Source organism: Amblyomma americanum, chromosome 2, assembly GCF_052857255.1.
Source record: "Amblyomma americanum isolate KBUSLIRL-KWMA chromosome 2, ASM5285725v1, whole genome shotgun sequence".
Lineage (NCBI taxonomy): Eukaryota > Metazoa > Arthropoda > Arachnida > Ixodida > Ixodidae > Amblyomma > Amblyomma americanum.
This window is the reverse complement of record NC_135498.1, coordinates 91986457-92052744: the sequence shown is the minus strand read 5'-3', so window position 1 is coordinate 92052744 and position 66288 is coordinate 91986457. Positions and strand designations below refer to the sequence as shown.

The 66288-nt window shown below is 48.4% G+C and overlaps 2 protein-coding genes and 2 long non-coding RNA genes across 4 annotated transcripts; 2 read left to right on the top strand and 2 right to left on the bottom strand.

Moving 5' to 3' along the window:
• Positions 1-10286: 10286 nt before the first annotated feature.
• Positions 10287-14030, top strand: LOC144121599 (uncharacterized). The gene is made up of 4 exons (XM_077654897.1): positions 10287-10519; positions 12148-12311; positions 13046-13175; positions 13489-14030. The coding sequence occupies exons 1-4, from the start codon at positions 10355-10357 to the stop codon at positions 13633-13635; spliced, it is 606 nt and encodes a 201-aa protein (XP_077511023.1). The 5' UTR covers positions 10287-10354; the 3' UTR covers positions 13636-14030.
• A 22695-nt stretch (positions 14031-36725) lies between these two features.
• LOC144118809 (uncharacterized) lies at positions 36726-38869 on the bottom strand. The gene is made up of 3 exons (XM_077651621.1): positions 38758-38869; positions 37828-38028; positions 36726-37228 (listed from the first exon to the last, which is right to left on the bottom strand). Exons 1-3 carry the CDS (start codon positions 38813-38815, stop codon positions 36804-36806), a joined length of 684 nt encoding a protein of 227 aa, XP_077507747.1. The 5' UTR covers positions 38816-38869; the 3' UTR covers positions 36726-36803.
• A 3459-nt stretch (positions 38870-42328) lies between these two features.
• On the bottom strand, positions 42329-44972 carry LOC144118808 (uncharacterized). The gene is made up of 3 exons (XR_013312150.1): positions 44644-44972; positions 43063-43156; positions 42329-42943 (listed from the first exon to the last, which is right to left on the bottom strand). It is a non-coding gene; the product is annotated as an uncharacterized LOC144118808 (long non-coding RNA).
• A 4817-nt stretch (positions 44973-49789) lies between these two features.
• LOC144118807 (uncharacterized) lies at positions 49790-52024 on the top strand. Its single transcript, XR_013312149.1, has 3 exons — positions 49790-49898; positions 50122-50224; positions 51637-52024. It is a non-coding gene; the product is annotated as an uncharacterized LOC144118807 (long non-coding RNA).
• Positions 52025-66288: the final 14264 nt, after the last annotated feature.

The following is a 66288-nucleotide window of genomic DNA, read 5'->3' as shown; positions in this document are numbered from 1 at the left end:
GAGCCTCTTCCTCGGAACCAAAGCTCCGGCCTGGTCTTCGATTAGGACCAGCGCAGTACGGCGGAGGAGCTTCTAGCGGCGGCGGCGGCGGAGTCAACGGTGCCGATGATCTCGGCTTCGCAGTCGGGCAGCACACTCTCTCTCCGTTTTGCGGCACTGACACCAACGGCGTTCACCACCATAATCAAGCGCAGGCTCGCGGTCCGCCCCTGCCGTCCCTGGCCGCTCCAGTGTGCCAAATGCGCCAGCCTGGGGCATGTCACTGAGGTTTGTCGCGCCCCTGCCCGATGCACGCGCTGCGGCGGGCCGCACGAGCCTGGTACTTGCGCGAGCAAGCCCCGCTGCATTAACTATGGGGGGCGGCACGCGGCCATGGACCCAGCGTGCCCGCACTGGCAGCGAGAGCGTCACGTGGCCACTTTAATAGCCACATCCATGGCGCCGATGTGCAGGCGGGTTGTCCGAGCCGTCGTCCAGGCTGAAACAGCGGCCCCAGCCCAGCAACATCAGCAGGCGCCGCGCGCGCTTTCTTATGCGCAGGCCGTCAGGGGAGCACCCCAGCAGCAGCAGCAACCGAAGCAACGGCCGCGCCGTCAGCGTCAACGGCGATCCGGTTGCCCGGCGTCCCGTGCAGCGCGGCCCGAGCCTGCGGCCGTTTCTCATGGCCAGCCCCCTGAAGCACGGGACGCGGAGATCGCGCGCCTAAAGATGGTGTTGCGAGCCCTCAGCGCACTTTTCCCAGAGGGCACCGATGGACACCGGGCTTGCTTAGAAGCAGCGGCTGCTCCCGCACAGATAAGCCAGCATGATGGCTAGCCGCCGGACTCCCTCCCGCGTACCATCCATCCTGCAGTGGAACGTGCGCTCACTTTCGGCGCGGTATGCCGAAATGCGAGCTTGCATCACACAGGATTCGCCAGAAGTTATCGCGCTGCAGGAGACGTACGTACGTTCACATGACGGGGAGTCCCAGATGCGGCTACCTCGCTACATTGGCTACGACTCAGTCACCACGTGCGAAGAAACAACCTGTGCCGCAGCGCCCTGTTGTGGCACATCTCATCGAGGCGATATATGTGCGACAGGAGGTCTAGCACACCCTCGTCGGCTCGGTGGCGGCGACATCTGACGCCCAGGAGTGCATGGTAGTGACAATGCGCGTCGGTGGTGTTGACACGTCGGTGGCCAGTGTTTATGTGCGTCCAGAGTCGCGTGGAACGCACTGTGTTTTCGTGCTGTGCCCCACGACAAATCGTCTGTGGTGAATTTAACGCCCACCATAGCGCGTGGGACAGCGCGCGCCACTCCGCGCGTGGAGGTGACCTGCACGACGCAGCAACGCAGATAGGACTCACCCCTTTGAACACCTGCGAGCCCACCACGCGGAACAACCGGCTCCTGCATCTACGTTGCCTTCGCATCCAGAGGGATCGAGGCGACATGGCGCCGATCACCATCTCTCTGGAGCTCGGATCATTACTCCATCCTAATCGAACCTCTTGCATTGGGCGCGCGCCAAACGTGCCTACTCCATTACCAACTGGAGTGCGTTCAGGTGGGCGGTCGATGAGGCGGCGGCCACTGGCGCAGATTTCTTTTCAAGTCTAGTCCGAAGCGCTCTCGCAGCCACCCAACGAGCAGAGGTAAGGGCAGGACAGCCCACACCTGATATGAAGCTGCTCAATCTGCGCGAGAAGAGAGATCGGGCCGAGCGACGGGCGCGACGTACTGACAGAGCCGCCGACTGGACTATCTACAACCGCCTCGACGCGGCAGCGCGCCGCCACGCCAACAAGCTATACCGCCGGCAATGGGCTTCACAATGCCAAAAGATGGAGGAAGGTGTCAGCTCGCAAAGGCTGTTTGACACCCTGCGGCGCATCACCGAACCACAGACAAGCCGTCAACCGCTGGCCGCCCTCGCAATCTCCACCGGGCTCAGCTTTAAAGAGTTGGCAGAGCGGTTTGCCGACCAGTTCGCACCGCCCAGCCCCGCAAACGCAGCAAACATAGCTGCTCCTGAGAGCACCACAAGCGACGCCAGTCCCTCGCCCATCGCCTCGGAAGGTCCATGTGATGCACCGTTCCCCGCGGCGGAACTGAAGAATGCGCTGCAGCGCTGCCGCCGCCTCTCGGCGCCCGGGCCGGACGGGATGACAAACCAGATGTTGCGGAACCTGGATGCGTAGCAACGACAGATCCTCCGGCAGCAGATCAACCATGCAGGTGTGGGAACGCGCGGAGCTACCGGAGGATTGGCGAACCGTGGTCGTTTGTCCCATCCAAAACGCAGGGAGCCCACCTACGGAGCTGAGAGGATACCGGCCAGTGGCAGGTAAAGTTCATGGAGCATATGGCGTTGCAGCGTCTGAACGAGCGGGCTGCGGAGGCTGATTTGTTTGACGAGCGGCAGACGGATTTTCGTGGGATGTGGAGGACGGCTGATTTTATATCGGACGTTGTTACATCGCTGGGGCATGCCAAGGCGGCAGGCCAGGTTGTGCTGCTGCTGCTACTGGACGTCTCGGGCGATTTTGACAACGTCCACCGCGCGCCAAATCTCGCGGTGCTCAAGGGGGGCGGTGTGAGTGGTCGCCTTTTGCGATACGTTCACGGCTTCCTGAGAGGGTGCACCATGCGCGTACGAGTAGGGGGTAAGCTCCCCTACGTCGCCCGGTGGACATGGGCGTGCCGCAGGGCTCTGTCTCATCACCATTTCTGTTTAATGTGGCCATGTCGGTGGTGCCAGCCTCCCTCCCCACGAACGCCCGACACGATGTGTATATGTCCATACGTGCAGACGACATAGCTCTGTGGTGCCGGGGACCACCGGGCGAGGAGCTCCGCGAGCGGTTGTGCCTTCAGAGAGCTCTGACTGCAATGGATGCCAGCTAGCGCGGCCTTGGTCTGTCGCTGAGCGCGGACAAATCGGTGGTCATGGACTGCGTTTCGCTCTCGCGCGCGCACCTTGCGCCACTGTCATTGGACGGGACTCCGATTCCTTGCCGTAAAGCGGTGCGGTACCTTGGCCTGAACATCGACTGGCGCCTTTCCTTCCGCCCCGCGGCGACCAAGGCCTGTCTGCAGATGAAGAGTATCACCGCCGCCGTGAACAAGCTCACCGCTCGAGGCCAGGGCATCTCCCAGCAAGCCGCGCTGCTGCTACACAATGCCGCCGGTATGGGGGCGGTGCTCTATGCGCTGCCGCTCGTCACGGTGCGCAAGCCGTGCTAGAAGAAGCTCGAGTTCCAGCACCGCAAGTCCCTGCGCGTGTGCCTAGGCCTGCCCAAAAAGTCGCAGTGCGCCGCAACGTTGGCCGAGGCAGGAGCGTGGCCACTTGAGCTCCAAGCAGCGCGCAGCTGGCACTGAATCAGATCGATCGGCTTCACCGCGCACCGGACGGAGGTTGCCTGCTACGGCGTATGCGCTGGCACCCGCGCTCACGAATGGGCGCGGCGCTGCTCGAGTATGAGCAATTGACACAAGGCCCACCCCCCTACGGCTCCTGCGCGCTTTGGCCTGCTGCCTCGGAGGTACAGCGAGAGATAGTCGGCATCGCGGGAAAGTGGAGCACACCCCTCTGTGCTGTGCAGCAGCTGACCACAGCCGTCATACACGAGGAGCTCCAGGACCATCTCCTCGTGTACACCGACGGCTCAGTGGCCCGCTGCAGCTGCTCGCTTGCAGCGGCGGCCGCCATCCCCGCCCTGCGACTGCACAGCCAGCAACACGGAACCTTCCTGGGCTCCTCCACAACGGCGGAATTGATGGGGATCCGGCTTTGGCTAAACCTGCTGCTCACCCTCGGCCCTCCGCCGCCCAGGAGTGCTCTGCTGTGCGACTCCCGCGCCGCCCTCAGCCGCCTTCAATCTAACGGCCGCGGTACCCCACTAGTGCGGGAAATTCGGTCGCGCATCGAGAGCCTCGCGCAGAGAGGATGTGCCGTGCGTGCACAGTGGGTGTCCGGTCACTGCGGCATCGCCGGTAACGAAGAAGCTGACGACCTCGCGACCGCTGCACAGCAACTACCTGCCAGCGATCTGCCCCTTGCGCTGGAGGACGTGCGTGGGGCCATCCACGACCATCTCCGAAAGCAGCACCCCGACCCACGCATCGCAGGAGGTGACCGCATCGACAGTATCACCAGCTGTCGCGCACTTACATGGTCACAACGTGCAATGATCCTCCGCGAGCGCATTGGCTGCGTGTGGCCCGGGGAACGACGGGTGCGTCATGGAATCGCGACGAGTGATGTGTGTGACGGATGCGGTGCAGTGGGAACACTAGAACGCTTGTTCCTTCACTGTGCCGCGTTCGCCGATGCTCGTCGCGATATGCTCGAGGCCTATAGCGCGCAGGGCATACTACCAGACTCCATCAAGACGCTATTATGGCCGCAGGGTAGTGCGCGCACTCGTGAGCGAACCTTGGTAAGTCTCTGTGCATTCCTCGAACACACGAGCTTGACGTCCCGTCTGTTCTCCGTGAGGTAGTTACACCCAGTGACCGAACGCTACGCGAGTTCTACCTTGAACGATTATTAACTGGACACCCGACTACAGTTGTAGCCAACACAGTTCTGTGTGCATGTGTTTTAATTCCTCCAACATGCACTAATCACACGCACAACCTGGACACATTTCTTACTGTGTAAATAGTTTGTATATACTACTTCTCCCTCTGTCCTCTCTTCCTGTCCCCTCGCCTCTTTCATTTCATTTCTCCATTCTGCCTGCTATCCTTTATTTCCGCAGCCCCAGCTCAGGTGCTTCAGTATCGATGGCAGATGCCGGGGCTAGCAAAAATCTTTTCCTTCTTTTTTACTATTATTTTAATAAAAAACACTACCACCACCACGAGCCACGAGGAAGCATTCAAATACGCTAGCGAATCCTGTTGCCGACCCGCCGCGGTATCTCAGTGGTTAGGGCACTCGGCTACTGATCCGGGTTCGAATCCGACCGCGGCCGCGGCGTTTCGATGGAGGCGAAACGGTGAGGCTCCCGTGGCCTGTGCGATGCCAGTGCACGTTAAAGATCCCCAGGTGGTCGAAATCATTCCGGAGCCCTCCGCTACGGCACCTCTTTCTTCCTTTCTTCTCTTTAGTAGTTCCTCCTTCATCCCTTCACTTCCGGCGCAGTTCAGATGTCGGTCGATATGTGAGACCAATGAGGTTGTATATAGAATTTATAACCTCCTTATGGTGAGACTGATACTGCGCCATTTCCTTTTCCCCAAGACCAGTGTTCATTTTCATCCTGCAAAAATCTGGTTTGAGTCATCGCAGCGGCTCGAGTGGGTTCCAACAGGTTTGAAACTTTCGCTCCGACGCATCGCTCAATTGGCTCGGCCGCTGCTTGTGAACGGCAACTCGATGAACACTTCCTCGCCTACGTGCGGAGCGCCTGCGCGCCCAGCACCGTGACGGACGTCGGAAAGATGCATGCACCTCCGTGCTCCTGGTAGCGGCTCCTTCCCCCTCTCGAGCCAACCGAAGGAATTTCAAGGCGTGAAGAAAAGCTACGGGTTCGGGGGCCGCTGAAAGGTCAACTTAAACCTCGAAGAAAAGCGGGGGGAACCTGAGAGAGCTCCAAGCGATAGAAAAAAAAAGTCTCCGAGAGCCACGCGGTCTTCCGATTGTTGTAAACCTGACCCCGCTTCTATATAAAATACACGTGCCCAGGCGCCCGTATCGGTCATGCACAGCTATCGGCGCCCCGCTCTCTCTTGGTCGCGCGTCGCTCCTCGCGCATGCGTAGACAGGCTCCAGCGCACGCCCGTGTGCGTGAACTAGCTGGCTGCTTGTCCTTCCTTGTTGCACTGCCGTCGCGTGTCTCGCCGTAATCTCGCCGCAGGGATGGGCGGTAGGCGATACCAGTGGTACCATCGTCATCGCGCTTCTGTGCACGTCCAAAAGCAAACTGACTGATCTCGACAACCGAAAGAAAAGACGCCAAAGTGACTACTATCGGCGTCGCATGTTCATAAGGTCCCTCGTCAATCAGGCAACGGAGCTGCAGAGGCCGCAAGCACTCGCGCTAACAAAAGGTGATGGAACTTTGGACTACGACTTTCCGGTCCTCCGGATGGCGTGGTTCCTTTTGCTATATTTCTTTTCATTTCTGTACTCTTTATTTAAATTGACAAGATGCAGGAGGCTGTGGGTAAAAGCTTCTCGGAAACGGCTGACAGCCCCCTATACTTACCAAGCACTGCGTGAAACATCGATCTCGTTGGAGCTGCAGAGACTTTGAGTGCGTTCCGGCTGGCCCATCCATGGTTGGTCGCATGCACCGATGATGCGCGCTCGTCAACTGTTGGGGCCTGTACTTGTGCGCCAATGTGCGTTGAAGTCAAGTTGGCCAAGAGCACAACGGAACCTGTGATGCGAGCAGCTTTGACCCCCAACGATCAGTGGGAGGATCTACTGACCTACTCACCTCGTTCAAGGTTCTTGCCATCTTAAGGTTGCAGACATACCTGACTACACATCTCCGCGTTTGGTGCGAGCGAAATTGTTTTGGGCTGCAGCGAAGAAACTGGCTCCCCGGAGGACAACGTTGTCGGCTGTCTCCACGTCTTCAGGCTCGTCTCGTCGCTGCTCCACGAACAGGACTTCGTTAACGCGAACCTCTGTTTGTGAGTACTGATAATAAATCAAGCGTCCTCGCTTAATCTCCTTTCCTCTCTCGTATGTGTGCTCCGCCAAAGGCGCTGAGCTGGCCTAGTTGCTATATTGTGCAATGTTAGAATGCGCTGCCAGGTGGTCACTGCATGCAGCCACCGCGTTGCGTCGTTCGTTTCATATCTCTGTGTACCGTTTAATGGCTCTTTTTAGACGGGCGCTCGTATGCCGAAGCCCGGCCTGTTGCCCTCGATTCCTTGCGGCCATTTAGATGAGCTTTCGCCTACGGTGTCATATAGCGTTCGGGGCATGCGCACGCTGTTCCATTTGCCTCTCCGTACTCCCACTGCATTCCGCTGCGTCAAAACGTTGCCTGTGCACTCATTGGTTGTGCTGCGAGGAACTACTGGAAAATACGGCCCAGTGTAAGGGCTGAGCGTAAAAGAATGCGTATGAAAGCCCTGGGGATTCTGGAGCAAGCGAATCGGCGGTTGAGCTCGGCGCATTACTCCCGAGACCCCTTCGACGTTTCACCACAAGCTGTGGGAAAAAACGGCTGCGGCCTAGCTCAGCTAATCTTGGTTCTCGCAGCGAAAGCTAGCACTGCGAGAACTCAGTTCCAGTGGCTCGCCAGTCTCCGTCGCGGCTGCTTCCGTGGCTCTCTCCTTTCGGCATCGTTCGATCGCCGTTGAGCCAGGCGAAGCTCCCGCTCTTCAGCGGTTTCGGCTGCCCGTTTAGCGCGTTTACGCTACCGCTTGGATTCCTAAATCCCTCGCGTGGTTGGCAGTGTCGACCGGACGATCAGACTGTCTGTGAGTACCCAGTTTCGAGGACGTCATCTAGGGCTGACTTGCTTCGTCCATAGCGAGAGAGTGGATAGGCAGCGCGCAGCGGCGGCGGAGCGCGCGGCTGCAGCTGCTGCGAGTCACGTTGTACGTCACGTGGTTGCTTACGCACAATGCTGTAGGCGTTACTGAACGAAAGTAACTCAATAACGTTACTCTTTACGCTAAAAAGAAAGGAACGCATTAACAAAAAAAAGTACTACACTTACTTTGCCGTTAGCCCGTGGCCACAAATTTTAATCAGTGCGCCTTTCCTGCAATAACTCACGATAATAATTTTATAAAGCTTATAATTCACACAAAACTTTCAGCCCAAACAACGATTTTACCCGAGACCCTTATTTAACGAGAATACTTTGCACAAATGTACATGAGCTTAGCAATGGTATTGTGGCCGATAGTGGTCCTGTAGAGTTACGTGTGACGGCTTCTAACTGTGCGACACATGGTGAAGCAGTTTTCTGAATGTGACATTAAAGAAAAAATGACACTTCATCATCAATTCTAATTTCACGAAGAAAACATCGCTGAGCTCTCAAAAAATTTACAGCAATTCTGAAAAATTTGATGTTCCAAAATGCTTGGTGTGCTACTACTAACGCGTTAGCGCCATGCAAGCCAAGCCCGAGGTGAAAGAGAGACCTTTCTCTTTCAGCAGCTGCTCGGATTTGTTCGAAAAAAGGTAGGACAAGTGTGTCGGCAAGTTTGCGCTAACTGCCGCTTCTGTGTCTAGCCTGCCAAAAGTCCCCTCTAGAGTCACGTTCGCTATAGGCAAGCATGCACTCTGTTCTTCGGCGACCTGCTTAATCCAGGCGCATTCGCCGGTGTAGTCCGTGGAGGAAACACAGGACGGGTGAGCAACGTCCATGGTAGCCGCTGAATCCCGTAGTGCTCTGAATTTCTTGCCATTTATCACCACGTCCCGCATGTATGGCTTCAGCAATTTAACGTTTTCCTCCGATTCTCGCATGCACGCGAACGCCATCTTTTGCTGCTTGCAGTTCAATGAGATGTGACCCTCCTTGTTGCAGTTATAGCAGACAATGGGCTTTCGCGCTTCAGACGCGCAAGCTCCAAGTGTCTGCTGTTTCGGCGAATCGGCAGATTTGGGTGACTCAATCCTTTTTCGCTACCTCCTCCTTTTGATCCCGCATCCTCTGCTCGGTGATCCCGGCGTGCGGGTGGCACCCGGGGATTCTCTTTAAATAGGTTTTTCTCTTTCCTAACCTGTTATCGTACCCTGCATTGCTTTGGAGGTTTCGGCGAACGTAATACTCGTCTGCGAGCTGTGCCGCTTTGTCTAGGTCTACATCTGTTAGCCCATCTTGAAGCCATATCCTCAGATCTTCTGGAATCGCGCTATAGTACTGCTCTAGTGCGATGCACTCCAGTACCTTGTCATGACTTCCGTGCACCTCAGCCGTCTTAAGCCACTCGTTTAAGTTGACTTTAATCCGGTACGCGAAGTCAGTATGCGACTCCCCGCCTTGCTTTGCCTGCCTGAATCACTGCCTAAAGGCTTCAGCAAAAAGCCGGTACTTTCTAAGCAGTGCGCTCTTTACCTTCTCGTAGTCACCACACTCTTCCCGTGAGAGACGAGCCACCACTTCGGCCGCCTCGCACGGAAGGAGAGGAAGTAGCTTCTCAGACCAAGCGCTCTTGTAGATGTGAACATTCCCGCATGCGCGTTCGAAATTTACCAAAAAGAGTGCAATATCGCCTCCCACGCGGTATGGTGAGAGGAAATCCTCCAATCTCTGCCTCCTTTGCTCCTCTACCGAAGCTACAGGGCTAAGACGCGCCATATTCCCTCCATTCGACGCGATTTCGAGCTCCTTCATTTTTCTAGCGTGTTCTCACGGACCTCCCGTCTCTCTTGGGCCAACCGAAGCTCTTCTTTTTCTTTCTGCTAACACAACTTCCGTCTTCTCTGCTCTTCTTTGCGTCCAACAATCGTTTCCCAAGCCTCGTCAACCTGCTCAGTAGTCACCTCCTCCTGCCGCATACCCTCGAGAATTTCTTTTTTTCTTTTCGCAGAACGTAGTTAAATCCCCAGCTCCTGGCAAATTGCGAGCAGCTCCTGCGCTTTTAACTTCTCCATCGTGAGTTCCACCATGCGTTAGCAAGCCCACTAAAACAAAAGCCCTAGCTGGAAGTGGACAAAGCAGTTTCCCAAAATCAATTTCCTAGACAACAGGAATCCGCACCTAGCATCTGCTTGTGCTAGTACGGTCTGGCGAAATGAACGGAAAACATTGGGCACTCACCTTGCCAAGGTATAGCTGAAGCCCGTCAGTCCCGTAGCTGGCGAGGTCCGTTGGAGCAGGTAACTTCACGTGGACATCCCACCGCTGCCACTAGTTGTTGGGATTCAGGTAGCGTGACTGGGCCGGAAAAGAGACGAGGACGATCGGAGGAAGAAAACTTGGAAAACTTTATACAAAGACTATTTACATAATGTACATGTAAAGCCCCAACTCGATGGACACTTGCGAGGCGCACACGCGAAGCGCCTACGCGCCTAGCGGCGCGCCGCGACGGACGTCGAAAGTGGTGCGAATCTCTATGGCCAGTTGCTGGCGCGCGCTGGTGCTCGCGCATCGCTCGCGCAGCCGTATGGTTGCTAGACTGCATAGGCTAAAACCGGCCGAAACTTTTTGACTGCCACTTGAAGCGTTTAGCTTTTAAATGCGGCAGGAGAAGTAAATTCATTTATAAACTGAATTGTAGTTTGCACAATATGTTTTTATGCAAACACGCACGCATCTCCTCACAGTTTTCTTCGGTGTTTAGCGTAATCAGCAGCGCCATCGACATAGCATCGCTTGGATCCCCGTCTGCTCGTCGGTATTGCGCTCGTCTCCGTGCATCATTATTTGCAATAATGCCAGCGGTGTGTGAACGAAGACGACTTGCACTGCTTGCGATAAGAATAGCACTTCTGCTCATTGTGAGGAGGAGGCAGGAGCGTCGCCGGCGGAGACGGCCCCGCTGGTGGGTTCGGCCCGTGTTCGTGGCCCGCAGGCAAGAAGGCCTATATCACACAGCGGTAAGTATCTTCGTTCCCTCTGTAATTCTAAAACGTCCGTGTCGAGTATTGAAAAGACATTTAGCGCAACAGTTCGGCGGCCTAGTGGTTAAAACATCCGACCCCTATGCCGTCGACGCGCAGTTCGGTCGCCAATGCCGCCGGGTACCCACTATGATACACTGCACCTTGACGGCACCTTGTACAAAGAAGAATGCTTTGTCCCATGGGGCTATTTCATCAATGGTTTGATTGCGTCTACACAGTGCAATCACTTATAGGTCCCCTAACGACAGCGGACGTAATCTAGCCAACAAAGTAAAGGCACGCAACAGCAAATATTGCTACATATTGTGGTGCTGTGCAGTGGTACATGCGGACGGAGTTCTAGCAGCAGGTACATTGTCGGGTGTGCACTGTGAAAAACAAAAGTTTGCCGCTGTTGTAGCTATGTCCAAAATGAACAGCAACTGCCACCCTGTGACAACGAACCCAAACTGAAACAAGCATAAGTGTTTGGATTTGAGATGTAATAGTTATGAAAAACAAAGCCAGCTACCAATACGCCATCATACATGTTTTAATGTCATGTAGTGGTGTCCACACATACCGTTAACATAAGAAGTGAAATTCAACAGCGGGAGTGTATGGGAGGGGGTAGTTAGTGCCAAAAAGGAATGGAGGCTTTGGTACAGGTGGAACTGCAGTGCCGGTAATTGCTGTGTTTGATGGGACTAAAGCAGCAGTCGTGTTCCATCTGAACTGAATGCTACACACTCGGTGCATATATATATATATATATATATATATATATATATATATATATATATATATATATATATATATATATATATATATATATATATATATATATATATATATATATATATATATATATACTCCTCAAAGCGTTGTGTTCCACTTGGAGGCCAACTATCATGCACTGGTTTTGCTCTTGGCTGTGAGAAGCAACTCGGATGAAGCACGCTGTAAAGTTCTTCGTTGCCAACAAAGATCGCATAAAAAAGGCAAAGGAGTTTCACGTCGCTGTATTCGAACATTGGATACTGACGAATAAGCGCGGTTTTCGAAAGTTGGGGCTCTACTCGGTGGTCTCAAGGGCACATCACTATTGCAAAACAGTGTCAGGAGAACCAAGGGGCATGAAAAATTGGGTGCTTGTGCACTGCTCATGCAGAAGTGTAGTGCCTGCATTGCAGAGATGCAACTTTGAAATAATATAACTAGTGAGGCAGAAGGGCAGCACTGACATTGACAAGATGCAGCGTTGAAAATCACTTCAATACCTCAGCTGGCATAAATAATATGCACACCCTGTCAGGTGGTCAGGCCGCAACTTTCACTTGTGCAATCAATGTCCCTTGAATGCTTCTTGTAGTGAAGCATTCAAAAAGTAAGCTTTTCTCTAATCAGAGGAAACCTAGCATTTCAATGCCCTTTAGACATTAATAACATCGGGTTATCTCCATTGTGCGGCTGAAACGAAAATCCTTGACCCTGAAGACTTTTCACAGATGCTGTACATAACAAGACTGCTTCATTCAGTGAGAGAAACCACCCACAATAGTTGTGCTGTAATAGTGCATCACAGAGTATTGCAGTCATGCTGTCTGGTTTTGCCTCAACAGATGCAGCGCATGCGTGAAGGTGACCACGAACTTTTCCGAAAGTTTTTCCGGATGACTCCTGTGCTGTTCGACGAAGTGCTGAGATTTGTTTTGCCAGACCTCACACGGCAGCATGTTGTGAGAGAGCCCCTGGAGCCAGGCGAGCGACTGGCAATAGCACTGAGGTATGTTAAGCTTGAGTTCTACATTCTGAGAAGAAGCATTTCGGCACATTGTTGTGTGATAGTTTTGCAAAATTGGAAATGCTACCCTTTAAGCCTTGCAATAGTCCTCTCAAAAAATAAAAAATTAAAGGGCAAGAGAGACCGGACGAGCTGTTGCTTAACGAGCTGAAACCAATTAAGACAAACAAAACAGTTCTAAATGCTCAAAAAGACATTCTGAAAAACGTGAAGGAAAAAGAAGTGAAGACATATAAAAGCAATAAATCACAACTGGAGAAACCAGAACAGAAACAAAATGGTTAAGACGTGGACAAAAGAGTTGGGAACCCCTAGCAATGCAGATGCATGGCACAGGAAGGCCGGGATGTAGCACCCGAGGACTTAAAAAGAAAAGAAAGCAAGCAAATGCACCCAAGGACAGTCCGAATGTGACGAAAGTGAATTGAGAAGGAACAAAATAAAGCTAGTGAAGTGCGTCACTACAGATGAATAGTAAGGTAACAGAAGCAGTGCAGTAGAACAAATGAGACACGGGCAAAATTTGAATGCATGGAAGTGCTAAACCTGTAATCTAACATTGCTAGAATCTACGAGCTTCACGTCATGAAATGACTTTCCCTGCCATACCTCTACAACAGCTTCATATAAAACTGAGACGCTGGCAGAACAATCGAAAATACATGAAAAACAGAGGTGCAAGCGTCATGTGTTGATCCTTTTGCTCCGTTTTCCAGCTATCTGGCTTCAGGGCAAGATATTTGCAACGTTGCACTTGCGTTCCGCGTGGGCATCGAGACAGCACGGCGGTGCATCCACGAAACATGTCGGGCCATTTGGGAACGACTGAAAGATCATTTCATGCAGGTGAGGTAGGCCTTTGAAATGTTCTTCCACTCTGCTATGAGAGTTGGTGCTGGTTGTCTCTCAGAGGTGTGCCCTTTCATGTGGCAGTTTTTCATGTGAGCTTATAGCAGCTTTTCAACAGGCTTCATAGTACCCTCGGAATTTTTAGGATTCGTCATAAAGTAGTGCTCTTGCACTAAAGGAACTTAACAGGGGAAATATTACAAAAAAAATCGTATTCCACGTCTGTCATTGGATGTTGGCTTTTGGTCATGTAACATTTTGCAAGGTTGCCGCTGTCTGTCTCACTCAAACCGCTGCTGACTGCTTCCAGACACCTACAAAGGCACACTGGGAAGAAATTGCCAGGGATTTTGCCTTGCGATGGCAGTTTCCGAACTGCTTGGGAGCGGTGGACGGCAAGCACGTGGCCATTGTCTGCCCTCCAATCTCCGGGAGCAAGTTTACAACTACAAGGTAAAATTGTGCACGTTCAGTACGCTGCTTCCATTTAGATATGTCATGAAATGACATGTCTAAATGAACTGGCATTGACTATATGATTCTTGTATACACATTTGGAGCAACACATAATTGGACAAGCCATACGTGAGCTCCTTATACTCACTCCAATTCATACACAGCAGGCAACGCTGCCAAAGCTAGCGTGCCTGTTCGCACAGGCCCTCCGTGCCCAAAAAGTAGTTCACATTCAGTGAACATTACAGTAATGCTAAAGAGCCCGAACACTTCGGTGCCCAACAGCTTGTAATATGGTTTCGCGGCGGACGCACTATTTCCATAGGCTTCGCGGCATTGCCTGCTATATGTGAAACGGCATACAGTAACCAGGTGTCTCTTGCATGCAAAGTTAACATGTTCTAAGAGGATTCTGGTGTGGGCTACTTGGTTCATACTTTCTACGACACGGATTGACACAGCGCAACGGAACGAGGACGAGAAGAAGAAACACGAAACACAGGACGGGCGCTGGACTCAAGTAGGCTGATGAACCCATCCTGGCTTATACCGGTGGCATTCTGAAAGCTGACGGCGCCGATCTAGTCTATTCTTTGGAGCACAGCTGTGAATAGTCCTTCATGTGGAATAGAGTAAAAATAGAGTAAGAAAGGTCCTCTATGTCAATTGAAAAGGCCGTCGCAGCACCTTGCAAACCCTTGCGTAGGTCTTTGACTACTTCCAACGAGCCGCGCACTTGGAACGGGTCAGCTCCATTCAAACAGTTCAAGCTGTCACGAAGATAATGCCCAAGGTGTTCCTGCCAGGTGCCTTTTTCTGAAACTATTGTTCGTGGCGGGCAATCTGGCTTATGGGTGTTGCCCGTGAAAAACATTTCAAGGCATCTAGATTTTGCTGTTTCCACTTTTCTTGCTAATGATTCCAGATGGCATTCTTTTAACATACGTATCACAGCTGATTTCTTGTCTCTCGAGACTTTACGACCTTGAAATTTTTTGCTATGGCAGTCAGTGCTTTCTCATTAAAAACACCAATCGGCATGACAACAAATCCACCTTCTTTGTCTGACTGCATCACAGTTAGGTTGTCTTGCAGAAATTTCGTGCCATTTATGAGGGGCGGATGCATTTTCAGGCTGTGACTCACGTTTTTTATGACGTAGTCTACGCCGTCTCCGATGAGGCGTTCCTTGTCCTGTGTGCGCGTCCGGTCAGCAACCTCCCTAACCATGGCCAACAACCGAGGCCGTGTAGTGGTCGGTTCATATGAGTACTTGAGCCCTTTCTGCAGAATATCCTTGATGTCCTCTGAGCGCCCGTCCTGTGTTTCGCGATTCTTCTTCTCGTCCTCGTTCCGTTGCGCTGTGTCAGTCCGTGTTGTAAGTTGTTAACATGGCAAACAGGGGAACCAACCAAGCCATTCTCGCATGTCTCTTATAGCAGTGTCTCTTAAAATGAGATTTTACTGCACCATGCTCTATAGCATGCAGTCATGCCTTGTCATTGTCACACTGAACATTTCCGGCTAGGTGAGCTGCCACCTGTGCTAATTGTCTGTGCTACGCTTTTCATCTCAGGGCTCATACTCTGTTGTTCTCATGGCTGTCGTCGACAGTGAATGCAAATATATCCTTGTGGATGTCGGTGCTGAAGGCCGGCTTAGTGATGGTGGCACACTAAAAAAAGTGACTTCGGGTGTGACCTCAGCGAGGGACGCCTGGACATTCCAAGAATTGGAAGACTGCCTGGGACCCAAGAGACTGCGCCCTTCGCTTTCGTGGGTGACGAAGCGTTCCAGCTTCGAGTTGATTTTATGCGCCCTTATCCATCTAGGCAGCTAGACAACCAGACGAGGATCTTCAACTACCGGTTAAGCAGAGCACGGTATGATGTGGCGTTGTTTAATCACGGTTGGCAAGTTGTTGGTGCAAGAAAGTGGTAGAACACAGGCTTAATTCAAAAAGACAATATGAAAATAACTGAAAAAATGTTGGAATTGTACAGACATTGAATTAATGCAAGCTTTCTCAATACACTTCGTATTCACAACGCGGAAGTGTCAGCTTGAATAAATGGAAAGCACAAAGCAAGCAGCTCTGGACAGATTGAATTCCATTGTATCTGTATCCCCACGCATGTGTTCGTTAATAAATGCACTGGATATGTCACAACCTTTGTTTGTTGATTGTTATTGTTTTTTTTCTTCACCCAGACGCTGTGCTGAGAACGCCTTTGGAATCACAGCGGCCAGGTGGCGCATCCTATTGCGCACTATCCCTCTGCACCCGAGTAATGTGGACTACATTGTCAAGGCTGCCTGCATCCTCCACAACTTCCTGACTATTCGAAATCCACAGTCGCAGACCTTGACAGACAGGGAAGACATGTCTGGGAATGTTGTGGATGGGTACTGGCGGCGAGACAAGCGACGGATGTTGGGGGAGAGCTGTGTGGAGCGTCAGTACTTTGCACTGGCTCCGACACGTGCACGCAACCACAACACTGATGCTGCTGCGGCCAGGGAGCAGTTTGCTGCATACTTCTGCAGCAAGGCTGGTGAAGTTCCCTGGCAGTGGCAGCAGCCAGGAATATCAAAGGAGGCAGTTCAGCAGGGTGCAAGACCAGCAGTGCCATCCTAGACAGTGAAGGTAAGGTACTGTAGTGGTTAAGAGAAATGCATAGGAATTTCTTACTACGTTAGCTTTGCCCATGCATGAAGCTGTTTGCGGCCCTATGTATTCAGGAACGAACACATGACAGCACTGCTCTGACTGGAAAGAAGTACAGTCAAGCCTACTTATAATGGCCGCTGGTTTAATGAACGCTCACGGCAAACAAGGGTGGGGCTACTGTCAAAATATGCATTGGGGCAATGGCGCTGTCTCAGAAAAAACGCACAACCATGTTAAGTGCTAGACTCAGTGTTGAGAGTGAAATTTCTGCACACCGGCGATTTTTTGAGGCTTGCACAACAGATTGACGCCTCTTTACGCATAATGTGCTTGGGCAATCAAAAGCACGGCCTCTGTGGTGCTTGTTACAAATTCTTTCCTTGGGGTAAAGGAATTATCTATACTCTTGAATCCCATAGCCTATAGCCTGTGTCAGGCAAATAACCAAGCAGATGTTACTGAACAAAATCTCTCGCGCATCGCAATTTCACATTGCGGCATAAATGTGACTATTTTGGCGTCACATTTTAAGCATATTCTAGAGCCGAAAGAAAGACGCCAAACATTGCAACTTTATTCAAAAGTAAATTCATTAAAAACTTGTAGCAGCTTGACGCGCAGGTCAATCTGCTGATTCTTATTCACGCGCTTCATCATTTTCGCCATTGAGAGACAAAAGAGGTCGTGCTCGTCATGTCCCTCGCAGGTCTGCAGTGCATCTGTGAGTTTTCCGACGTGTTCAGCCAGAGCATCATCGGCACATTCTCTTCTCCTCTTTCGTTTGTTCTGTGCAGGCGCTGATGACTGCAGCACTGACGCCTCTTGTTCCATCGAACCAACAGGTGCCTGGAGGGATGGCACCGACTGGCTCGACGCAGACGACTCGTGGCGGGACGGCAGCGACTCGTGGCGTGATGGCAGTGGCTCGTCACTCACCACCTCGTGCACGAGTGAAGCCTGCGATGCGCAGTCCAGGCTCCACTCCTCCAACTCAATGACTGTCTGCGATGGCTCTGGGGCACTGTTGTGCTCGTACGCCGGCGTACTGCTTGCCCCTGGCACGCCATTTGGAACTGGCTCCCTTGGTTGTTGCCTGTAGTTTCCCGAGGTCCTGTATATGAGAGTGTACATGTATATGCACCATGAAGTTGCGTGTTTCAAGTCACTGTTTGCAAGAATGTTTCGATATATGCTTACCGAACCTTATTACTTCCATTCATCATTTTGAGGTCATGCAATGATCTTTGCAAAACGGACTGACCCTGTCCTGACTCATGATAGCTGTACATACTGTGGCATCCTCATATGCTCTTCCTCTTGTGTTTTGCATACCATTTTTTGAGCATACTCTCTTGTATATCCTAGCTTTTTTGCATTTTCATCTTGTAAAGTCCTGTATACATCATTGTGAAATTTTTATACTGCTCTAAGCCGTTCGCCTACTTATGTGCCCAAATATTTTGCATCGTGCACTGCACCGCTTCATCTTTTGGCTGCTTTTGATATGCATTACTACTACTCACCTCTTCATGAAAACTACCATAATAGTAGTATAAAGGTGACAGTGTTTGTGCTACCCTCTAAGGTTTTGGTGTGCAGTTAATGCAACAAAAGTGCTGCCATTTTTCAACTGCTTGGTTGCAGGAAGACGTTCCTGCCAACTGGAAGTTATATAAAACAAAGTCTGATACATGCGAGTTACATATGCATAGTGGTGACCCAAAGAACTATATGTGTGGAGTTGGTGCACATTGTATAGAAAATAAAATATGCAGGTTCATTGATGGCACTTAGTTGTAGTCTCACACACTAAGCATATTATGCAGCTCCTTGGCTTGTCTATACAGTATCTGTATAGCTGCAGGAAATCTGCACTTTAACATGGCATTCCTGTCTGATTGATTAAATAGTGTTGAGTGAAAAATGGTGAACCGCTGGTAACATTGCCTGTAATCATTAGCTTAGAAGTGTGAGGGTTCAGGCTAGTTGGTAATTCATGTGCCGTTCCATACCACAAAACAAGGAAGGAAAGAGCACTTGTTTCTTGTCTCTTGTTTCGTGCCACGGAATCTCACGTAGAACTTAGTTGTGACAGTGCACATGATAAAAAAACGCATTTTGTCTGCAATGCACAAAGCACATTGCAAACAGCGGTGTTCCTTTTGTACACATAAAGCGTCCAATTTTCCTAGACTGATATGCATAAACATGGAATCTTCATGAGGCCTTTTGGGTGCACACAGTATGTTGAGCATTTGCGTTGGAGTCTCATATTAGATGTGTTAAATGATTCCTGTCAATGCAAAGCGGTGTTATTTACTTTCAGTGCTCAATATATTTTGTATGTTACAGTGCTATTTGCTGTGTTTCTTGGTCTTCACTCGTATACTACCTCTTCATTTGAACAGTATATTTCACTGTGAGGGCTTCCTATTTGAAGTGTACAGGCAAGTAAGGCTAAAGGTCTCTTATTTCTGGTCATGCTGAATTGAGATTTTTTGAACGTGATCTATACTTACTGCTTAAACATCCAAGAGTCAAGCTGGGATCATTGCATCATAAAGTGTTGTTGCCGATACCCAATTGTCACATTTTCTTCATTAATAATGGAGCTGATATGCCCTCAGACATATTTTCAGCACTTCTGTGTGACTGAACGTATCCACATGGCCTGCCACGTGCATTTCATGGCGAGGGAACTTTTTCAATACAATTGGTTGGCATGTAAGTTCCCAGAACCACATAACAGCTAAAAATAAAAAATGAAATCTGTGCATTTATTTCCGCCACCTGGCATTCCTGATCATGAACTGGAATCTTGGCAAGAGAGTATCCTTTTAAATAGAATGGCATGAGCCGCAGCTATGTCTTTACAAGCATCTACAAGTGTGAGATAGGAACGTGGTGAAAATGTCCTAATGGGATTCTTTATGGTCCCAGTTCAAATGATTTATTGGTTCATTCCCTTACTGCTGGAACCAGTAACTGCTGACAGTGCGAACATTTACTTGGATAAACTATCCGTGTAATATGTCCTTAGATTTCATCCTTTCTGACAAATTACAAAATGTTTAAAGAGTTGCTTAATGACAATAAGAACACTTCAAAAGTTCAGGACAACAGAAGCAGCCTACACTAAAATGTGTTGCCCTGCAGGACCATGCAGATCTCCTTGTAGTGAGAACACGCGGTTTTAATCGTAACAGTTGAGCGCCAACAACAAAGCATGGCAATACACAACTTATATGACAAACATCTCATGCTTATATTCTCCCTTTTTAAGGGCATCCCACAAGTGTAAGTGGGGAACAGTTAATAAACATAGTTTTCTCATTAAACTGCAGCACTATTTTTGCAATGTGTAGCATAAAAACTCGAAGAGATCTAGATTAAAATTTTTGTGCATTGAGGAATACCATTACAACATATACAACAAAAAAAAGTTGTCAGTGCGACAACAAAAAGTTCAGTAGGAGCCAGTAGATCCCACTTCAGAACCAGAAGCTCCCAGCAGGGACCATTTCAACCAGCAGCAAACCAGAGCCTTCCTTTTGGGACCAGTAGATTAAAGCCAAAAACCAGTTAGTGCCCTACAGGGGCTATTTCAACCAGCAGCAAACCAGAAGGCTTCCTTCTGAGACCAGGTGAAACCATTGGAAAACAATAACATATTGTCACCTGGGGATTAAATTAATACCTCATAAGTTATAAAAAAAGCAGTGAAAGGAAGAAATCATCCAATATCAGTAGCAAAAATTCCATCTGTTATGTAGTGAACTGCCAACACACTCGTGGCTGAAATAAATGCATAAAGGTCATAAATGCGTGACCTGAAGCAACTGGCAACAGCACGCTCAGCAGCAGCTTTGCCACATAGAATATGCCGAATTTTCTTGCAACAAGTCCTGCATTAAGAACACATTCGCTTCGGATGTAATCGCATCTCGTCAAATAGCGCTTGCTTCACGCATGCAGCGTTCCTCCCACGGCAAACGACAGCACTGCTTGTGTTCCTTAAAGCGAGAAGCTCGTTATGGGAATAAAAATATTGATGAACTTACGGCCTGGTGACCATCGTGTCCCTGAGGAACAACAGCTGCTCGTAATGTGCCCACACGAAGTCCGTGGGCTCGAAGTCGTCCGCGCCAGCGCCGCTCTTCCGCCCCAACTGACGTGCCGTGTACAGGCGGCGGAATTTGTCGCGCAGCGTTTTCCAGCGCTTCTGTACGAGGTCCACGCTTTCTGCACAATTGTAGCGCGAAAAGTTAAAGCACATTTCAACCATGAAGTGCTCATCATGAGCAAGGTGTACACCTACCTGGTTCTCCCGGTAGAACCTCCTCCGCCACTTCTCTCCAAAGTGCGGCTTTCACATACTTGTTTTTATGAAGCCTGTCTCTTGCCAGCCAAAGCGAGCGCCGCCTCTCTACAGAAGCAATCAGTAGCTCGTTGTCTATGACCCGAGACATCGCCGCAGCCATAGGTAAACATAGCAATACCCAAGAAACGGCGCGAAAGAGTCCGTACCGGATGTTGGGAGAGCTGCGCTCTCAATGGTGCACGTCGGTCAGAAACCGGCACGTGCCTTCCGGCGCGGGCGCGCGCTGGGGCGCAAATATCTGACATTGTCGGATATCTGCGCCCTGCTCGCGCACCGCTCGCGCCTCGCGCCTCGCGCATGCGCAGACCGGTTTTCCAGACGCTTGTGCGCGTGTGCGCTTCGCGTGTGCGCCTGGGAAGTGTCCATCGAGTTGGGGCTTAAGGGCAACTGAGAGTGCTTCTCAGTAAAGAGATTCTTAGCAGTCGGGAGTCTCTTCCAGCTTAGGCTATCTCTCAAGAGGGGGGCTCTCCTCTGGTACCAAACCAGCATCTCGTTAAATACTCTCCGTATTCCCCCAGATCCCTAGATGGGGAATACAGTTCGAAGAATGATGTCCAATCAAACGATGGCACTGATGATACCATCCAAGACAGGGCGGTCCTGATGTTCTCTCGCAGCTCGGTCGATGGAAAGGGAACAGGACCCGGTCACGTTGTCGTCCACACGGCCTCCAGGTAGGCGCGCACATGGGTCCGGACTGCGCCCATGTGGAACGGGAAAGCGCCTGCGTGACACAGGAATGCGGACTGTCTCCCAGCAGGGGTTGAAAGATGTTGTACTTCGTCGTCTGATGGCCGGAACGTGGAACCTCTGTCGAAGGCGCAGCTCTCGGGCAATTGTTCAACCCCAACGTGATTGAAGAGCACAACACTGATCTTGTACTTCGTCGTCTTATGACCTGTTCGAACACGTGGGGACGCTATTATCGTCGCTGCACCCGACGGCCCGTTCAAACACGTGGGGGCGCTATTATCGTCGCTGCTTGCGACATTCATGCAGCCACGTTTCTTCCAGAGGGCTCATTCACCTTCGCGGTGGTTTTCAGGGAATCCTCCCTCTGACCAAATTCGCCGAACTCAACAGGAGGAAGGGAGCGCGAGCACAACAGTGTGTTGCTAAAGAAAAAAAAGTAGTCTTTCAGGCACCAGGGACGAATTTCTGTACACAAAAGTAGACACTTAAAGTTTGCACCATCTTACAATATCTTACAAGCGCACTCAAGATCAGATGCGAGAGGCTCTGGTGTCGCTATGCGGTCCGCAGAGTGCGTGGCTATTTCCCCATCTGACAAAAACAGAAAGGCCTCAGACAAAAGTAACATATATCTAGCCAAACCTAACACTTACCGTCTGAAAAAGGCAGCTTTGTGGACTCCTGAACCTCGATATCTTCGGCTTGGACTGAAATGAGAAACCCAAGCACTGTTCAAATACCGATCCCGTGATTTCAAGATTTTATACCATTGCGCGCGCTCTCAGTAAGCAATGTGTAGAACGGCAAGAATCTTGTGACCATGCAACTAATATGTTTGCGGAAAAAAATCAATGCCCCTTACGATGCTATTCAAGGGTAGATGAAGCAGGACTTGAAGGCATGACGCTGCCATCAGGCAGTTCTCCGGCTGTCAAGAAATCTGCGTGAAAGGACTATGTCAGGCACTGCAAATGCATGCGCTGTGACCAAGCTAGTACTCACCGTCAGGAATGCACTGCTCGAAACTGCCATTATGAATCGAGACACCTTCTTCGGATGGGGCTGAAATGGAAAATCGGAAGCCTCCTGAAAGCCTGAAGCACCTGTTTAGGTTTGCATGTGAGCGCTATTTTTTTTTTAAAACATGCTCACAGGATGACGCGGCAGCCACTACTGCTGTGACGTTGTTCGCAGGTACGCATGCTGGAACGAAACATATCTTATATACACCGACAGCAAATTCAATTCCAGAAAATGTTCGCGAGTCATCGGCACATTGCTAGCTTTTTACTGGGTATCTATGTAGAAAGTTAATGTTTTACTAGATATTTTTCGTTCCTGCTGCAGAAAAATGCAACAAACATCACTCACCGCTTTTGTTCGGCAGTGGCAGCCTTATCGCAGGAGGCTTCCTTTGCTTAGGTTCACTCCTATGAGAAAAAAATGGTCGGAATCGTATTAGGCTTTAATTTCTTCTTCCCGCACTTCTGCAGTATGAGCGGCTCAAACTGATCAGTATCGAAATGGAGCTGCAATGTTCTGCAATATTGTTAAGAAAAAATGTGCTAGCGAAATATACTCGCACAGAAAATTCCCCAAAGTGCTATAAAGTAAATTACAATGTACCTCGCGGAGTTTTTCACTTGAATCAATTTTTAAAAGCATGGCTAATATCCGGCTGCTTAATTTATTCATGACCACTCGAAAAGATAAGTGATAAAGAAGGGTTTCAGGGCATTTAGTGATCAAATAAACCAAACTGATAAGCCAAAATTAATATTTGAGGTCACGTGTACGCGCGCTGAGAAACTGCTAAATCACCCTAAGGCAGACGATGGTATAACGACGCTATAGTGCCAGACGGCATTGTTTTTTCCCACCGCAGCAGAGCTCTGGGGCACACAGGAGATAGTCTGCCTTACACGCTACGAAAATCTACATGCTTCCTATTCTGCGCCACCGTTAGAAGCACGTGTATTTGCTGGAAAGAAAAATTACGAAACATTTTAGTGGGAAAGCCACACCGAGACTCAGAAATTAAGGCGGCGATACTTGGAGCAACACACAGCAATGCCATCAAATGGAAAGGATAACATGCGAAATGACACACAATGATGAGCGAATTAAGCAAGGTTGTCAGCCTCTTGACGAGCTCGCAAGAAGTTTCAAGTATACAGACTAGTTTATGCGCCAAGTAAAGCACAGTACCTCGCAGAGGACGGTGTGATTCGTCAGAGCGAAGTCCTTAAGCCCGATGTTATGAATCCACTTCTTTCTACGACTAATGTCGTTCTTCCCTCGAGAAATCGCGAAAAGCATGAGGCCATTTTCACGCCGGCTTGAGCACTGAAATGCGCAGCAACGCATAACGCGGCAATAAATGCAGAGTTCGAATGAGCTGAATGAAGCTCGACCTGCGACAGAAGCAGACGGCGTGTACATGGCGCCGACGAAAAAGAATAGCCCAAGGAAAGCAACGCTTTTGCGCGCGTTTCCAGGGCGACGGCCGGAGGGGCCAATATTCGCTGAGGAAACTGGCGAGTGCAGCACCATCCGTGGCAGGAACTAGAAAGCATCACTATCTTCTTCTTCTTCTTCAGTGATTGTTGGGAAGGATGAAAAGGAGGGAGACACGGGCTTGTCTACTGGAGGACTAGCCTCCACGCCCACTGCCGGCGTGTCGTAGAAAGAGGAGGGGAGGGGAAAAAGATTGAAAGGAAAGGGTAGGCGCGCAGCCGGAATGATAATGTCGAATGACATACGCAGTCCCCTGTGGCCTATAGGCGGCCAGAGAGGCCGGAGGCCTCCAGGAAGTTGAGGAGGTGCCGGAGGGCTTTGGCAGGATTATGACAGCCGGGGAAGAGAAGGTGGTCCGCTGATGTGCAGGGGAGGCCCAGGGAGCGGTAGCCAGCCTCCATGATAGTCCTTGCGGAGACAAGGGCAGGGCATTCACACAGGAGGTGTTGGGCAGTCTCTTCCGGGTAAGTGCAGAAGGAGCAACCCGAGGAGTCAGAGAGGCCGATGCGGAAAAGGCGGGAGCCGGTGTTGGCGCAGCCTACCCTGAGTCTCAGTAGGAGGCTGCGCTCTTTGCTGTCCATGCCTCGAGTTGGGAGTGGATGGGGGGGATGGCCGTTTGCCACCCTGGTATCAGGGTGATCTAGGAGGAGGAGGCGGTCCACTGTGTTCCTTGCCAGATCCAAGGGGCACAGGTTCCTGGAGAGCGGAGTACCCGGAGAGTGGGCAGATTTGGCAAGGGAGTCCGCTTCTTCATTGCCCTGGACACCGATATGGGCCGGGACCCAGGTGAGACGGATGCGGGTTCCCCTGGAGCACAGTGCGTCGAGCCGCCAAGCAAGCCTGCGGGCGATGGGAGGACCTTTGAATGGCTTCAGGAGGAGCTGGAGGGCTGCCCTGGAGTCGGTGTAGATGGCTGCCTCCTTGTTCCCAGGGCGTTGGTTTAGGATGTCAGCGGCCAAGTGTATGGCGGCAAGTTCTGCGGTTGTGGACGATGCCGCAAAAGGAAGCCTGGCCTGTCTGCTCAAGTGGAGCGATGGGGCTGTGCAGGCTGCAGCCGCAGATGAGCATGGTCCTGGGAGGACGGAGCCATCCGTGAAAATAGTGACGGTGCCAGGGGGTTCAGCATGAAGAACCGCAGCGACCTCCTGACGTAAGCCCACAGCGGGAGTGTCCCGCCTCGACCGAGAGCCAGGTAGAGAGAGGTTGACCTCGTAGAGGTGTCCAAGGTCCGGGCGAGGAGGGAGGGGGAAGGACTCAGGCTGTCCCCCCACGAGGTCTTCGAAGAACTGGGCCATCTGACCCATTTTGGAGTTGGGCCTCGTGAGAAGGCGGTCCACAAGGGGACGGCCATCGGGCGCGTTGTGGAGGCGCTCAATGTGGCGGAGAGAGGTGCGCCTGGATAGCAGCTCCAGAGGCCATGTACATGCTTCTGCCAGGGTGGCGGCCACGGGACAGGAGCGGGGAAGTCCAAGGCATAGTCGTATCGCCGCCCGCTGTTTCCGCTCGATGGCCAGGTATTGGCTCACAGTGAGCCGGATGAGCGGTAGTGCGTAGGTGAACTGCGGGACGGCCATGCCTTGGTATAGCTGGAGTCCCAGCCTGGGGGTGATGCCATTGCCCTTGACTAGGAGGCTACGTATATCCCCCTGGATCCTGGAGGACTGGGCCAGGAAGTGGCTTACTGCCGGGTTCCAGGTGAGCCGAACGTCGATGAGCAGGCCCAGGTATTTCACTTGGCGGCTCCAGGCTAGGTCACGGCCACCAACGTGGAGGAAGGTCCGGCCAGGGCGGGCGCCAACCCTTGTGTTGAGAAGCATCGCCTGTGTTTTGGAGGGGGATATGCTGAGGCCTGCACGTTCCAAGAAGACGGCGACAGCATCGATGGCCCGCTGCACGTTTCTGATGGTTTGGACCCTGGATCTGCGGGGCCCACGGCACCAGATGGCGATGTCATCCGCGTAGATGGCCACGTGGATGGGTAGACGGAGATCCTTGGGCAGGAAGTTGGGCTGGAGGGCCAAGACGGCGTTGAAGAGTAGGGGGCTGAGGACGCTTCCCTGAGGTACGCCACGGCAGATATGCCGGGGGGAGCTGGTGGCATTGCCCAGACGGACGCACCCTCGGCGGTCAGCAAGGAAGCCCCGGACATACTGGAGGAGGTTGTTGGAGATTCTCATGATGTTGAGAGCCTCCCGTATGGCCTCGTGGCGGATGTTGTCGAAGGCGCCTCGTATGTCCAGTAGAGCCAGGCATACTATATGGCGACTGTGCTTCGCGTCCTCCAGGGTTGACACCAGGTCCGCGATGGAGTCAGCGGTACAGCGATGATGACGGAAACCCGATTGCTGTTCCGGGAAGTGGCAGGTGACGTTGCCCACCCAAGACAAGCGCTCCAGGGCCATGGCCTCCATGACCTTTCCGGGAACAGAGGTGAGGGAGACAGGCCGGTAGGAGCTGATGGCAGATGGGGGCTTGCCTGTCTTCAGGACGGGAACGACCAGGGCAGTTCTCCACGCGTCGGGGAGGATACCTGTCCGCCACACCTCGTTGAAGGAGGACAGCAGACTGGTCCGGTGGTCCTCGCCGAGGTTACGTAGCATCTGGTAGGTGATGCCGTCTATGCCGGGTGCAGTGCGACGCCTGGAGCGGTTCAGCACTGCCGAGAGCTCCCGGAGGGTGAAGGGCGCAGTGCAGGTAGAGGCTATCCCCCGTATTCTTAAACAGACCTCCACTTGAAATTTCACTCGAGTTGCTCCTCGAAGCCGGTTTCGTGCTTCTTAAACCCTCCTCCACTCCTACCGGCCCTCGAACGGAGGAACTCCTCCACGCTTTCCTCCAAAATCTCGAGGTGGCGCTGTTGCTACCTTGAACGCCTCCTCGGCCGAAGCGTCCCCCCTCAACAGTGTCAAGATGGCTGCCGGCTCGCTCGCCGAGTTCGCCGAACATGTGCTACGTGTGGACGAACTGTTTCACGACGGCGCCGACGATAGCGAAGCTGCAGTTGTGCCACGGCGGGCTTTGCGGGATAGAATAAACCCGCTGGAGCATTTCAGCGATGGGGAGTTTTTATCCCGGTACCGGTTTACGAAGGACACCATGCGAGAGCTCCTGAAGTGCCTGCCCATGGAAGAAAGCGTCAGCAATCACGGTCACCCGCGGCCACCGATGCTTCAGCTGGCCGTTGCGCTGCGATTTTATGGAAGTGGAACATTCCAAGTCGTCACCGGTGACTTGATAAATGTTTCGCAACCGACGGTGTGCCGTGCAGTGGAACGAATATCAACGCTGATCGCGGCACATCTGTTCCCGCGAACTGTGAAGTTCCCTGCTACAGCGGCCGAGTTCCAAGCGGATACGACGGCCTTCTACCGCCTTGGCCGTTTCCCTGGGGTGACTGGGTGCATAGACTGCACCCACATCCGAATCAAGTCTCCTGGCGGTCAACTCGGAGAAGTATTCCGCAGCCGAAAAGGTTACTTTTCGATCAATGTGCAGGTGAGCCCATTTTCTTTTTGCAAAACTTTATCGCGATCTAGGTGACATTATATCATATTAACGCGTGTTGATATTTAGAACAAACATAAGGGCCGCTTTCCTTCACATTGCCCATCATAGCTGTCGTCTTATTCAAATAATGTTCATGTAAACATTGAGCAAAAAAAGATAATCGATCTCTTGCAGTGCTTTGAACCTGCACTGCATCACTTTTCAAGATTGGAGGGTCTGGTTCAATTATTGTTTCTAAGTATACGCAAACTCCTTTTATGTCTAAAGCGACTTGTGCTATCAATTTATCAGTGATGGAGGTATATTTTTGTACAATATTTTAGTTATGCCTCAATATTTTGGCTTGCGCACTTCTGTATCCACTAATAAATTTGTTCTCTATTTCTTAGCTAACATTGTATATGTAGGAGGAGTCATTTGTTTTTCACGTTGCTTGTTTTACATTTCTTTCTGCCTGCACCCTTCTGAAATGCCTGCAAGACCTTGAGGGTAAAAATTAATAAATACCATGTATGTTACCTAGCGTTCCTGTTACATGAAGCACCAAATTTTCACTTGCATTGCAAGCAAACAATTTGCGCCGTTTTAATGAATGTGCTAATTTTTCTGGCTCTTGTTGCTTGTAAAACATAGAACCTAAGCTATATAAATAGACATTAATTGCTGAAGAGTACAGTGATTTGACATGTAGCCACAAAAATTTATATTCATTTCCTGAGAATATCTTCATGACAGAGACATAATATTTTATCCTCAGGCAATAACGGGGCCAAGACTGGAATTTTACGACTTGGTCGTCGGCTGGCCTGGATCAGTCCATGACAGCAGAATTTTTGATAACAGCCGTGCACGAGTCCTCTACGAGACGAAGAGAGTTCCCGGGTTGCTACTGGGAGACGCAGGTTATCCCTGCATGTCATTTTTAATGACACCTCTGGCAGATGCCAACCCACCAAATACCCCAGAGGGCAGGTAAGTACAAGAGGGAACTTATACACCATAGTTTCTTTGATTGAAGGCAACACAAATGTACGAATGTCATCTCCTTTTGCTGCTGTTCTGCTCTGTAAACTCTTTACATCAAAGAGTGGATCCTCCATTTTTTTTTGTTACCGGAACACTTAATTTTCCCATGCTTTTCCCATTTTTCTAATCAAATTCAACACAAATTCAACATTCAGACTTAATACATTTGCCACCGGTTGACGGACAAAGCCCCTGAAGATGACTTAATACTTCCCGAGGCGTGCAAATGTAATTAAAGCTTCATTAGTAGCTGCAATGGGGCCACTGAGAATGTAATGCGCAGACTGCTGTGCTCTTCAGTTTAGCACAGCTATACAAGTTTTTACTTCAAACTGCTCGTCTTTCACGCAGGTATCAGGCGGCCCACATCAAAACCCGAAATAGTGTGGAGAGGGCTTTTGGAGTTTGGAAGCGCCGCTTTCCATGCTTAGGTATGGGCCTCCAAAACCGCCCTGAGCGCTCAGCAGTTATAACTGCCTGCGGCGCCCTTCACAACCTCGCCGTTCTACGGAAGGACCCGGAGCCACCTGCTGTGGCCCTCCCCGTTATTCAGCAGCCACGGCCCAGCGTGCAACCCCAGCAGCTCCATGTGCCACCGCAGCCTTCTGCCAACACAGTGAATGGCTCTCATGTTCGGGTGGGGCTTATAGCCAGATCATTCCGTTAGGTGTCCTAATTACCTTCTCGGCAAATGTACACAATACTTTTCTAGTGTTAAAGAACCGTTACTTTTATGGTATTTGCATTGTTTTTGCCTATTTCTTTTTCTATTTCTTATAGCAATTTAATGTCATCATCAGCTGAACTTCGTCCACGGGAGGACGAAGGCCTCTCCTGTATCTTTCCAATTAACCCTGTCCTGTGTCAGCTGCGGCCGCCTTGTTGTGGCAGAATTCCTTATCTCATTAGCCCACCTACTTTCTGCCGCCTTCTCCTATGCTTGCCTTCTTTTGGGATCCATTCTGTTACCAATGGCCCAACATTCATCTTGAATTCACATTACATGCCCTGCCCATGCCCATTTCTTCTTGATTCCATCTAGGATGTCACCAACTCTCATTTATTCCCTCATTCATTCTGCACTTTAACCGCTACATTTATCATTTTCCTTTTTGTAGTTCTGCACTGTATCGGCCCCATAGGTTATAGGCTTTGCCCCACAAGATGTGGCTGTTGAAGAATACTAGTAAACTGCCATTCATGGCTGGAGAGTGCCTGCCAAATGCGCTGCACCATCATTCTTATTATCCTAGTTAGTTTACACGTGTGGTGCGGATCTGTGGTCACTATGCTCTAAATAGATGCATTTACCTTACAACTTTCAATGCTTTGCTGCCTCTCGTGGGCTGTTCCGTTCCAAGTGTTAACATTACTGGAGATGTCAATATTATTTTTACAACCACCGTTCTGCTTCCTTTGCTTGTCTTCGATCATGCTTGGAAGTTTGTCCTTAGCTACTTAGCAGTGAAATATTTTTAGAAAATCTCAGATTATTGAGGCATTCGCCATTAAATTTCATCTACAGTTGCTTCCTCTCTAGTTCTCTGTAAATATCCTGGAAGCACGTGGCAAATAGTACTGGAGACGTGTCTCCCTGCGTGACACCATTCACTAGTATTTTGTCAATTTCCTTGTGAACGACTATGGCACTCTCCAATTTCGGCCAACGACGGATTTCCTTTTGGCCGCTTTTAGGCTACCTCCCTTTTTACTGATTGATCTTTTCCATATTATATTTCTTTGTGCTGTTTATACATGTGCAGTGTGTTAAATAAAGAACATTGTTTTTAAGAAACTGAAGGAATGAGCATATACTGTACGACCATCAAAATGACGACAGTGTTTGTAACTATACACAGAAGTGTTCCCAGACAAATATGTACAACTAAATTTTATTTTTCCATTTAGCGTTGCATTGCTTCTAACTGCTTTTTCCGAATTTGAATGTCGAGAGAAAGCAGCTTGCGCTGCATTTTGACTTTTAGCCGCTGCTCGGCCAGCTGGCTCCTGCGGAGTTGCACATCGAGTTGGTGCAGCTCTTCCTTGCGCCGCTCCTCAGCTTCAATAGCCGTAATTCTGGCGGCTAGTTCAGGAGCCAGCGTCCGCTCTACCGCAGCAACACGGGGGCCACCTGCCCTCATGCGAGCAGTTTGTGTTGGTGGGATGCCTTCAGATGAGCTCTGATTTGGCACGACCACTGTTCGTCTGCTTGCGTTGAGGCACTCTTCCTGAACAGGAAGTTCATCCTCGTTTATGGGTCGGCTGTTCAGCAATGGTGGCTGTGCAGGAACATCATCTGCAAAAACATGTGCATACATACAATGCCTTCATGAGAATTCTGCAATGCTGTGACAAAATTGGTGGACTCTTATGCTTACATACAGACTACTGTGATATGACACGCAAAGAACAAATAAGACCATGAATAGAGGCTATTCAGACCATAACAGAGAACCAAAAACATCCTTTACATGGTCACGACTATTGTAGACATCTAAAAATAAACTTATCAACATATATGTGACGTCATGAAAAATGGACCCAGTAGGAGCCCGTCAAGAAGTACTAATAAATATGTGGCCCCGCTTGCTTGAGCACATGCACATACAGCGAGCAGAAAATAACTAACGTCTGCTGCAGTGCCGCTGGATCGCTGAGCACCAGTTGCGGATTGAATCAGGGATGCTGCGGCCACATATCGATAGGTGCGAGATGTGTAAATGCCCGTGTAATGCGGCATGCGGCATGTAATGCGGGCGATAAAGAATCCCTTGCAGTTGAAATTAATCCATAGCCCTCCCCGACAAAGTCTTTCTCAGCCCAGGCGCAGGTTTTGGACTTGATGCACGAGGAAAACTAACCGTGACAGTTGTAACTAGTATTTAAAGAGGGCAGCCTTATTTACTGGAAAAGTCACCTTGGCTTGTTTCGTTGCCGTTTACCATGGCCTCTAATAGTGCAGCAGGTGGCAGGGACAGCACTGCCTCGCCGACGTGGGCTCCGTCACTGTCAAATGGGTTTGGCAGTCTTGTTGCCATATGGTCAGCAACTGCGCCAACCAGTTCCGTAGCCGGACTCATTGGCCGGCATTCGAGAGTACCACCACCTGCACCAAAATTCTTAATTGTGCATCTCCCACAGCACCATCCGTGCAGTGAAACACACTGAAGTGAGGTGTATTTTGTACGCAGCATGCAATGCTTGAAAAAAAAAGCTAACCAGAACAGCACAAAACAGCAATGCATTGCTCAAAAGTAGTTCGAAGATTTTTCACATTAAGAAAAATTAGAAGATTGCACATACATCTGCTTATGAGCGGAAATTCGAAAGCCTTTTCCTTTCCTCTCTTTCTCCCTCCGTTATTTTAACTTGTTATTTTGTTTTCGTTACTAGAAATTGTTTTTATTTCAGTTAATTTTTCTTTTTGTTTTTTATTACTTGTTTTCATTTTTTAACTTCAGTTTTTTATACTAAGTAAGCCTTCTCGTGCATTTACATCGTTTTTCATCGAATCAGTCACACAAAACCTGCTTCAAAGACAGCATTTATTTTCATTATTTCAACTTAATTAACTAATTACAATTAATCAAAAAACTTTTCCCATTTCAAGATCTACTCGCACACTGCCTAACTCAAACTTTTGCATATTTATCTCCACATAACGACATAATCGCGCGGACAGAATTTGCGGACACGTTTTGCTGAGGTGACGTAACCATATAATTTTTTCGCATTAGTAAGAAATAACGTCAAATTGTTAGGATTAAGATGATGCCTGGAGATGAAACGTGCGAACATGCAGGAAAATGTATGGGACAGTTTTTGAATGTAAAACTGTTTCGCTCACCTGTCCGAAAGATTTCCCTATTTTCTTCGGACTTCTTCTTCCAGCGGCACTTCATATTGTCCCACAGTTTCCTTAACTGTGCTACACACACAGTGCGTGTGCCGGCCAAGCTATTATACTCTTCGCAAAGTTGAGCCCAGGCTTCGTCCTTTGCCTTTTTCGAGGTGTTGTCTGTTCGCTTGTTTTCGACAACGTCCCGATACTTCGCCATTATGTTTCTTAACACGAGGCGTTCATCTGCGGTGAAAATGAACCGCGGAACTGCGGGCCGTTTCTTGGCGCGCTGGGAAGCGTCCGAAGCAGATGCCGACGGTGTCGTATCGAAGTCCGATACCTCAGCATGGTCGAACATTGTGCACGCAAAAAAAAAAGGAAGGGCAGATACAAAAACACCTAAACACACACGAACAGTCGAACACGCGCAAGCACAAACACTGCAACAAAGCTGCACGAAGCGAGTCGGGAGCACAACAGACGAGAAACACGCGGCGAGCAAGGGGAAAAAGGGAAGAGGGACCGTAACAAAAATGCCGCGCCGGGCAGCTGCGTCTGCTGCAGTTGCCAGACAGGTAAAGAAAACTGGTTATTTCTTCTAAAAGTACACGTTTTTTTATAGAAAAACAAAAAATATGCAGTTTATTTGTTTTTACCTTGCAGTTTACCGCTAAAATAGACAAAAGGATTTCTATATTATCAATTAGGTGGTGTTCTGTTTGCAGGAATTTACAATACTCACAACACCAGCAGTTTCTTTCTCGTCCTCGAAAGCACTGGAGTGGAGGAGGGCAACTCGGCCAGCTCCTCGATGGAGGAATGTCCGAGGTGTGTTCAAGAAGCGCGACTGCTCCTCGGGCCGAGGATGAGCGCTCTCCTCCACTCCCAGGAGTGGAGGCGCAGCGTCGAGTGGAGGGTTGTTTGTGAATACGGCGGTATGCCAGCTTCCTGAGGTGAAGGACCTTGGGGTGGGGCAGGTAGGGCAGGAGCCTGGGTTGGTGGCCGGGAGTCCCCGGAGGGGAAAAATGCATCAGCCAGCCGTTCCGCCAGCTCCTGGCAGGTTATTCCCAAGGAGACAGCAATGGCCAGGTGGGGGTGGAGTTGGGTCCGAAGGGCGAGGAGGGAGCGGAAGAGATGCATTCGCTCCGCTATATATAATCCGACAACAACGGGCACCCATCCGGAGAGAGCTGTGTACCTGATTTCGTAGGCAAATACACCCCCGTATTCTTAAACAGACCTCCACTTGAAATTTCACTCGAGTTGCTCCTCGAAGCCCGTTTCGTGCTTCTTAAACCCTCCTCCACTCCTACCGGCCCTCGAACGGAGGAACTCCTCCACGCTCTCCGAAATCTCGAGGTGGCGCTGCTGCTACCTTGAACGCCTCCTCGACCGAAGCGTCCCCCCTCAACCGTGTTGAGATGGCTGCCGGCTCGCTCGCCGAGTTCGCCGAACGTGTGCTACGTGTGGACGAACTGTTCCACGACGGCGCCGACGATAGCGAAGCTTCAGTTGTGCCACGACGGGCGTTGCGGGACAGAATAAACCCGCTCGAGCATTTCAGCGATGGGGAGTTCCTATCCCGGTACCGGTTTTCGAAGGACACCGTGCGAGAGCTCCTGAAGTGCCTGCCCATGGAAGAAAGCGTCAGCAATCGCGGTCACCCGCTACCACCGATGCTTCAGCTGGCCATTGCACTTCGATTTTATGGAAGTGAAACGTTCCAAGTCGTCACCGGTGACTTGGTAAATGTTTCGCAACCGACGGTGTGCCGTGCAGTGGAACGAGTATCCACGCTGATCGCGGCACATATGTTCCCTCGAACTGTTAAGTTCCCCGCTACTGCAGCCGAGTTTCAAGCGGACACGAGAGACTTCTACCGCCTTGGCCGTTTCCCTGGGGTGACTGGGTGCATAGACTGCACCCACATTAGAATCAAGTCTCCTGGCGGGCAGCTCGGAGAGGTATACCGCAACCGGAAAGTACTTTTCGATCAATGTGCAGGTGAGCCCATTTTTCTTTTTGCAAAACTTTACCGCGTTCTAGGTGGCATTAATTTGTACTAACGCGCGTTGATATAGAACAAACTTGAGGGCCACTTTTCTTCACATTGCCCATCTTAGCTGTCGTCTTCTTCAAATAATGTTCATGTAAATATTGACCAAAAAAAAAGGATCGATCTCTTGGCGTGCTGAACCTGCACTGCATCACTTTTCAAGATTGGAGGGTCCGGTTTAATTATTGCGTGTACGTATACGCAAACCCCTTTTACGTCCAAAGCGACTGCTATCAATTCATCAGTGATGAAGGTATTTTTTGTACAATATTTTTGTTATGCCTCAATATTTGCCTTGCGTTGTATAAACACCAGCACATCTAATGAATTTACTCTCTATTTCTTAGCTAACATTGTATATATAGGAGCAATAATTTGTTTTTCGCATTGCTTGTTTTGCATTTCATTCTTCCTGCACCCTTTTCAAATGCCTGTATGACCCCGAGAGTAAAAATAAATAAATACCATGAATGTTACCTAGCGTTCCTGTTACATGATGCACCAAATTTTCACTCGCATTGAAAGTAAACAACTTGCACCATTTCAATGAAATTACGAATGTCATCTCCTTTTGTTGCTGTACTGCTCCGTAAACACTTTACATCAAAGAGTGGAATCTTCATTTTTATTTGTTACTGAAACACATAATTTTTCCATGCTTTTCCCATTTTTTCATTCAAATTCAACAAGAAATAAAAATTCAGATTTAGTATACATTTGCCACCAGTTGACGGACAACGCCCCTGAAGCTGTCTTGCTAATTTCCGAGGCGTGCAAATGTAATTACAGCTTTATTATTAGCTGCAGAGGGGCCACTGAGAAAGTAATGCGCAGACTGCTGTGCTCTTCAATTTAGCACATCTATACAAATTTTTACTTCGAACTGCTCGTCTTTCACGCAGGTATCAGGCGGCCCACATCAAAACGAGAAATAGTCTGGAGAGGGCTTTTGGAGTTTGGAAGCGCCGCTTCCCATGCCTAGACATGGGCCTCCAGAACCGCCCTGAGCGCTCAGCAGTTATAATAACTGCTTGCGGCGCCCTTCACAATCTCGCCGTTCTACGGAAGGACCCGGAGCCACCTGCTGTGGCCCTCCCCGTTATCCAGCAGCCACAGCCCAGCGTACAACCGCAGCAGCTTCATGTGCCACCGCAGCTTTCTGCCGACACAGTGAATGGCTCTCGTGTTCGGGTGGGGCTTATAGCCAGATCGTTCCGTTAAATGTCCCAATTACCTTCTCCGAAAATGTACACGATACTTTTCTAGTGTTAGAGAACCGCTATTTTTATGGCATTTGCAGTGTTTTTGTCTATTTCTTTGAACTGGGTTCTCTTATAGCATATAATGTCATCATCAGCTGAACCTCGTCCATGGGAGGACGCAGGCCTCTCCTGTATCTTTCCAATTAACCCTGTGCTGTGCCAGCTGCGGCCACCTTGTTCTTGCAGAATTCCTAATCTCATCAGCCCACCGTACTTTCTGCCGCCTTCTGCTATGCTTACCTTCTTTTGGGATTCATTCCGTTACCAATGGCCCAACATTTATCTTGAATTCACATTACATTCCCTGCCCATGCCCATTTCTTCTTGATTCCAGCTTGGACATTACCAACTCACGTTTATTTCCTCATTCATTCTGCACTTTAACCGCTACTTCTATCATTTTCCTTTCCATAGTTCGCTGCACTATATCTGCCTCATAGGTTATAGGCTTTGCCCCACAAGATATGGCTGTTGAGGAATACTAGTAAACTGCCATTCATGGCTGGAGAGTGCCTGGCAAATGTGCTGCACCATCATTCTTATTCTCCTAGTTAGTTTACACATGTGGTGCAGATCTGTGGTCACTATGCTCTAAATAGGTGCGTTTACCTTACAACTTTAATGCTTTACTGCCTCTTGTCGGCTGTTCCGTTCTGAGTGTTAACATTACTGAAGATCTCAATATGCATTTTTACTCCCACCGTTCTGCTTCCTTTGCTTTGCTTGTCTTCGACCATGTTTGGAAGTTTGTTCTCAGCTACTTAGCAGTGAAATATTTTTAGAAAATCTGAGATTATTAAGGCATTCGCATTCAATTTCATCCTCGGTTGTTTCCTCTCGAGTTCTCTGAAAATATCCTGGAAGCACGTGACGAATAGTACTGGAGAGAACGCGTCTCCCTGCGTGACACCCTTTACAACTGGTATTTTGTCACTTTCCTCGTGAACTATTATGGCACCTTCCAATTTCTGCCAACGAAAGATTTCTTTTGGCTGCTTTTAGGCTACTTCCTTATTTTACTGCTTGATCCTTTCCATATTATATTTCCTTATACTGTTTATACATGTGCAAGTGTGTTAAATAAAGAACATTGTTTTTAAGAATCTGAAGGAACATGCAAATACTGTACGACTGCATCAAAATGACGACAGTGTTGGTAATTGTACACAGAAGTGTTCCGAGACAAATATGTACAAGTTAATTTTATTTCTCTATTTAGCGCTTCAGTGCTTCTAACTGCCGCTTTTTGATTTCAAAATCCAGAGAAAGCAGCTTGCGCTGCATTTTGTTTTTGAGCCGCTGCTCGGCCAGCTGGCTCCTGCGGAGTTGTAGGTCGAGTTGGTGTAACTCTTCCTTCCGCCGGTCCTCAGCTTCAATAGCCTTAATTCTGGCTGCTACTTCAGGAGCCAGTGTCCGCTCCACCGCAGCAACTCGGGGGCCACCTGCCCTCGTGCGAGCAATTTGTGCTGGTGTGATGTCCTCAGACACACTCTGGCACGACGGCACGACAGGCACGAGCACTGTTGGTCTGCCTGCACTGAGGCACTCTTCCTGAACAGGAAGTGCCTCGTCAATTAGTGGTCGGCTGTTCAGCCATGGTGACGGTGCTGCCTGCATTGATGTGGGTGCAGGAACCTCGCCTGCAAAAACATGCACACACATACAATACCTTCATGAGAACTCTGCAATGCTGTAACAAAATTGGTGGGATCTTATGCTTACATACATACTACTGTGATATGACATGCAAAGAACAAATAAGACCATAAACAGAGGCTATTCAGACCATAACAGGAAACCAAAAACAAATGCTTTACATGGTCGCGACTAGTGTAGACATCTAAAAACAAACTTCTCAACATGTATGTGACATGGCGAAAAATGGACCCAGTACGAGCCCGCCAAGAAGTCCTGATAAATATGTGGCCCGCCTGCTTGAGCACGTGCACATACCACGAGCAGAAAATAACTAGTGTTTGCTGCAGTGCCGCTCGATAGCCGAGCACCAGTTGCGAATTGAATCTGGGATGCTGCGCCCACATATCGACAGGTACGAGGAGCTGTGTAAACGCCCGTGTAATGCGGCATACAAGCGGGCGTGAAAGAATCCCTTGCAGTTGAAATTAATCCATAGCCCTCCCCAACAACGTCTTTCTCAGCCCAGGCTTTGGACTTCATGCACGAGGAAAACTAACCGTGACAGTTGTAACTAGTATTTAAAGAGGGCAGCCTTACTTACTGGAAAAGTCGTCTTGGCTTGGTTCGTTGTCATTTACCATCGCCTCCAATAATGCAACAGGTGGCAGGGACAGCACTGCCTCGCTGACATGGGCCCCGTCGCTGTCAAAGGGATTTGGCAGTCTGGTCGCCATATGGTCGGCGACTGCACCAACCAGTTCTGTTGCCGGACTCATTGGCCGGCATTCAAGGGTACCGCCACCTGCACCAAAATTCTTAATTGTACATATCCTACAGCACAATCTGCGTAGTGAAACACACTGAGGTGAAGTGCATTCTGTGCGCAGCACGCAATGCTTGAAAAGGAAAAACAAACAAAATCGCTAACCAGTAGAGTACCACCAGTAATGTTTTGCTCAAAAGTAGTACGCAGATTTTTAACAATTTTTCACAAAAATTCACAATAAGAAAAAAGATTGCATTTATGCTTAAGGACGGAAATGCGAAAGCCTTCCCTTTTTCTCTTGCTCCCTCTGTTCCTTTTTTTAGTTGGAAACTTCTTATTTCATTTATTTTGTAGTTGCTTGTTTTTCATTTTTTAAATTTGTTTTTTATACTAAGTAAGCCTTGTCGTGCATTTACATCGTTTTTCATCGAATCGGTCGCACAAAACCTGCTTCAAACACAGCAATTTTATTTCATATTTTAATTTAATTAACTAATTGCAATTCATCAACCAAACTTTTCCCACTTCAAGATCTACTCGCGCACTGCCTAACTCAAACTTTTGCATATTTATCTCCACAGAACGACATAACCGTGCACACAGAATTCGCGGACAAGTTTTGCTGATGCGAAGTAACCATATAATTGTTTCGCATTAATAAATAATGCCAAATTGTTAGGATTAAAATGATGTCAGAAGATGAAACGTGCGAACATGCAGGAAAATGTATGGGACAGTTTTTGAATGTAAAACTGTTTCGCTCACCTGTCCGAAAGATTTCCCTCGTTTCTTCAGACTTCTTCTTTTTCCACCGGGACTTCATATTATCCCACAGTTTTCGTAGCTGTGCTACACACACAGTGCGTGTGCCGGCCAAGCTATTGTAATCATCGCAAATTTGAGACCAGGCTTCATCCTTTGCCTTTTTAGTGGTATTGACCGTTCGTTTGTTTTCTATCACGTCGCGATACTTCGCCATAATGTTCCTAAACACGTGGCGTTCATCTACGGTGAAGATGAATCGCGGACAGGCGGGTCGTTTCTTGGCGCGCTGGGTTGCGTCAGAAGCGGATGCCGATGCTGTCGTGCTGAAGTCCGAAATGTCTAGATCGGACATTGTGCAACCAAAAAGAAAAAGAAGGGCAGACACAAAAACACGTGCACACACGAACAGTTGAACACCCGCAAGCACAGACACTGCAACAAAGCTGCAAGAAGCGAGTCAGGAGCACAGCAAACGGACGAGAACACGCGGCGAGCAAGCGGAGAAACGAAAGAGTGACCGTAACAAAAATGCCGCGCCGGACAGCTGCGACTGCTGTGGTTGCCAGACAGGTAAAGAAAACTGGTTATTTCTTCTGAAAGTACACGTTTTTTATGGAAAAACAAAAAATATGCATTTTTATTGTTTTTACCTTGCAGTTTACCACTAAAATAGACAAATTACTTCTATATTACCAAATAGGTGGTGTTTTATTTGCATAAATTTACAATACTCTCGTCATCGGCAGTTTCTTTCTTCTCCTCGAAAGCACTGGAGTGGAGGAGGGCTACTCGGCCAGCTCCTCGATGGAGGAATGTTCGAGGTGTGTTCCAAGAAGCGCGACTGCTCCTCGGGCCGAGGATGAGCGCTCTCCTCCACTCCCAGGAGTGGAGGCGCAGCGTCGAGTGGAGGGTTGTTTGTGAATACGGAGACAGCCCTACGGGTTGTGGAATAGAAATAAAACCACAATTAAATAATAGGTAGACTTTGTGTACATGCAATTACTAATTTAGGCGTTACCATATTGCACCGCAAGCCGAATTCTAGGTCCACCTTGTCCCTCCAAACGAACCAAGTTCCGTTTGGGACGTATTAGGGTGCCTCGATGCCAGCGGTGCGCCGTACAGGGTGGAGACACGACCTTCGTGGGCGCCATCTTGGGGCAAGCGCTGAAATGCGGGGCTACGGAGCGTCGGCCGGTATCCTTCTTTAGAAGGCGCTTTCGCTAGCAGGCTGAGCTGTATAAGGTTTCTGCATATATGCTCACAGTTCTGAGCACTTTTTGCTTAGTGATATAAATGAAAAAAAGAGCTAGCGTTTGCTTGCAAGCGCAGCTTTTAGAGCAAATGACCACTGTGCAGCTAGGACAGCACTTACTTTTTGGCCTTCTCAGATGCTCAAAGCGGTTATTTTAACTGAAGTGACTGTTTTATAGAGCAATACTTTTGTACTGCCAGAACATGACGGAGTTTATAAGGTGCATGACATGCAAACGGCTTTAACTGCGTCTGTTGATGCAGATGAACAACTAGTTGACGTTTTAGTCAGCCGCGCATATCAAAAATATTTTGCATCGCAGTCATCTATTGTAGACAGTAAAATTGACGCAGCAGAAAAAGATTATCCGTGATGAGTAGACCAAACTTTGACTCCTGCCACACGGTGATGTACACAGCATTTTATTTCAAAATAATCAACCGCTTGAAGCTGCCTCTGGCTGCATGCCTAGGAGGAGACATCTCTTAAACAGTTTATTCAAGGTTTGTGCCAGCGACAGTTTTGCTGCCGTACCCATCATCCGATTCTTCTGGCTGGCTTAGCCAACGCAAGTAAATGCGCAGGCGCATCGTCACAAACCGCTCTAACAGTCTGTTCATAAGATTTGGGTGTTCCGCGCAATCAACCGCCGGAATGGGAACGGTTTGTTCGATAAGGCATTTAATGGTCTTCATTGGACTCTTCAAACGACAGATGTCTTTTTGTTCCGATAGGTTTTTAAAGAGACTTTCGCACGATGAAACAAAGTCAAGAACTTGCTCGCTCACATATACAAGGTTACGGGCTCCAGCATTATATTCTTTTAACTGCACTAGGGTGTGCTCCTCTCGTACCTCTTCAGAAAGAAGCATTCGTGTGCACGGGGCGCAGGACCTTGCGGAAAGCGCAAGGGGCCTTACCAAGAACCCGGCCAGGTTAGCGACGATGTCGACTTCAGCTCTTGTCAATGACTCTATTGCTTCAATTTCATCACATGCTGAAAGTCCTTCGTGCACTTCAGCTTCGTGCTGAACTTCTTTGATTTCGGCCGAAAAAAAATCGACCAGGTAAGTGCTGTCATCGATGTCGTAGCCTGAAGTTTTCGGAACTTTGAGGAACTGGCTGACAGTTACAATCTTGAGTGCATTTTGTAGGTCGTATGGGCTCGGCACAGGTGAAATCATTCTGATGACCGAAAAAAGGTTTTCCAAACAATCTTGGACCATCCTCCCAGTCAAAACAAAACTGTACCGGCGTTCTTTCAGCAGAAAGATGTGCAGCTGCAAGACTACTGTTGTTGACATGAGCACCCCTGCCTGGCTTGGCTTCCACACTTTTCTTACCTATTCCCAAGCCTTCGATGACTTCCATTGTGAGTTTGAGATGTGCAATGGCTTCCTCATATTTACTCTCATTCTTCAAACTGAGAGCGACAGAGGGATGGCGAGCAGTCATTATTGTGAACCATTTAAAAATTACTCCAAAAAACCACGCAGTTGTTTCTGCTTCAGGTGACAGCTTCCCGATTTCGATGTAATATCTAATCGCTGCTGGGGCTTCACGAAACAGCTGAACCGCTATCCCTACCTTCATTTTTGTAAAATGACCGTTAGATATGTGGATGTTGCTCAAGTTCGATGCGACCTGCAACTGGTCTGTGTCGAGTTTTAGAACAGCCTCCACATGCGCGATCGACACTTCATTGCTGGGCAACTTGAACCTTGCGACGATGGCATCGTTAAGATGCATCACATCTTTTCGCACCAAATGCCCTCTCAAATTTTTTAGCACATGCGCAGGGTCTGGCATGAAATACAAAACATTTTCGCTGTCACATGGATGTGGCACAGAACAAACAGTTACAGAACTGCGAGAACTCGACAGGTTCAGTGACCTCCACATGGAACGATTTGAACTACCATGTCGCAAGTGACACATACCACGCGCAGTGATATCTGGGTGCACAACTGTATTAAATGAAAGACAAAGTCTTTCAGCTTATCTCCACTGACAAACGCACCTGTGTAGTGGTAGGCTATTGCTTCCATGTGGTATATTTGACACATACCACGCGCAGTGATATCTGGGTGCACAACTGTATTAAATGAAAGACAAAGTCTTTCAGCTTATCTCCACTGACAAACGCACCTGTGTAGTGGTAGGCTATTACTTGCTTCCATGTGGTATTCAAACCACCTACCATGAAAACAAGGGCATGGTTGGCAGGCTGGTCACTTTCGGGGAGCGTGATCTTGCCAAGAAAGCAGTCACTGCTACGGTCCAGCTCCACACCTCTCCGAATTTCCATCTCATCTAGGAAAAGGACGCAGTCCCTTTCAATCTCAGACATTGCAGCCACTTTGGCTTCCATTAAAGTTAGAATTTCTGTTAGCACACCAGGTAGGAAGGTTAAGTGTTGCAGTCTCCGGCACAGAGTCCTTCTAGATGGAAGCGGCTGCCCTTGTTCCAATAAAAGGTCGTAGCCGGCCGAACCACATGCAAACTTAAGCTGTAGCGCTTTCTTGATCGTGTTGGCACCCCAGGAGCAATTCTTCCGGTTTTTCTTTTCCAAGGCAGCCTTTTGGTCCTGGTTTAGGAAGCTCAAATTTGCCGTCAACGTTGTAAGGTTTTCTTCGAGCTGCTTTGTTCTTTTTGCAGCTTTTTTCAGCTTTTTGTTTGCCTGCAACAAACTTTCTTCTAACTGGCTGCGTTTTCTTTTTTCGTCTTGCAGCTCTTTTCGCAGCTCACTTGTGGACAGCGAGAAAATGTCGATTTGTTCTCCTGAATCTTCACGCGTGTTTTCAGGCATCGCTAGGGTCTCTTCCTGGTCAGGTGTCGTCTCAGGGGTTGGCGAAGAGCCTTTTGTAGCGTCAGGTGTAGAACTACCAGGAAAAAGCCGCGGTGCAGGCGGCTTTCTTCGCTTCGGCTCAGCTGTTCGCGCAAGAAAGAAATTAATTCATCAGTACCTAAACATATCCGAGGCTCTAGTGCTCCTCAGATTATCTGATGTGGATACTAGGCTAGCAAACCGAATGGGGACAAACAGTTACGTCTAAAATCAAACAACGTCGGGACAGCCGTTGACTTGAGGAGCCGCCGTCCATCCATTCTGTTGCCCTCAAACTGATCTTCCTCGAAGTGGCGCTAAAATGAGAGAGACGATGAAACTGTCATTTCGCGCCTCTGGTCGTGTGCACGCAAACAAATGAGATAAAAAAACGTTAAGGAAGCGGTGCGATATTACAAGCACAGGATCACGAAGTATTTCTGTGGACGCCAACCAAGCGACAGCACAAATTCGGGTGTCGGACGGGCAAATTTAACTTCACTTAAATTTGGCTTATCCTCGGACCTGTATTTGCGCGTTTGACAACGGTGCACTTCGCCTCGCGATGTGTCATTACATGGAGAAGAAAGAGCTGTATTCGGGATGAACTTCTGTACTGCGCAGGCACCTTGCTTCCTCGCGACCGCTTTCTTAAAGCGACGGACAGTTCACAATAGAAGTTTCTTCGCGACTAGTCGAATTGCCAGCCATATACTGTAAACGACTTAATTTTCGCGAGGGCCTAACTTTGGGTTCGTTGCGAATCGCAAATACCTCGAAAAATTATTCCCGTGAATAATTTGAGAAAAGGAAAGTGAAGGGGCCTATTATTTGTGCTGCGCAGAATTAAACACTTGCGAAAAGACCACTTGCAAAATTCCAGAACGGCTGACTCGTAGGCAGGTTTTTGCAACCGAAACTGCCTGTTCATAGACTGCATTTTCACTTCCTACTCTGGCCACAAAAGTGGGTAGGTAGCACGTGGGAGGTTCACCCGTCAGCCTCTATTATATTCTTTTTTGAAAAGGAGAGGGGAATGCTCCTTAATCTGCGTGAACCGGAAGCCTCGACGGCTGCTACCAGTTTTCAAGAAGGTCGAGTGTAAAGGGCAGCTGTTGAAAGAGTACAATGGCGCATTCCTTCGACAAATACCGGGGTCCACCTGCTTCACATGTTTTCACCGCGGCTCTGAACAAAAAAAAATGTTCGATCGCGAGAGAGTAAAGATCATCGTGAGACACTCCGTGAATGATACGGAAGTTCAGTGTAGCTCACTGAAAGTGAAAAGACGCAATGATTCATATATTTAGCTTGTAAGCCTTCACATAACTGGTAATTCAAAATGCTCCGCCTCAAGAACAAAGCGCGCTACTTCCAATGCCAGGCAATGCGATGCAACACGTGCTGTACTCACGTTTCTAACTAGGCTTCGAGCTGCAGCTTTGAAGGCACACAAAAATTCCTGTTGCGCACAGTGCGAGATTGGTGAACAAGGCAAAAACATATATTCAAACCGCACAAAGTCAGTGCTTACGAGCGGATGGGCGAAGCGGTGTGGTATAATGTTATTCCTACTGAAAGCACATAACTGTGAGCGACATTTAGAAAAAGATCTAAAAGCTTTAGCGCAGACAACGACCACGAGAAAGACGGCACACAAACACAAGCGCTTGTGTGTGTGTCTCATCTTCCTCGTGGTCTGTGTCTGTTCGCGCTAAATTTTTTTACATTATCTATATGAACAAACTAGCCAGAAAAAGAAGTTTTAATGATGCATAAAAAGAGCACAGACATTGTGGCTTACCTCGCAGATCTTCGCGTTGTCATTCGCCTTCCAGTTCTCACGCTTCACTTTCGCCTCCCATATTTTTCTCCGTCCCTCATCCCGTGGAAAACGAAAACATCGCGCTCCTTTCTTCGCCGAGCCGGCACACAATGGAACACAACACCCTGGCATGCTATTTTTCGTGAATTAAAGCAGTTCATCAGCTCAGAATCCAGCGCAAAACACGGCTTCGAACCCTCCACAGCAGCGGCACGAAAAGCGACTTGCCCCAAGATGGCGAGCGCGGAGAAGACGGCGGCGCGGCGCATGCCAAAGCGTGTCACCACCCTGGACGGCGGCGCTGGCATCGAGGCACCCTAGGACGTATCCTGAGGGGGTGCAACCTGGCGGCGCAACTCGACAACGGGTAGACGTGCATCGTAATTCCTCTGATAGATGGCGCTAGGCGTTGATGGCTTCGCGTGGTGGGTTTACTTTTCCGAACCGCTCAGGGTTTTCTTCACTGGCCCCGCTAGATGCGGAAAGTCTCGTTTTACGCACGGGCAATAAAGCTAACTCTCGTTACTTTAACGTCTTCCAGACAGTGGCGGCTTTTTTTAAGCGCTGAAAACTATTTTTAATCTATTCAGGCTAGTATATACTCAATCCACCGGCCTGCACATGCCTTGAGCATTGATGTATTCCAGTTGCATTTTGTTCATGACCAAATGTGATGCGAATTTGTACCGGATACTAATATTCTGCCGCATTTCTCAACTGTACTCCTTTTTATGGTCGCAAGAGATCATGGTCACTATTCACAAAGTGTGTACACCTCTTGTTCGACTACTAATTGAAGCTAGCTGGCAGAGTGAGATGCAACTATGAACACAACTCAAACAAGAAAATTAGCTCGGTTGTCATACAGGTATATTGGCCAAGAGAGTTCGAGATGAAACAAATACGTCTTTCCAATACGTCTTCGCCTGCATTTGAGCAACATTAGTTTAAAACTAACGTCCTAGGAATGCACTCCTACTTAATTCAAGCTTATATTACTAATTAAACTAAGGCCATCTGGTTTTTGGAGCAACATCAAAACAAAACTCAAACTATTTTTTGTTACAAAAACGACAATAACGCAAGTACCTGGAATCAGTTTCACAGCCCACACCCATCCTTTCTTCCTTAAACATAAAATCATCTTAGTTAACGTTATGCACAATATCCATGTCCAACATTCTGTAACAAAAAATTTGCATAATGGGAAATGGTAAAGTAGTAATTTATGGAAATATTGAAGGTAAGGAAATATTGAAGGCGCTGTTTAACAAATTTCTATAAAGGACGCAAATATAGACTGCTGTTATATAGTCTCATCAGGATATACAAAAAAACTGTAAACAAACACTGTTGCGTTTAGGTATTCGCCGATTTAACCGATTAGGCTTAAAATAGACTGCAGACTGATTACGCGAGTAGGAGAAAGAAAATTTAAGTTCGGTTAAATCCTTGGTGCTTTATAGCCGTCAGCAACATACATTTTACGTGCCAGGCTCACATACGCCAGATATGCAACTTGAATTAATTGCTTTGTACCGCATTCATTGTTAATATCCTCCGACGCCGCATATATTTCGAGAAAGGTCGTACATGTGATTCAACTGTAGAGGAACATAGAATTTCGCCATGATAAGTGTCCATCCACCAAATATTGCGTGCTTACATCCACTCCGCCATGAACCAACTTCTGCAGTACTTTTTGATTGAGAATGCGCGACAAGTGTTAATCGTGAGAAATAAATTTACCAGAGGGCGAATAGTGGGTTTAAACAATTTATCCCTGCAATATCTACACTTGAGCGAAAACATCTTCGACGGAAGTCTGTTGTCAAGTTGGGTTCTTGATATAGTTGAGAGAAAACTGACGCCAACCAATACTTTTAACTTTGCCCAACGTTTCGGGACCAACTCGGTTACTTATTCAGGGGTGACTGAAGTGTGCCAGCAGAAGCGGGTTGCTGCCTTCGCTCGCCCTTTGTTAGCACGTGGCGCAGTCCACTAACGCATGCGGAGGGGAGTCATATTCATCGCCGCCTTTTTGAGCCGGGTGCGCCATGACTCCACATGTCGCCTCTTGAACAGGTTTTGTTCCACGGCCAAGACTCTCACCTCCTCGAAGGCTATCCGATGGTGGGCGCGGCCGCAGTGTTCATTCAGCCGGATGTCATTTTTGTGTTGCCTTATTCTTTGATGGAGGTTTTTTATTTCGCCTATGTATGAAGCCGGGCCCTTTGAGCATGGGATTTTGTAGATGACACCCGGCCGGTTGTCTTTCTCGGGGGACACGGTCTTTCGGTCGTGGTAAGAAGCGGCTTATTGTCGAAACAGGTTTGTGAGCCACTTGGATTTCATGTTTTCCGAGAATGCGTGCGAGTGCCTCGCTGGTTCCCCGCACATATGGAAGCACAACGCGCGCGCGTTTCGTTGTTTCATTGTTGGCTGGTACCCCTGTCCTCCAGGCTTGATGGCGACCAACGCGTTGAATAAAGCCACTTGTGTTGCCATTCCTCTGTAGGTTGGTGAGAACGGTGGCTTCTTCTGCTTTTTCCTCTGCATCGGAGGAGCAGATTTACTTGGCTCTTCTCAGGCGAGAGGAGATGACGGATCCCTCTGCGCGACAAGTGATTACCATGAGAACAAAATTGATCACAGTATAAATCCGTCGTCTCTTCTCTCCTGTGAAGACCAAAGTCCATATGATTCTCCGAAGGGGAGAAACAAGCAAAAGAAACCACCGTTCTCGCCGACGTTGCGAAGAACGGCTACACACGTGGCATTATTCAATGCCTTGGTTGCGCAAAGCTCGGAGGACAGGGGGACCAGCCAACAATGAAACAACGAAACGCGCGCGCGCTGTGCTTCCTAATGTGAGGGGAATTAGCGAGGCACTCGAACGCATTCTCAGCAAACATGGAATTCATGTGGCTCACAAACCTGTTTCGGCAATAAGCAGCTTCTTACTACTACCGAAAGAGGGCGTCTCCGGAGAAACACAACCGTAGTAAGAGATAGAACAGCAGTTGAAGGACGAAGAAGTAGGTGTACACGCGCTATGCAAGACACGATCCCCCAGTGTGGGTATGTGCCATCTTTTGATAGGCTAACAACAACAACAACAACAACATCTCAGGGATCTCAGGGACAGCAACGGAGAGGAAGGGAGGAGGAGTAGGTATGCTGATACATCAAGGAACAAATTGGCAAATAATAAAGTCAACTTGCAAAGAACATGTCTGGGTATCGGGTACAATTGCCGATAAAAGGACATGGCTAGGAGTAGTTTATTTAGGGACAGGGGACAAATGCAGGCAAGAGAACACGGATCTAGTTAAGTGTCTCAATGACGATATAAAGCAGTTTGGAGAAGGCGCCAATAATATTCTGTTGGGGGACATGAATGGCCATATCGAGGATCTGGATGGATACACAGATTATAACGGGAAGTTGATGCTAGACTTCCGTGAACGACACAACCTAGTTATTGTAAATAGAGAAACTAACCCCCGAATGCAGAAATGTAACTTGGCTCGCGCTTCGACTCAACTTCGGCAAGTCGAGTCGAAGCACCAAGGCGGCTTCAGAACGGCCAAGTTGGGTTTCGTGTTTCATAGATGCTCAACCTGACTTGCTTCGTCAAGTTAAGCGCGTGCTTGAAAGCGAGGGCACATTGCTCGTCTGGGGATGAGAGTATTGAACAATCTGTTATAATAACACCCATTTTGCTCCTATAAAACAACGCATCTCGTTCAGCAGTCATAAACAGGCACTAGGTGTGACTTCTGCGGAAAATTGCTGACTATAAAAACTACATTTCAACGATACTCGCTGCTTCCGCTTGATTGAAGCTTCAGTCTGGCAACATGCCCCACATTGAGCCAATTCTAGTTGAGCCATAGCAAGTTTTTTCCATGCTTTTTCTTTGTTGCTCACGTGTTGTACTGGCAAGTCTCTCCTGCACGCTGTGTTCACCTCACGGGCAGCAAAATGTCGCTCCAATCATCGCAAGACGACTCCTGCTCCCAGCGGAGACTAGCGCCTCGCTTTACTTTCGAGGAAAAAGAACTCTTACTGGGTTTGGTGAAGACATTCCAGCATGTGCTAGAGTGCAAAAAAACCGACGTGTCGTTGCTGGCAAAAAAGAAGGCCACCTGGAAGGAAATTGCCGGGCTCTTCAACAGCCATCACGGGGTAACCCGACGGGACCCCAATCAGCTCAAGAAATGCTGGGCTAATATGAAGCAGAAGTCGAAGGAGGAGGACGCGATGAAAAAGAGAGATCGCCACAAGACAGGTGAGCGCGGCTTGCAGGCCGTTTACAAATGCTTGTTCCTGCATGCTTTGTATGCCATGGTTAAGGGCATGATTATTCTACTTGGGTCTGCGTAAGCAGCATGTACTGGAATGCATAGTTTTTTTTTGCAACAATGTGATAACATGGAAATGGGCACGTAATAACCTTTCGGTGTAGTGTACACTGCTTTATTTACAAACGCAGATAAGTGCAACCTGCGTTAATCGTGTAAATAATGCAAGAGCAGTATCCTGTACAGCCTCCTTAATTGTTAAAAACTACATAGAATGTTTACTACATTCAAGTCAGTACGAAGGCATGCGATTTCTGCTACATAGAAGACGACGATGAGCGGGCAGCGCAGTGGGACGGAGGGCTCGCGCCAGGCCAGCAGCGAACAGACAACGCACGATTTTGCTCGGGGTTGGTACCCTTCGCATACTGTCGCACCGCGAAGCGCAAATTGGGTGCACCGTAGTTCAGACGGTGTCCACACTAGCGATCTTCACGTTCATGAGGAAACTTGCCGCGCAATTTCGCTTGGTACTATCAAAAATCCGGAAGGCTGTACATACAGCTACCTACCTCGGCATAAAAACGGAGCGAAAACAACACGCAGTTGCATGCATTGGTATGCCTTTGGTTGCTTTTGTGTGGCACTTCATGAACAAAATATTTCAATGGCACATTGTCTATAAATTAAGGCTAGCGTCACTGTGTGCGATTGTTTTTTTCTTTTCAGGAGGAGGGCCAGCGAAATGCCATGTGAGCGCTCAGAGCGAGCAGGTGATGGCTGTTGCCAGCCACATCTCGACCAGGGTAGGCAACGCCACAGACTCGGATGGGGGCATCGACCTGCCACCAGTGGCAAGTTTGCCTGTGATAAGGCTGCTGCAGCCAATGGTGGATGAGCCAGGCGATGCAGAATGCCATTACTCAGGTAAAGCACTTCGCATGTTGTTGGAAAACAGCACTCCTCTCTTTATATTCCTTTGATGACAGTGGCAGTGTGTACTGTCACGATTGACAGTGTTTCAATTTTTTATATTGCCTTGAACCTGCTGTGAGGAATGTAGGGTTCATCTACAACAAATTATACAAATCTCATTTATACAACACTGCGGAAAGCTGCTGTACATGTGGTTGGCTGAATGTTTGTGCAGATAAAGGCTGCATTGGTTGACAGTGCGAAAGGATGACCTGCTCCAAGCTGCATGTTGTTGGACAGCACTCCGAAGGCATTTTGTCTTGACGGCCTACATTCATGTGAGTGGTATGGTGTGTTTCTGTAGTGGAAGGAGGGTTAACCGTCGGACACTGAGGGAGCGGGCATTCAGTGCTGCAACCTGAACTGCATTCATTATGACATTCTCACCTGATGTTTTTGAGTCTTGTTTGGCATTCCTGCCTCACTTTAAACAAATGCCAACTTTAATGCAGTTTCATTATACATGCACTCCTTCACATACATTTCCATATTTTTGTGTACTTGTACATGATGGTGCTCCAGGGATAAGGTAACAACATTCTTGTGAATAATGGTGCAGCTTGCCTATGTGTAATGCTCAAAGCCTTTTGGAATTGGGCTGCTAGTTTTAAGGAAATTGTTAGTTTTGCAATGCAGAGGTTTCACTCGAAGCGTGTTTTCTGTAGCCCATAATTAGGTTGCCTACAAGCATGCTTATTAGTGCAGACTAAAAAGTAGCACTAGTGGCTGCAGTGTGCACACAATAAAACTGTGCAGTAATATTTATGCAGGTAGCGTCAACAGTAAAAACTTCTTGCATAACAAAAGACTCAATTGTCACTTGTGCACACTTTATTTTTGCAGTGCACTGTATTACATAAACATAAAGGAGGTTGCAATACCAGCTATATGAATTGCACTGCCGATACAACACAACAACACTGAAACAGTATTCAGAGATTTTCTGATTCAGGACTACACGAGAAATAGCAGCTTTGTACTGTAGCTGCTATTTTGTACTGTAGCCGATAATGGACATGCGTCCATTATCGGCTGTGGCTCAGGCTGCAGTATTTGTCACTTTTCTTGTATGCCCCACCTTAGCATTGGTATCGCATATATGCGGCGAAGCAAGCAGGCAGGCATTACAAGAAAACCTTTGCAAAAAATTGAAAGTGGATTACCTCAGCTACTCCAGGATGTACAAAGTGAATGCTGTCGGCGTTCATTGGCATTGACAACATTCTAGACGCCGATGATTTTGAGGAAAGGAAGGGTGTATAACTGGCTCCCTGGGTCAGGGGACACACGCCAGTGCAAACTAGCAAATGTACTAAAACTGAAAAGAAACCCATTGAAAGAACAAAAAAGCTGCAGAGTTTGAGGATAACCACATGTGTAAAAACTCGTGGCCTGCGTGACTATCACTACAGTATCAGCAGAAAAAATAAAGTGAGGTCACCAGGCATACTTCAGAGTGAAAGCTGAGGAATATGGCAGATTAAAACAGAACAACTAAACTGGGGCCCCAAGAAACAAAGGCAGCTATTTGGCGCTGAGAAGGGCAACTGATGCCTTAGATAAGAACATTATAAAGCTTTCGTTATGTCTCTTCACCATTTGACCTAACAATCTGTGCTGTTGAGTCCGACAGCTAATGTATTGTTAGCTTAGGTTTGTCCAACTAATTTTTACCTTTTCTTTGTTACAGAAGACGAGTGGGAAACTCCATTCATGGATCAGCCGCAGTCATCAGTGGCTGCTCTTGGTAGGAGTGGGGCAACTCCAGAAGCAATTGAGCAAGAGAGCAATCTCTTTTTTCCTGCTGTGCAACCTGTTGCACAACCTGCTGATGCTTCCAGCACAGCTGCAGCAGGCTGCATTAGTGCTACAGTTGCTTCTGGAGCTGCCGCTGGTTCCACTACTGCTGAAGCAGTGGCCACTGGTGAACCTGCCAGGGCTCCAAGAGGGCGGATGGCCCTTTTAGAAAAGTCGCTCGCTGATGAAAACGACTTTAGAGCGGCTCTACTGCGAGAAGAGCACGAACTGCGTCTTAAGCTGATGAGGGAAGAACACAAAAGCACTCTGGACGAACGGCACGAAAAAAAATTCTCGACATCCAGAAAAAAAAATTAGAACTGGAAATATTGGAAATTGAGAAACAAATAAAACTCGAGCAGCTTTGTAGGCTGCGAGAGGCACCAGAGTAAACGGTGCCTACAACTAAAGAAACTGGAATGCTGTCTGAATGCTTGCACAAATATGTGGCAAATCCACATAACTGCACTTCATTTGCACATGTATGGTTTTAAGCACATGACTTGGGAACAAACATACAGCCCCATCACCGCTTTTCATGCAAGTCTGACAAGCTATCGCATAGCAGGAGGCAGGTAGGATGGTTGCGTGGTACTTCTCCTGCTGTTATGCCTATATGGCGCTTGTGGATCTTTGTATGCAAGCAGCAATTTATTCATGGAAATAGGCATTGCTGTATGCTACAAATCTGGCTGCTCTTGGAAGGAAAAACCTCCCCTGGCATGGCTGGCAAAACCAACCAGTAGGAAAAATTGTAGGCCACATTGTTAAAGTTTCCATGTATGAAAAGTCTCAACAATCTTGGCTCACGCAGCAGTCAACACTACATAAATGCACAAAGGCCAGCACTGCTCTCTACGCGTTCCATTATCTTTGCTGTCTCACCTAACCTAAACACTTGCAGCTAGTGCCTCCTACTCAAGAACCTTAAACCTTTGAATGCAGTTCCTCCGATGCCGTCTACAAAATGGGCCCATAGCTTGAGTCAATGAAATTCCACAGCCTGCCACTTTGCTGAAGTAATCTATTGCTTCAAAAATATGGCCAGCACATGCCTGTGACAACCCGCACTAGGCATGGAAAAAAAAAAGACTAAAGAAACATGCGTCCAAAAACACTTGCTGATGGCACCCACGTTCTGCTATTTCGAACCCCGCCAAACCATGTAACAATTTTAAAACATGCCAGTTCTCGATAAATGGAATCGGTACTGCTCCAAGAAGGCCGGCTAAATGCAAAGTTTAAGCTGCGACAGCCAACCAGTACCTGCAGGTACAAATCAAAAGAACTGCTAGTCTACGTGTTTGCATGTGAAAGATTTCACTACAGCACTTGCAAGCTAGAAGTAACTACCAAGTCATATCGCAAACCATTAATTGAACCACAAAACAAAATGTTGCAAAGACTACTGGGGTCATAAAAGTTATCTTTCAGTAGTCCACCATGACTGCAGCAGCAAGAACTTTCCAAACGTCAGCAGTGCCTGCACACAATGATCTTGACTAAAGTGTTGGCTCATGATGACTCACTTTATGACGTAGTGTTCAGCCATGCAAAGCAAGGCGCCTAACAAACACCAGGTGCATGTGGCTAGAGTACAATGAATATTGAGTGCAACTGCTCGCAGACAGATTGTACAGCCTTTAGCAACTGTTACAGGAGCTCTATGTACTACCATGACCAGGTGGCAGAGGCCCATAAAGGTCGATGCCCACACGATCAAACGGACGGGCAGGGCAAAGTAAGGGCTGCAATGGTCCGGAAAAGTGCTGCGGTGGTCACTTGCGGCGTTGGCAGTCAAGGCACAAGCGAATGTACTTTCATAGAAAGGTGTACAAAGGTATACAGAGGTATGGTCTAAATTTAGTTATTGCCCACAAGATGGCCACAAACATTCTTTTCCGGACACGGAGTAATTGATCTTGGCCTTAGACAGCGTGCGGTTGGCACAGGCGACAGCATATTCATGAAATCCAGGCTTCCGTTGTGCAAGCACAGCACCAATGCCGATGCCACTAGCATCCGTGTGAATCTCGGTTGGAGCGTTCTGGTCACATTTCGGTTGCAACAGTGCCGTTTCTCAGCTCCAGGACGGGGTCAGAGCACACCTCCACCACTTGCAATGGGTTTTTCGGGCACAAAGCACGGCACAAAGCACTGAACGGCGTTCACAGTCAACGGTTCCAGCAGCACTAACCGGAAGCACGCGCTCGCCGAGAGCAGTCCCGCTGCCATGTGGGCACTTCTTCGTGATTACAATTGTGACATAAAAACAAAAATATACTCAATAAATAGAAAACATGCAAGAGCCGAAGCTTAAACTGCAAGCCGGGGGAAAGAAGAAAAGACGAAGTAGCAGAACTACCTGCTGTGAGGAACCATAATTCCATGCCGCTACCAAAGCAGCCACACAAATGTTCGCTCTGTGGAAAGGTGCACAAGCCCCGTGACTGCACCACCCAAGGCCTGACTGTTGTACTTCACCAAATCTGGGAATTCTTCACATGTGTGTAAGCAAAGCCGCCAAGGCAGCAGCTCTTAAGACAAATGAACTGAGCGCCTTTAAGGCCCTCAGCAGCAGGTTCAACAAGATCTTTTCTGGTATTCGCCTCCTGCAAGATCAATACAGCATTTTTGAAAAATAGCATTTGGAATAGAACACTATAGCAACAAATGCAGGACCTAGAAGTACAAGAGTAGCAGCTTGTTAGTGCAACAAGCTCACAACATAAAAGGTTCCAAAGCTGAGAAAAAATTCTGGTGTAAAGGGGTGTATCCGCAGTGCAGGTCTGTGGTCGTAGATCAAAGCGCGTCATGATGAGCACACTCTCAGGAGCCACTCAGGATCCACCGCTGCACTTCGCCAACCTCTTCATCCTGCCGCTCGAACTGCTGCCAGTCATTCCCATTACTCTAAAATTTCTTTAGCTCCTGCAGAGAAGTTGGGATACGGGTAGCATGTGCAACTGCGGATTATAAACATACTTGATTCAAAATGCATGGGACAGTGTTGAGGACTGTGCATTTCTTACTTATATGAAGCTCTTCTGGATGAGCACCCGTCGTGCCTGCATTCCTGACAGGCTGTCGCTGACAGCATCAACAGGTGGAAGGTACTGTGGCCGCCTTGCTGCTGTCGTGCTGGTGCGAGTCGGTGGAGTGCCCTGATTGGGAGCGCTTTGAATAGGAGGCTGCGGCTCCTTCATTAAGCATGCAAAGTTCTGCTGGGCTGCACAAGCTGTTATGATAACTGCAGCTTGTTTCGGCTTGTGCTGGAGCCCCATATCCAGACAAGGGAAGCGGCGCTTCCAGACACCGAATGTCCTTTCGATCACATTCCGTGTCTTTATGTGGGCTTTCTGGTACCTGCATGCGTAAAAGAATATTGCATTGATTTAATGCCACAGCTCGAAAGTGTGGTCAAGCTTTGTCCACTTTGTCATGCACTGTCATTGGAAACATATTAACTAACCTTCCTTGCGGTGAATTTGCCGGGCCAGGGTCTGACAGCGGTGTCATCAGGAAAGGCTGGCATGCATAGCCTGCGTCTCCCAGCAGCACTCCAGGCACCCGACCCTCCTCGTAGAGCACCCGCAGGCGGGAATTGTCGAATATCCGACTGTCATGCACAGAGCCTGGCCAGTCGGCAACAATGTTAAAAAATTGCAATTCGGGTCCGCTAACAGCCTGCACCAAACAAACAAAAAGACCAATCAGCAAAGGAAGGGCGACATACGGCACCTTCTACTTCTTCAACTCGTAATGCAACTGTTGACACAATAGCCTATCTTTGAGAACGCGCAGTTCTTGAACAAGCGTGAAACCCGCTCTCGAGCGCAAGGGAGCAAAAAAAAAAAGAGAGACACGACAGACAGTGATTGCGTGCTGCTATAGCGCCTAGAATGCAGTGGCATACTCTTCACGGAGCATGGAGAACGAAGCTACATTATAAAGCAGTACTGGCTTTAAAAGAAATTTGTGGGCCTCGATCGCATATTCCAAAGAGACACATTTCGCTATCTGTCAGCGCTCGACGCAAGCATGCTTGTTTGGTTTTAGGTTTTAGGAGTTCCCAAAGTCAAGCTACGAAGGAGGCCGTAGTGAAGGGCTCCGGAAATTTCGACCACCTGGGGTTTTTCAGCGTGCACCGACGTCGCACAGTACACGGGCCCCTAGCGTTTCGCCTCCATCGAAATGTGACCACCGCGGCCGGGATCGAGCCCGTCTTTCGGGCAAGTAATCTTGTGATTGTACGTTCGTGCACCGCGGTGAAATAAATAAAATGACAATACGTCCACTACGCGAACGAATACGCATGAGCTGAACAGTCGTAACTGTTCAGAGAACTTCAATTTTCATTGCTCACCTGCACATTGATGGAGAAATAGCCTTTGCGGTTTCGGTAGACTTCCGCATCTGCGCCACCCGGGCTGTTGATGCGGACATGCGTGCAATCTATGCAGCCGGTCACACCAGGGAATTCAGCGATGTCGTAAAAGTCCCGCATCAGCTTTCCAAACTGCGACGCGGCTGAAAACTGCACCAGCATCGGGCGCAGGCGCTTGGCAATCAGCAAAGTGACCTTGCCAACTGCGCGGAACACCGTGGGCTGCGAAATCCGCACCAGATCCCCGGTGACGGTTTGGAAAGTGCCGGCCCCGTAAAACCTCAAAGCCAGGAGCAGCTGCAGCATCGGAGGCACAGGCTGTCCCCTGTTGTCGGGACTTTCACGCAGGGACAACATGGTCAGCAGCTCCCGCACGGCGTTCTTGGAGAACCGATAGCGGGCGAGGAACTGCTGGTCGTCGTAGAGTTCCATGGGGTTCCCCCGATCACGTAGCGCTGGCCGTGGAATCTTCGGCAACGAATGGGCCTCAGAAAATGCTACGTCCATGGCGTGGCAAGCGAACTCGAACGCAGCTACCCTCCGTGCGACGTCCGATTGGTAGGTGGCCATGTTGGAAAATACAACGAAGTCGGCTTCAAGCAAGCTCCTCAGCCGACTTGAAGTTGGACCGAACTAGGACCGAGCCAAGCCGGTTGCAAGTCGCACTTCAAGCCGAGTTCGGTTTATGAAACACGATGGAGCTCACTTGAGACCGATGGAAGTTAAGTTCGAGCCAAGTTACATTTCTGCATTCGGGGGTAAGTGTGAGAGACAAATCACGTGGGAATCCCGTAACAGGCAAACGACCATTGACTACTGCTTAATCTCGCAGGGGATGTATAGCAAGCTCGCAATGATGGAAATAGACGAAGAGGGGAAGTACAGCCTAGGTAGTGATCATAAGCGTATTAGTCTACAGTTTGGAGCCCTGCTCAAAAGAGAAATGAAGGGGAGTCAGAGTGCGGAAAATTAAATGACGAACAAATAGCGCAAATAGCGGCGTGCATAGAGGAAGCAATAGAGGCACATCCCATGGAAAAGTGGGATTATAATAAGTTAGAACTTCTCATTAGTACAAAAATAAAACAAGTAAAATGAGTAAACCGCTGGAGAGGAAAGAGGAAGCCACGAAGTTGGTGGAATAATGAAATTAGGGAGGCCATCGAACAACGACGGTTGGCATCGTGGGAACACAGAGAAGCAACGAGGGCGCAGTTATCTGAAGAGGAAATAGGCCGAAAATGGGAATCTTATCGACAAAAGAAACAGCAAGTGCAGGTCCTCGTCCAGGCTAAAATAAAGCAGTCCTCTGATCGCTGGCTGGCTGAAATTCGCAATGCAACTAAAGGGGGGCCAAGAAAATTCTGGAACCATATAAGCTGGCTGGGCAAATCGAATCACAGAAAGCAGGAACAGATTCACGATGCCGAAGGAAAATGTTTAGAGGGAGATGACGCTGTGAACTACACTTCATCAGTTATAGCTGAGTCATTTAAGAAAGACGATAGAGTAATCACCCCAAATGAGGGAGCAACACAGGAACGCACAATAGAAAACAGCGTGGAACTGGCGAATCTTAACTGGAAAAAGGCGGAAGCAAATATTCCAAGATGTACGTCTGCAGGGATCGAAGAAATTCTAATCAAGCTAATTAATGAACTTGGCCCAAGAGGCAAGGAAACGCTGATAAAAGTATTGGAGGCAGTCATAACGAATCAGCAAATTCCGCACAGCTGGAAACAGGGTAAAAGTAATTTGATTCATAAAGGAAAAGGCTATAAGACGAACATGAAATCCTTCCGACCGATTACGATAACATCAGTTACATACAGGCTGACGATGCAGGCGGTGAAAATAAAAATGCAGTCATGGGTAGAAAGTAATGGAATACTCGGAGAACTTCAGAACGGGTTCAGAAGTGGTAGGCGCTTAGATGACTGCCTGTTCGTGCTTACCCACTGCATAGAAATAGCTAAGGCGGAAAACAGACCTCTGTATTTAGCCTTCTTGGAGATAGGCGGTTCATACGACAACGTGAACAGGGAACTCCTGTGGAACATAAAAGGTGAAGGTGTCAGTCATGAGGTAATTAATTTTTTACAGGAAATATATCGAGAAAGTGAAGTTGAAATAACATGGGAAGGAATAAAGAGTACAACAACTGTCCAGATACACAAAGGATTAAGGCAAAGTTGTCCTCTATCACCGCTGCTGTTCATGCTTTATATGATAAGTATGGAACGAAGGCTACAAGGAAGCAATATAGGCTATGATCTGTCATACACATTAGGTAGAAAGGTTGTTGAGCAACGACTACCGGATTTAATGTATGCGGACGATATTGTACTGTTAGCAGATAGCCAGGAAGATTTGTAAACTGGTGAATTGCTGTGGAGACGAAGGAGACAGTCTAGGTTTCAGTTTTAGCGCAACTAAGTCAGGTGTGATGGTTTTCAACGGCACAACTGATCAGGAGCTTACAATACAAGGCCATCAAATACCCCGAGTGGCCGAATACAAATATCTCGGGGTATGGGTAAACAACGGGCATATGTACACGGAAAAGCACGAACAGTCTCTCATAGCAAAAGGGCGAAGAGATGCCGTGATAATGAAACGTAGGGCATTGTGGGGGTACAACAGGTATGAAGTCCTCAGAGGTATTTGGAAAGGAATAATGGTGCCGGGACTTACTTTCGGGAATGTGGTTCTATGCTTAAGGGCTGAAGTTCAGTCGCGATTAGAAGTAAATCAGAGAACTGTCGGAAGATTAGCTCTAGGTGCCCACGGGAAAACCACAAACGAGGCACTACAGGGGGATATGGGCTGGGCAAATGTTCGAAGCACGAGAAGCTCAGAGTTAAGTACTATACGAAGAACGCCTGAGGAAACTGGATGATAACCGGTGGGCGGCTAAGGTATTTAAATACCTGTACAGAAAGAGCGTTGACACACAGTGGCGGAAACGAACTAGAAAGCTGGCCAGTAAGTTTGCCAGACAGGAGGAAGGAGAAAGAAAGAGCATTAAACGACAGGTTAAAAGCGTCGAAGGTAAAAATTGGATAGATTCAATGGAAAAGAAGCATATTGTAGAACTATATCGATGCTGGAAAAGGCAGATCAGGAAGGAAACGTTTTATGATAACTCAAGAGGCAGTGCCCTCCTTTTTGAAGCTAGGTCAGGGTGTCTTAGAACGCGCAGCTACAGAAAAAAATTTAACGAAGATGACACATGTGCTGTGTGTGGTAAATCTGTAGAAACAATTGAACACCTCATCCTAAAATGCGATGGTATCCATCCCGATGTCGATTCAGGCACAGTCACTCTTTCTGAGGCTTTAGGATTTAGATATAACTATAGTCATGTAAATAAATCTGCGGTGGAAATTAGCAAAAAGCGATTGGAGGATTGGTGGTACAAAAGCAGAGAGGTGACATAAGTTTTAAAGTGTAGGAAGACGTTTTTTTTAAAGGAAATATCGAATTGTATTAACAACTTACAGCAGAGTAAATAAAAATAAAGGAAAAAAAACTGAGCATAGTGGCAACAACGAATGCGCCGTTTCAAAGGGGATGCTCCATCCATCCATCCATCCATCCATCCATCCATCCATCCATCCATCCATCCATCCATCCATCCATCCATCCATCCATCCATCCATCCATCCATCCATCCATCCATCCATCCATCCATCCATCCATCCATCCATCCATCCATCCATCCATCCATCCATCCATCCATCCATCCATCCATCCATCCATCCATCCATCCATCCATCCATCCATCCATCCATCCATCCATCCATCCATCCATCCATCCATCCATCCATCCATCCATCCATCCATCCATCCATCCATCCATCCATCCATCCATCCATCCATCCATCCATCCATCCATCCATCCATCCATCCATCCATCCATCCATCCATCCATCCATCCATCCATCCATCCATCCATCCATCCATCCATCCATCCATCCATCCATCCATCCATCCATCCATCCATCCATCCATCCATCCATCCATCCATCCATCCATCCATCCATCCATCCATCCATCCATCCGGGTGTCGTCTTCAAAATCCCATGCTCAAAGTGTCCGGCTTCATACATCGGCGAAACAGAAAACCTCCACCAAAGCTTAACCCAACACAAAAATTACATCTGGCTAGTGAATTCAGAATCCAAACCCCTCGCCGAACATTGCGTGCGCGCCGACCACCAGATAGCCTTCGAGGAGGTGAGCGTCTTGGCGTGGAACCAAACCTGCTCAAGAGACATGTGCAGTCATGGCACTTCCGGGTCACAAAGGCGGCGATGAATAGGGCTCCAAGAACGCTCCGCTCCGCGTGCCTTAGTTGGCTGCGCCACGTGCTAACAAAGGGAGAGCGAAGGCAGCAACCCGCTGCTGCTGCTGGCACACTTTAGTCACCCCTGAAGAAAGGACGGAGTTGGTCCCGAAACGTCGGGTAAAGCTAAAAATATTGGTCGGCGTCAGTTTTCTCTCAACAATATCTACACTGTACTCGATTTCATTTATGAAACTTGACATCACTGACCTGCCATCATCAGCCTATGGAACTCGCCCGCTTTAAAAATTGTTTACGGGCCGATCTGCTGGACCAAATACGTTATGTAGAGAATTTAGTGTTTTGCTTAGGCATCCATCTGCAATACTTGAAGGATTCGATGCTACATACTGTTTTGTAAAGGTGATGTACATATATGATTCACTAGGGGACCAAGGTTTCTACTGATTTGAGTTAACAATTACCTATATTCTCGCGTGCGTATTTCCAGAGCTTGTTTACTTTAGCTGGAACCATCACCTGTTGTCTGCCACTACTGAGTATGCGCGACAGGTGATTACCAGAACAAAATGATCACAGTATAAATCGTGCATTGAACGCCGCAATACCTGCCCTATAGTCGTTTTGATTCCTGAAAAGGGAGGGTGACTTGTCGGTATTTTACAACAGGCTGTGCTATTTGAACAATTATCCTCTGTTCAATATCTATAACGTACAAGTCTGTGTTGTTCCTCTGGTTGTGTTTTTTTTTCGAAGCTCTGATTGTCGTTAATCAGCGCTCAGAAGTGCGAAACCAGGTGCGCACCACCAGCCGCCGCAGATGCGAGTGGGCCGTGAACGGTAGGGTCACCGCGCCCCTAGCGGCGACGGAGAGCGGGACTCGCATAGAAGAGCCCCCATTGTCCGCGCGCTCAGTCCTTACCCCCTGAACAGCTTTCAGGCCTGCGCCCAAAATTTTGACGTCACATCCGGCAGGCTGACAATTGCAGAAACCTCATCGACATGATTTTAGTCCCTGCTGTTCTTTCTTTCACGCTCCCTGCGCCGCGCGGGCCGGTTGGTTGCAGCGGCGTGGTCGCGGTTGTCGTATCTCGTCGTTGTTTTGCGGCAATTTTGTTTCCGTGTGCGATGTGCAGTGGATACTAAAATGCCGAACAAGTGTTGTGTGCCGGGGTGCACCGGCAATTACGATACGGGCAGGACGATACAAGTTTTTTCTTTCCCAAAAAACGACGACACTTTCAAGAAGTGGTTACGCGCCATTCCAAGAAAGGACTTCGTGCCCACTTCGTACACTAAGGTAAGTAATGTTTATGGCACTGTTATGTGCTCCTGGTGGCTTTTACATAACCAGCACGTGTATTGTGATACTTCCGAAGCCCAGATAGATTGATTGTGGCCACATTTCTTTACTGCAAACACGCTTAGAGACAAAGGGGCTAGCATTAGGCTATTTTAATAAGTAGATTCTGAGATATTTACGAAGCGTTTGTACGTTTGTGCAGGTTTGCGCCAATCAGTTCGACTCTTCATGCATCGAGACGACGACATCGTACACGGATCCAAGAATAGGAAATGTTCTTACAATTTGATTGCCAGTACCGCTACCGCGGTGGCCTTTTCCCAACTGTCCTTCGTACCTTTCAGCACCAGACAACAGCAAGAGAAATGCACCTGATGCTAAGAGGAGCCGACTAGAAGCTTCCCAACTCGCCCATGCGGTCAAAGGATCACTGGCGTCATATGAAGTGGAGCAGGAGAGAGACCAATTTTCGTCACTCGAAGAACTAAAGGCGTGCCTGCAAGTGGCCTCAGTGTCAGTGCAGTGGACTGCGATTCATAAAGAAAAGTGTGCGATGTTTTTGAACATCACCAACGATCGTGAACCTTGGTTGAAGGCGTCATTGACAGTGTTCGAAAACCTCAAAGTCTCGGCCTGCTACCAAGGATCCACGATCAAGAACCTTGGTAGCGCTGTTGTACCGGACTCGGTTTACAAGGTAAGCTCCTTGTTAGAAATTTTTAACAACCTGTGTATGCTGTCTGACGAGTTGTGGCGAGCGTTGTAGTTCTCGCCAGCTGTCGCTTGCAGTAAATTCCCTTCTAGACAAATTGAAAGCAAGCATTAATGAAAATATGAAAGGGGCTGTGAAATTTTTAAAGGAACAGCTAACACTGATCTCTGCAGAGCGCATTCAGTACAGCACACAGGTAATGGTGTTTGCATACATTCTCCACACAATATCGCCGCATGCCTACAAGTATTTGAGAAAAACAAGTACACTAGACTTGCCCCATCCGAGAACTATTAGGAAAGTGTGCTCATCTGTACAAATGTGCCCAGAAATTGATTCTTGTGATGCAACTTTTCTTCAGTACGTCTCCCAGAGATTTACACATCTGCAGCCACATGAAAAGACAGTGACGTTGATGCTTGACGAATTTCATATCAAGCCTTGTTTTGATTATAAGGGGGGGCAGCATATGTGGTGCTGCAGTGAATTCCAGCGAGGCAGCCACATCTGTACACGTGTTTATGATACAATGTCTGCTGAGCTCATTCAAGGAGGTAGCACACATTCTTCCGGTAAAAACCATACAGGGCGACCAACTTCATGCCACACTGAAGAAGGTGATCATACGCTTAGAGGAGATTGGGCACAGGGTCATAGCCGTTGTTTGTGACAATAACTCTCTAAACAGAAAGGTAATGAAGATGTTTCTGCCAAAGCCAAAGCTTTGTCATGTTTATCCACATCCGGCTGATCCAGATGGGCCATTATTTTATGTGGCAGATGCTGTACATCTTTTGAAGTGTATCAGAAAAATGCGGGGACTTGCTTTTTCTACCCACACTTTGAGCTTTCAAACTACGATGTTCGTCCTCAATGCAAAATGACTGCCTCATTTAAGAATTTGAGAGATTTACATAAAGAGGAGTCATCTCTACTGATAAAGTCTGGGTATGGCTTGACATCCAAGGCACTTAATCCGAGCAACTTGGAACGGCAAAATGTGAAGCTGGTACTGCAGGTTTTAATCCGCACGTAGCCACAGCCCTGGCAGCTCGCAGTGGTGAAGCAGATTTTCAACATGCGGCAGCAACAGCAGATTTCATCAAAATCATTCTTCTCTGGTGGAGTATTGTCAACGTAAAAACGCCAAATAAAGGCTTCCATCATCGTACGGTTTGTGAAGAACCCATGTCTTGAAGTACAGATGCATGACCCAAAAGTAGCTTTTCTGAATGGTTTAATTACCTGGCTTGATGTCTGGGAATTTTATGGGCATGACACTGGGGTCATTACCCAGGACACATTAAGTGCCCTAATGCTATCTGCTCAATCCTTACTGGCTTTGGCAAAGTACTGCATAAGTGAACTTCATTTTAAGTACGTCCTACTAGGGAAAGTTCAAACGGATCCTCTCGGGAGCCGTTTTGGACAGTACCAGCAAATGGCTGGTGGGCAGTACCACATAATCTGTTTGACAGCTTTGTGAGACAGAGGGCAGGATTCGCCTTCAAAATGCCCTGCCAAAGATGAGCACTGATGACTTCAGAAACATCGAAGAGACAAAGAGTGTCAGAGATGTAGGAACCTCCTTTAGTGTTCAAATTGTAGACGCTGACCTTGATGCCCTCATAGAAAGAATGCCAGTTATTGGTTATGTTGCGGGTATTGTGCGCATGCTACAATGAAAGTTTTAAAGTGTGAAAGTTGTCGAGGACACTTGGTTGTTACCGGAAGTGAGACGGAAATGGAAGAAGACACCCATTCCTTAATCGCACAACTGGACCGAGGTGGACTCAAGTTTCCCTCTGCCCTTGTGATTACAATAGTCATGTGCACGGAGGTTGTAGTTACAAAGCTTGCGACACAAAGTGCCTGCACACAATTTCTCCATGGGCCCAACCAAAGTAATGTCGTTCGGCAACTGACGCTCAACTCTCTACTGAGGCATGAGGACAGATGCATGAGAACATGGGCATGCCTACGAGCTCCTTGTCACATTTGTTGCAAATTGTGCAGCAAAATTAATGCTTAAGAACTTATGAAAACAAAGGAATGATGAACATCATATTATAAAAGAACAGAAGTCAAAAAACAGAAGATCCCAAATCTTTCTTGAAAAGTAATTTTCATAACTTGTACACCGCACATTTAATTACTTTAAATTGCACTCCAAGCATTTTATTGCAGTTTCCTCATGTGATTTCTTTGGCGAGCTTCTGCCTGTTTTAGTGCAATGAGCCGTCTTTTGTTTGCGTCATGCATGCTTTCGAGCCCAGAGTTTAAATGACAGTTCTTTGTTTTTAATCTGAAACATTAAATATTTTTGCAATTAAGTGCAATGTTTTTTTACTGAGCTGAACCTCAGACAGTGCCTGCTGTGGTAGGTGAATGACTTATTTGTCACACCTTTTGTCTTTATGTGCTCTTCTTGTACAGTGTCTATTATTGTACTATGGTTGCAGTGTCTATTATGTATTATTGTATTAGTGTCTATATTATTGTGCAATGCCGTTTGTGCAGTGGATTCCTTGTGTATTCCTGTACCGGTTGCAGTGAAATAAGTGGTTCTTTGTCTCACTTATTTATTATAACCTTGTCCACAGTTTAGTCACAAGCGCGTTTAATGTACTGTTGTTTCTTTGTATGTCTTCGTCTCTACAATCTAATATGTTGTGCTTTACGCATTTGAGGGCGGCAACCTACTCTGAAAATGGATGAAATAATATTTTATTCTAACCTACAGTTAAGATGCGAGTATGGTTTTCGTTTTCTACCTCTTGGCATTGCAATGTGCTATGTTCTGCTTCCTCTCATTCATCTGAAACTCGTACCGTGCAACAGGGCCTACTTTAATATACAGATTGGTATTGTAACTGTGTGCATCTTTTATCGGTGCAACAGCTTGTTTCGGCTTTCAGTTGTTTACGATTTTATAGCACGCAGTATAAAAGGCAACATCCGTCTATATTACAGCGCAATATCGTTTTCTGTCTGTCATGTATTTTGTCCGCGAGCGATGTCTAGTCATAAATATCTATAAATATGCATACAGACAAAGTTTGCTGTGATAAATATATATCTATGATTCCGTCCGTAATCTTATTTATTTGTCTTTGTCCTGATAAATCGCGCGGTCCTGGAGGTCGACGAGTCGGTCTCTGGCATCAGTTCCCGCGAGGCGAGCGCGCGGCAATCGCTCGCGTCCCTCAGCCGGCGCGCAGTGACGTCATTGACATTACATCACGTGACGCGCGGGTCTGAAAGCTGTTCAGGGGGGTAATGGCTCAGGAGTTCGGTTTGGGCGTCCAAAGGGAGCAGACGTGTTTTTTCAAGGCTCTATCCGCAACGCCTAAGCCTTCTTCGCGTCGACGGGCTCCAGCATGGAGCCCACGTGCCTCGTACACGTTCGCCGCGAGCCGAGTGCGTTGAGGCCGCTGCCGAGGTCTATCAGGCTCAACGCTCGGCCATGTGATCATGCCAGCTTGACCAGGCTGCTGGTGGCACTGGAGCGTACCACACAGGAAGTGCAGCTTGCTAGCCTGTCCCCGGCCGAGGCGGCTGCGTCGGTGCAGGCCCTGCAACTCCCTGGATCGAGCCGGGAGCAACCACGTGGGTCCGCTGCTGCACCACCACCAGCGGCCTTGGCAACGACGGCGGGCCTCCCCACTACCATCCAGGGGGCGCCAGAGATCGACTCACCACGTGCAGCCGTGGTCTCGGACGTGGGAAACGAGGCCAAGGATGAATCCACGCAACGGAAGCGCCGTCGCTTGCCTTCCCCATCCACTGGGAACAACGATGGCTGCGGCAAACAACCACGTGGAGCGACAAGGA

Bases quoted from the DNA above. Each gene is read 5' to 3' on its own strand.
- LOC144121599 (XM_077654897.1), top strand. From the start codon at position 10,355: ATGCCAGCGGTGTGTGAACGAAGACGACTTGCACTGCTTGCGATAAGA. The intron at 12,312-13,045 runs GTATGTTAAGCT...TCCGTTTTCCAG, and splicing joins CGACTGGCAATAGCACTGAG to CTATCTGGCTTCAGGGCAAG. The intron at 13,176-13,488 runs GTGAGGTAGGCC...GACTGCTTCCAG, and splicing joins TGAAAGATCATTTCATGCAG to ACACCTACAAAGGCACACTG.
- LOC144118809 (XM_077651621.1), bottom strand. From the start codon at position 38,815: ATGAAGTCCCGGTGGAAAAAGAAGAAGTCTGAAGAAACGAGGGAAATC. The intron at 38,029-38,757 runs GTGAGCGAAACA...ATTTTGGTGCAG, and splicing joins GAGGGAAATCTTTCGGACAG to GTGGCGGTACCCTTGAATGC. The intron at 37,229-37,827 runs GTAAGTAAGGCT...ATGTTTTTGCAG, and splicing joins AAGCCAAGACGACTTTTCCA to GCGAGGTTCCTGCACCCACA.